The following is a 72,089-nucleotide window of genomic DNA, read 5'->3' on the forward strand; positions in this document are numbered from 1 at the left end:
AGAGATTTTCATGATGCAAATTTGTTTTCTGTGGCGTTTAGCGGTGAGTCTCATTCCAGGCTTTTAGGGGTCACATCGCGCCGGTGTTCCCACAGACGACGAGCTGAAAGGTCACAGGAAGCAGCCAGTCTTTAGCCCCAGATTGCTATCTAGTGGTCAGCATCGCTGTCTCCAGATCGTGAGGCCCCCGGGTCAGAGGTTTTCTCCGCTCGGGAACTAGCTATTTATGTTGTCCTATTCATTTCATCTCATCGTCCTCGACGAGTAAGTTGCCGAAATGGCTCAAATACAAAGGCTTGTATCAGGCGGTCTCATACCCAATAATGCCATACGATTATTCTGTCCTCCTGCTCCATATCTCTCTGGAATCATGGTCTGAGGAGGCATTGTATATAATGAAACGAGTGATACATTAATTGCTGAAGGGAGGCTGAACGCTCACTAGCATGTGGCAAGAAAGGCAAGCGCTGTTGCCATACCCTTCACCATCAGGGTACAGATTGGCGTATTCCAGCACAATAATGCAATACCCCATACTGAAATTCACGCCACAAAGGTATTGAGTTATGTATGGATCCTTGAGTGGCCTGCCACTTCTCATAATTTTTCATTCACACAGCATGCATGGAATGGGACGGGAAGACGTATGGTTTGTAGCAGGCTCCAGGCTTCAATATTCACGGCAGTATATTTTTGATGTCGACATTCGGAGCTTGTTCGCTTTCCTATCGCAACTGAATGAATACAAGGATTTATTCACGCCCACTGGAGGTCACATCTCATGTTGCTAATGATGGAGATCAGTACCAAATAGAACGACAGTTAAACTGAAAGGTGTTCATCTCACCTACCTTCCATGAGATTACTGTTTGTAACAATTAACGTGGCTGCATCACATTCAGGGGATTGCTTTTTTGCGTTCTGCATATCATGTAGTCAAGCCTGGGAGAAGGACTGCTTGGAGAAATAATTTTATTGATTTCATTTCCTTTTATTTCATATCAAGGTCCTAGATACTGCACGAACTTACGCTTAGCTCCATGATTTATGAATTTGCGTTTAATTAGAAATGCATGTGCGATCGTGGGATCTGTACAGTTTTCTTGATTCTCGTTGCGGAAGTGTGGGAACATCCGCTGACATCTTAATTTCAAAGCAGACTCGGGACGTGCCCGGGCTGGAGACAACAGTTGTTGCCCTCTTTTCAAAAGGTTCGACTTTTGTTTGGTCGAGCAGGCCAACCATCGAACAGTGGAAATTTCCACTGATGGTTCGTTCATTTTTATACAGAAAACTATTGGGAGGATTGAGTAACGGTTACAGGCATTTTTAACATCTTCCTGACTGGTTAGGGCGCTTGGGGCCACGACGCCATTTCTTTGCGACTAGCTGGGCCTTCGTGCCTCACGTGTGGTCGTGGTCTATGTAACTGAGTACTTTCAATCAACTCGCTGACACTCTTGATTCAGTTACTCGTATGTTCCAGAAACACTGTATTTTTATATCTTTTCTGCGTAGTTTGGGTCCAATTTGACAAATGATAACGAATATCACAGATTTCGTTTACTAATAGTGTAAATTAAAGTGTTCGCTCAATTAATGTTTGTAAATATCTAAGTCAGTCGAAAACAATAGTTCTCAGGAGTACCACGTTGGGTCACGCGAATTAATTGCTGTGTATATTGTGTACCTACTTTTTATTTTTATTCTAGCCAAATGCTGTTAATGAGCTCCACATATGGTTCGTGCTCACATGGTGCATGGAAAGTCGGGTTTACGTACAGGGAATGGGCAGAAGTATGGAAACACCAAAAACACAACACGTTACAACGCCTACTACGCTGTAGAAAAACATTAGGCATTCAAAACAGCTTCCAGTCATCTGGAGACGGGTAAATACAGGTCTTGTGTGCAGCAAGTTCAGATAACGGTGATGGACGTGCTGCGATCACGCACCCTTCTCTCCACAGTTGCCCACAAAGGCTTAATAATGTTGACATCTGGATCCTATGGGGGCCAGAGAATATTCATACAATTCATCCTCGTGCCCACAAAACCAGTCCTGGACGAAGAGAACTTTGTGAAGAGTCGTCTTGGAACACGGCATCGTATTGAGGAACAAATTTTGCGCTGTGTGATGTATCTGATCAGCGAAAACAGTTACATAATGCTTGGCAGTAATGCGACCTTTCAGAGTAACCATGGTGCTCATAGGATGCCACGATGTCTCTCCCCCAAATCATCATCTAACCCTCGTCATATTTCACTCTTGGGAACGAGACTCAGCCCACTAAATGTCTCTCTTTCATTGCTCTGCCGACCAGGTTTTATGGTTTTAGGCACAACATTTTCCTATTACGTTCATCTACATCGTCCGCTAGTTGCTTCGAAATACCAGCTCGCACTGAAATTATCTGCTTACAGAACTCTGTTCGTATTTTTTGGTGCTGACAGGGTTCTCAAGTACGACATTCAGTTCTGCAGTGACTTTCGTAGCATTCGTCCTCTTATTTTAGTCGCAGTCCTCTTCAGTGACCCTCTGTCACGATCATTTGACACACACTTATGTCAGTGCTGTGAGTTAGCGGGTATCGTTCTTCCGCTTTCAATGCACACGGTATTAGATCTTCGTCACGGTGCCTCTTGAAACATCAAACACTTCGGCTCTCTTCGTTACAGAAGCACCACATATACGAGATACCGAAAGTTTGCCCACGTTCGAATTCACTTAGCTCCTACATAATGTAGTCTTAGCTACAGAGAATACTGTTCTGGTCAAGGCTGACACTTTCAACGTATCGTGGTCAAATGCAACAACGCAAACTGCGGACTTGGTTAGCATCTGGATTTGACTTCAAGCACGCGTTTCTCGCTGTTTTTCTACATTTCTGACCAACCCACGTATACCTCATTACTTAAAGTTGTTGAGTGAGCTTTAACATCCCAATTTTCTTCAAAATGACAAAATGCCCATAATACATCCACAGTAAATATTTTTAAAGCCATATACGGAATAACAACGTTCACTAACCAAAAGACAAGGCCCTGCTTCGTCTCTCTGACACCTTATTACGAAAGAGGCTATCAACATTCCTACAAGTGAAAATTTTATCGACGAATACATGGAGCACATCGACAGAAATTACATACTATCTCATGTGACAAATCTAAAATTACATCGACATCAGAGTACGACGCTGCAAAAGAAATAAGTAGTCCTGTACTGTATATTTCATGTACTAGATAGCCCAAACGACGACATGCAGTGAAGTGGCATAACTCATGCGATACCTCCTAAAATCGTGTTGGACCTCCTTTTGCTCGGTGTAATGCAGAGACTCTACGTGGCATGGACCCAACTAGTCGCTTGTACCCCCTGCAGAAATTTTGAGCTGGGCTGCTCTATAGCCGACCATAATTGCGAAAGTGTTGCCGAAAGGGTTGAAGGACGGATCCCCAAAATTACAGACCAATATCCTTAACATCGGTTTGTTGCAGGATTCTCGAACATATTCTCAGTTCGAATATAATGAATTTCCTTGAGACAGAGAAGTTGCTGTCCATGCATCAGCACGGCTTTAGAAAGTATCACTCCTGTGAAACGCAACTCGCCCTTGTTTCACATGATACCTTGCGAACCATGGATGAAGGGTATCAGACGGATGCCATATTCCTTGACTTCCGGAAAACGTTGGAGTCGGTGCCCCTCTGCAGACTCCTAACTAAGGTACGAGCATATGGGATTGGTTCCCAAGTATGTGAGTGGCTCGAAGACTTCTTAAGTAATAGAACCCAGTACGCTGTTTGCTGATGATGCTGTGGTGTACGGGAAGATGTCGTCGTTGAGTGACTGTAGGAGCATACAAGATGACTTGGACAGGATTTGTGTTTGGTGGAAAGAATGGCAGCTAACTCTAAATATAGATAAATGTAAATTAATGCAGATGAATAGGAAAAAGAATCCTGTAATGTTTGAATACTCCATTAGTAGTGTGGCGCTTGACACAGTCACGTCGATTAAATATTTGGGCGTAAAATTGCAGAGGGATATGAAGTGGGACAAGCATGTAATGGCGGTTGTGGGGAAGGCGGATAGTCGTCTTCGGTTCATTGCTAGAATTGGGAAGATGTGGATCATCTGGGAGACCGCTTATAAAACGCTAATACGGCCCATTCTTGAGTACTGCTCGACCGTTTGGAATCCTTATCAGGTCGGTATGAGGGAGGACATAGAAGCAATTCAGAGGCGGGCTGCTAGATTTGTTACTGGTAGATTTGATCATCACGCGACTGTTACGGAAACGTTTCAGGAACTCGGGTGGGAGTCTCTAGAGGAATGGAAGCGTTCTTTTCGTGAATCGCTACTGAGAAAATTTAGAGAACCAGCATTTGAGGCTGACTGCAGTGTAATTTTACTGCCGCCAACTTACATTTCGCGGAAAGACCACAAATATAAGATAAGAGAGATTAGGGCTCGTACAGAGGCATATAGGCAGTGTTTTTTCCCTCGTTCTGTTTGGGAGTGGAACAGGGAGAGGAGATGCTAGTTGTGGTACGAGGTACACTCCGCCACGCACTGTATGGTGGATTGCGGAGTATGTTTGTAGATGTAGATGTAGATGCAGATATTTGTGCACTAACTGACTTCTCGATTACAGCCCATAAATGTTCGATAGGATTAATGTCGGGCGATCTGGACCACCAATCATTCGCTCGAATTGTCCAGAATGTTCTCAACCCGATCGTGAACAATTGTGGACCAATGATGTGGCTCATATTCGTCCATAAAAATTCTAGCGTTGTTTGTGAAGTCTATGAATGACTGCAAATGGCCTCCAAGTAGCCGAACAGAACCATTTCCAGGCAATGATCGGTTCAGTTGGGCTAGACGACCCAGTGTATTCCATGCAAACGCACCCCACACTATCATGGGGTCACCACCAGCTTGCACAGTGTCTTGTTGACAACTTGCGTTCATGGCATCGCGGAGTCTGCGCCACTCTAGATCATTACCATCAGCTCCTGCGAAAGGAAATCGGGGCTCATCTGACCAGGCCACGGTTTTCCAGTCGACTCGGGTCCAACCGACAATATCACGAACCCAGAAGAGGTACTGCAGGCGATCTCGTGCTGTTAACAATGGCATTGTCCTAAGAGATTTCTTCGTCGTGCGTTTCTTTCACGCAATACTGCTTGTCTGCAAGCACTGACAACTCTACGATAACGCTGCTACTCTTGGTCGTTAAATGAAGAACGCTTAAGATTTGGTATTCTCGCCACAATCTTGACGCTGTGGAGCTCGGAATATGTAATTCTTTAAAGTTTTCCGAACTGTAATGTCCCATACGTTTAGCTCCAAACACAATTCCGCGTTCAAAGTACGTATGTTATATAACGACTCTTTTTCTTACTAGGCTAATTACTGTTTAGCTCTACAGGGCCATTATACTGAAATGTTTCCCCACACCACCTAGTATTGTCTTCCTATTTGTGTAACTGTATGTTCACTGTTGTGGGTAAATACATACAGCGTACACAGGGCGGTGTGTGAAACTGATGGCGATTACACGCTTCCGCTGTTGTAGAAATCTGCTCCAGATGCTGCAGATACCGTGTTGAGCTGAAAGTGGTAACCAAAATACGGAGAAATATTCTTCGGGGGTCTGTTGCATAGCAATCAGATTGCTTTCAGTTCTGGGAAATGTCCAGTTACTATTGTGGATTTGAATGATCCATGAAGTGACTTCTTTTCCGAAGAAAACATCGAACTATTTCACTAGAACTGAACGCTCCCGTCGGAACTGTTCTCAACTGGTGTTTATTAGTAAATCACAATAGCAGTACATCGCTGGGTGTATAATAAGACGTACCTTCTTGAAATGAACAATATTTTATTGTTCTATTAACTGATTTCCTTCCATATGCACTTATATTTTACAATGTGAATCAAAAACTCGCAATGGCGTCGATTTTTTTTTACATCACAAGAATGGCTCTCCTCTACTAAAATTACTCTTAACCAGAACAAACAAAAACTATATCCTAAGAATAATTATGTGAGCGCTGTCCGCCACAGAGTAATAAACAATATCTTTGTCTCTCTCTCGCACTGTCACAGCAAGTTACGCTGCATGATACATCATATATGCCCCTCTTGTGGACGAACGTTTTTGGGCAAAAACAAACACGAGCGTTCACACAACACTATATCGGTGATTGTTTATGACGCTGTATTAAAGTCCACTAGAGTATTAATGTCCACTGTATTTCTTATGATATTTTGGTATTAGTGAATGACTATCTAAATGTAAATTATAGATTTGGCTGCATATACTGCTGACAAAGGCTGTGCTGAATTCCTGATGCAGCATATATGCATAGCTTACATGCTTGCTTTTATTCATTTGTCGAGGATGGCATGAGATGTGATCAGAAACCTTTTTTTATCATCATTCAAAGCTTCTGTCACTCGCCTTGGGATGTCTCAAACGGATAATCTAGCCATTCGGCCAAGCCCCACAAAGGAAAACCAAGGAAAACCTCGGGGTAGATTTACCATCCTCGTATTTCTCATCTGCAAGGATAATTAACTGAATTACAATGGAAAATAAAAGAAAATATCTAAAATATGGATTTTTTTTTGTTGAATGAATTTAACACTGTTCACAAAAGAAACACAACACTGTTAATCTTCTGTGTCTTGAGGTGAACCGTCGACGCGTTGGTTTACGTCCATCTACGATTCCCTTCTATCAGTCATCTCCGGGTAACTGATTGAATTCTATTCCCATTTCACCGTCTCCTCGTGGGTATTATGGTTTTCCGCATATGGTTAACATGAAAATAAGAGTCAGTGTAAGTTCCGTGGAAAAGGTGTTTGATCTATGCTGAGCTGAAATAGAATCTAATCTAAAGTTCTTTCTAATTCTCTGTCCTGAATTCGAAATATTCGGAAGTCGTAAGGTGTTCTTCATTTCTATCAAAAACCCTAGGATGCACTATACAAAAATCCAACTGGAGCTGCCGTGTCAACTTATGCTCGTCATCTTTCAGATGGACTTTAACACTTGTTGATGGGCTTATAACTGAAAGGCATTCGCTCAGTTGGTAACTTCGCGAGCAACAATTGATATAACATAATTTACATACACAGGTATGTTACAACAATAGTACAATTCTAAAGACAATGTTCATCACAAAAGATTGAAACAAAGTAATAGGCGTCCTTTTAAAACTGAGAACGGGTTACCCCTTCCGAACAGCATGACTTCAGCTCAGCGAGTAAAAAAGCAAATACAAACATACAATGAGATTGTTAAGTTGACATAAGAAAAAATATCTTGCCATAGACCAGATTCATTTGAGTCACTAACCCATGGTCATTATGCATTGTGAAACCTGATTGAAATTACTATCTACTAAATAAAAATTTTTTTAAAAGAAATCATTCATACTATAGCTAAATTCTCTGCATACTGAAAAGAAAACTTATCCTTACAGTGGAAAACCTATACATAATGTCTGCATATCTCTCGTACAGTATGCCTGAAAAGAAAAACTAACTACTAAATTGCAAAAAAAAAAGAAACTATCCTAAGTATGATTCATAGGTTTAATGAAAATTCTCTAATCAATATTATTTGATAAGAATAGTATTTTCAATCTTCAGAATCTTCAGTCATCATGAAATTGATTTAACAAGCGATGAGGATACATTCCTTTCACCTTTCCATTCTTCACATCCTTCAAAACATAAGTTCCTGGATGGGGTACTTTGGTAATCACAAATGGTCCTTGATACAATAATTGCCATTTTGTGTTCTTCCTCTGTATAAGTGAAGCCTTAGGATGAGTTTTTACTAAAACTTGGTCTTTCACTTTATATGTTTTTATTTTTCCAAGTCGATTGTCAAAATATATTTTCCTTTTTCTTGCCTTGTCCATTATATTGAGTAAGGATTGTCGTACTTTATTTTGTAGGTCTATTTTGTTAATAGCTACTTTAGGAATTGGTCGAATCCAGTCATTCTGTTCCTGTTTTCCAAACATCAGTTCGTATGGGGTGTATTCTGTCGTAGTATGTGGCATATTGTTTACAATTTCCTGAAAATCGTGAAGATAATCGATCCATTTGGGTTGCTGGTTGTGGCAATATGTTCTCATGAACCGGTTCAATTCACGAAAAATTCGTTCCACGGGATTCGCCGAAGGGTGGTACACTGATGTTAGAATTTGTTTTATACCACAACTGGCTAATGTTTGCCTCCAACGAAATCCAGTGAACATTGACCCATTGTCAGAAAGAATAGCCTCTGGTTTGCCTACTTTGACTATATAATCTTTGACCAGCTTCTTGGCTATGGATGCAGCAGTAGCTGATTTTAATGGATAAAGTTTGACATACTTAGTGAATATATCAAGAAAAGCTACAATATATTTGCATCCTCCCCTTGATGATGGTAGAGGACCACAGACGTCGACCGAAATGATTGACAGCGGTTTAGTGGGTATAATAGGATGTAGGAAATCTTTCACACAAAAATTTCCTGGAACTGCAAAGTTTTTGATTGCCTTTAGTTTCTCGGAGTCCGGTAAGATGCCTTTTTCATTTATAAGATGACCCAAAAATTTGATTTTATCTCGAGCAAAATGGGACTTTTGCAGATTTGCGGTTATGCCTGCTTCCTTGAAACGTTCTAACACGCTTCTCAATAAATCAACGTGCTCCTCCCATGTGCTCGTAGCTATGAGCATGTCGTCCACAAATAAAGTTAAATTGCTTCGAAGTGCAGGTCCCAATGCATGATCTAGAGCATTTATAAAAACTCCTGAGCTCACGGTTAGCCCAAAAGGTAAAACCTTAAATTGATAGCTTCTACCTGCATGTACAAATGCGGTGTACTTTTTTGATGGTTCGTCTAGAGCCACCTGCCAAAATGAACTTCTCAAATCAATATTTGTTAAGTATTTCATCCCCTCGAACTTTTGAATTAGCTCATCGATGTTTTCCGGGTGAGTTCGCACGGGCATGATAATCTTATTTATCTGCCGTGCGTCTAGCACGAGACGAACTTTTCCTCCCTTTTTCGAGACAACATGAAGTGGACTACAGTATGGACTCGTCGAAGGTTCGATCAGATCCCATTCAAGCATCTGGTGGATTTCCGCATCAACTGCCTTTCGTTGGTGCCACGGTACTGGATAAAAAATACGGCAGAAAACTTGGTGTGGTATCACATCTAAATGGCATGTGTATCCCTTGATTACACCAGGTCTTTCTTGAAAGACTTCATGATATTCCTGTAGAAGATCATATAATTGCTTTCTTTGGTGTTGTTGCAAATATTCAGGTTCTTGCACCTTTTCATATACCCTAACTTCAGGGTTTAAAACTGGTTGCAAGTAATTAATTTGGTAATACCGTACAGGTTTGCTATGTATCCACTTTATTTGCAGCTTTCGTCCCTGACAATACTTTCCATGGGTACTATATTCCCTGAGAAGATTCAGTTGATGTTTCTGATCCATTATTGTAAAACTGGCACGGCCTAGAGAAAAATCGATATGCCAATTTCTCTCTCTAAATTCATCTATACCCAGGATACAGTCCTCAACCAATTTTTTTATTACAAGGAACGTGCAATTTATAGCTACATTTCCTATATCTAACTGGAGTTGAGTCTGCACTTTAACCTGAGAAGACTTATGACCAGTAGGACCTACAATTCTACAACACTGAACAGGAAAAATCGGTGGATTTGCTTTCTGAAGTATTCTTTGAAATAACTTCTCAGAAATGACATTTACTGCTGCTCCTGTATCTAAAGTAACTTGCACAGTAATGCCTTCAATCGCCGCCTGAATTTTCCCAACAGGTACAGTGATATGTTCCTCTTGACAAGGCATCATATCCTGCTGAAGTTCTTCTATTAATAAATCTGCCTTCATTGTACCGGAAAAATTTGACGCTCGAATTTTCGCCCCTGAAAACTTCCTCGACTGCACCGTCGGGGCTTCTGACAGTCGAGTTTAGTTTGACGATTGTCCGTTATTAGTAGAAGTCTGCTCCGTTACGTCGGTTATTATTGGTGGTTGATTTCTCCATTCATTTGCATTATCATTTGGTACCCAACCTGAAGTTTGTGGTTGGTTGTGATATTCATGGGTTGGTTGCTGATATCGGCGTTTTTGCTGATAATTCCCTTCTTGATAGTATCCTTTCCTCTTCTTATTATTCTTCCTCCATTTCCGTTTATATGTTTGTTCACATTGTTGGTCATGATTACACTTGTCGGGATTTTCGTTACCAAATTTCACGTTTTTCTGGAAATAATTCACCTGTGGGTTTGGTGAATTGTGTGCAAAAGGTTTGTTTCCATACTGTTTGTTGTTACTATTGTATTTGTTAGGTTGGTAACTTGGTTGGTTATAGCGCATACGAGATTCTTCGAACAGAATGTCTATTGAATCCTATGTGGCTAGAAAATCTTCCACATGTTGTTCAGGCACATGTAGAAGTTTTTCCTTAACTTCAAGTGGAAGTTTGCCCTTTAATATTCGAATGATATCCTGCGTCGGGATTGGTTCATTCCAGTATTTACTTTTATTTATATACTTCTCGAAATACTTTCTTAAAGATCCATTTTTGAAAGAAAAAGGTTGTGGGTCAAAAACTTCCTTACGTAGTCTTTCTTGTACACCTTTATTCCAGTATTTGTGCAAGAAAGCGCGTTCAAATTGGTCATAATCTTGACACCAATCGGATGCTTCTGACGCCCACATCGATCCATCTCCATGTATGAATCCTGCAACGTACATAATTTTTTGTTGCTCAGTCCACATTCGCGGCAATATCCCTTTAAATTGCTTGATAAATACCACGGGATTGATCGACTTCCTTTCGGGAATAAATATCTGGAATTGACGATATTTAAGCATTTTTTCTTCATTCATAGTCACAGGTGTATTCTGGTGGCTACTACGCGGTGAATGATAATCTCGATAATTTGTTTCTGGTTGATTACGTAAATATGCACCAATACATGGATATTGTTGCATGGATTCGGTTTCACTGGTTTCATCAGGAATAATGTCTGCTTTTGATAAACTGCAAGTAGTATGTGCCCCTCTAGTATTAACTAGACCTTGCTGGCATGCTTTTAATGTATTTTCTATCTTTGCTTTCCAAGCAGGAAATTCATCTCCTATATTCTCCTTAATCTCTTTAACTTCTGCCTTAAGTTGTTCTTGTGCAGCTTCGTTGTTAACTTGCACGTTAGAAACCGTTTCTTTCAAGGTTTTGTCAACATAATTTCGCACTGTCTCGGTTTGCATTTTCGCCCAATCTTCAATGTCCTTAGAAAATGCGATCTTATGTTCATTGAAAAGTTTCTCTATGTGTTTCTCGCCTTCGAGACTGAGAGTGTCTATCCTCCGAGTAAGCTCAATGACAGCTTGCTCGTTATCGTGCTTAATTGTATTCACGTCTTGCGCAATAGTGTTCTGTACATGAATAACTTCTTGCACTTAATGATTTAGTGTATCTTGACGACATAAGATGTCTTTGTATTTGTTTGTTAATTCCTGATACTGTTGTTCTTGTGTAACTATGAGTTGTGCCTGACTGGTAATCAAGTGACTCTGCTTTGTTTCCAAACTCTGAAATTTTTCAGTAATCTTATCATTTATTTCTTTTAGTTTATTAGATTGCTCCTGAGCCAAATTAAATTGCGCACTCTCCAATGCCTGGAATCTACGATTCATGTCGTTTGCAAACGTGGATTGTGCCGTTGCAAGATTAGATTGCGTGGTTTCCAATGCTTTAATCCCTTGTGTTATGACAGTCAAACTTGACATCAGCTGGGATAACAAATCGGTATTCTCAGCAATTGGCGATTGCACTGGGCTTAATGAGGATTGTACCGACACAATTTTCGGTACAGTCATTTCGGTTTCGCACGCGTCTGTGTCAGAGATGAAATTCATGTTGTTTGTTGGTTGCATATTTCTCTGGATTTCTTTCGACATATGAATGTCGGAACTAGCAACCGTTTGTGTCGACGGCATGAGCGCATTAATTATTGCTGGTTGCTCAGCCGTAATCGACATATCGCTAACTACGGCGGTATTAAATTCTGTGGCACTAGTTGACGATGCATTCACACTATTTAATTCATTTTGTGGCATTGTGATGCGTGCTTGCTTATTGGCTTTGAACATAGATCTAGTTATCACCATGTAAATGAGCAATTGACAGTTTCTCCTCTAAATAAGTCCCACAAAAGTGACTATTAAACTTTTACACACGCAAAAACGTTAATGTCCTAATGCTGTTAATGTACACTTTACAATGTGACACAAAAACAGTGCATAGATAACACATAAAATGTTGTCTTACTATATCTACTGAAATACTGGAATTCTAGTAAAAGTAGTATAGCAACTCTATTTTACTTTGAAAATTTCTACATGAGGGGTCACTGCAATGCATAAATGCTCAAGAAAGCTAGTAATTCAAATGTTCTGGCCTTTTTGAACTTTCTGCTCGGCTGCTGGGACGGCGTACTCGTTCTCTTCACAAGATACTCCCGCACGTTCAGTTAGCATGAAACATACAAAGGATCATAATGTAGTTACTCTATAAGACTAGACATATATACACACAATGAAACATTATTTACTAAATTACTAACATATTTGTATTGCAGGTTGTATCAGGATCGTGTCCTGTCTAACGGTAGACATTTATAACGACTCCTTTTCTTACTAGGCTAATTACTGTTTAGCTCTACAGGGCCATTATACTGAAATGTTTCCCCACACCACCTAGTATTGTCTTCCTATTTGTGTGAGTAACTGTATGTTCACTGTTGTGGGTAAATACATACAGCGTACACAGGGCGGTGTGTGAAACTGATGGCGATTACACGCTTCCGCTGTTGTAGAAATCTGCTCCAGATGCTGCAGATACCGTGTTGAGCTGAAAGTGGTAACCAAAATACGGAGAAATATTCTTCGGGGGTCTGTTGCATAGCAATCAGATTGCTTTCAGTTCTGAGAAATGTCCAGTTACTATTGTGGATTTGAATGATCCATGAAGTGACTTCTTTTCCGAAGAAAACATCGAACTATTTCACTAGAACTGAACGCTCCCGTCGGAACTGTTCTCAACTGGTGTTTATTAGTAAATCACAATAGCAGTACATCGCTGGGTGTATAATAAGACGTACCTTCTTGAAATGAACAATATTTTATTGTTCTATTAACTGATTTCCTTCCATATGCACTTATATTTTACAATGTGAATCAAAAACTCGCAATGGCGTCGATTTTTTTTTACATCACAAGAATGGCTCTCCTCTACTAAAATTACTCTTAACCAGAACAAACAAAAACTATATCCTAAGAATAATTATGTGAGCGCTGTCCGCCACAGAGTAATAAACAATATCTTTGTCTCTCTCTCGCACTGTCACAGCAAGTTACGCTGCATGATACATCATAGTTAACTCCTGTCGTTCGGCCACAGTCACTTCGGAAACCTTTTCACGTGAATCACTTGAGTACACATGATTGCTCCACTAATGCACTGTCCCATTATTCCTTGTGTACTCGATGCTACTGCGATTTATATATGTGCATCTCTCTGTCCCATGACTTGTGTCACCTCAGTTGATTATTACCATATTTCAACATTGTTCCCTGTAACCGAGTGTAGATCAGTCCTTGATGCTCACACAACAATTTTAATCTTCTGCTTCGGTTAATCCTTTGCCTGCCAACAGCCAACATCAACATCTGTAGATGATGACTGTGGCTCTATCTAAATACGCGGATGTGTTACCAAAAAAATGGTTCAAATGGCTCTGAGCACTGTGGGACTTAACATCTGTGGTCATCAGTCCCCTAGAACTTAGAACTACTTAAACCTAACTATCCTAAGGACATCACACACATCCATGCCCGAGGCAGGATTCGAATCTGCGACCGTAGCTGTCACGCGGTTCCAGACTGAAGCGCCTAGAACCTCACGGCCACACCGACCGGCGGTTGTGTTACCGAAAGCATCTAAGATATCCCCATCTACATTTTGCTCTGTGCACCGCTGGACAAAACTTCTAGATCATAAGGTGTAGCTAGGCGCTTCAGTCGGCAGTCATTTAGTTTGTATCTGCGATTAAATTCCTAATTATTAAACTTATTTATAAAATTACAGTTTCTGTAGAACGAGAAACGCATGGAAATTCAAATGTGTAGCATTTAAGCAAAACTGACCAAACAGGATAGGAGTGACACCATTTACATTCGGCATATAAGGCACGATTACGCAGTGGGTTCCTCATTAACAATGTTTCAATGTTGTTTCGTTTGTGAGAAGATCATGTTATAACTTATATATGGAGAAGAAACATCCAACAGCACGTAATGGAATTCTCAGAAGCAAGATCGTGACCTACTGAGTCCGTTTGTCATCGCTCCGCGATATTGCAACTTGCGCTGGTCGGTATCCCAAGACTCTGATGAAAATACGGCGTCGAAGGGTAAAGGAGTGCTGTACTAAAAGCGAAGCAGGATCCTAACTGTGCCATGTGATTGGAGCCCAAGAGGAAACACATCTTGGTTACATGGTCGTGCAGATCACACAGGCACATTACTATCTTGAATCACTAAATGAGCTTCTTTGCAGCAAGACAAGTATGAACATGGACAATGCGACAACGGCTGGAGTACCACAGTAAGCGCATGAACGATTTTTGTGGCTTTATATGGGGACAGAGGCAGGGGTCCCTATACCGCTGCTTCCAATGACAGTGCTGGACATAGGAGCAGCACTAGGCCGTCTTTTCAGAAGAGTCTCAGTTCTGTGTGTAGGGTTACGATAGACCTCTCCGTGTGGGGAGACTCTCAAGATAAGTAACGTATCTGATCACATTCGTTATCGTAACTCGGGCCCAGCTGGATACAGACGGTAACCTCTAGGCCGCCGTAGCCTTTTATTAAAACAGCAAAGTCTGGTGTACTAACGGCTTGGTTGTGCTCTATCTTCTATTTCTCTGTGACGTTATGTTTCAACAAAGTAATTAATGTACGTCCACGCTGTCCTGACTCACCTTAGTTCACTGTTTCACTGTTGACCTGGCTAGCAAGTAGTCGATCCGTGTTATCCTTTGAAAACATTTGGTCATACGTTCCCAAGCTGTAAAGGATCATTTAAGGGCCGAGGCCGTCGGTAAGAGCTGACCGCCATTGTGAGCGACAGTGCAGGTTTTCATTGTCCATAGGGCTGAGGCTATTCTCCAGCCTAAAGGTAACAACTTGGTTCCACTAAAGCGTTTAACAGGTGTTGGCCTGGCCCAACTGGATGCCTTGAAAGGCGAGTGTTTCTCCAAGTGTAGGGCTGGTGTTTTCTAGTAGCCTTTGGGGAACAAACTTCTGAAACTGTCGGGAGGCAGCAGCACTATACAGATGTACTCTGAATGTTAGCAGGAGATTGTCTATCGCAGTGACTACTTTCTGACTGGCCGAAATGTTAGCATTTGAAAATAATATCGTGGAGCTATGGGCAGCTCGTGAAATCGAGTAATCGATCGGTGCCAATTATAGGATGCAGGAGGCACGTTGAGCCCTCTGCGGCACAGCTGGTGTGGAGGTATACTTCAGAGTTCGTAGTCAGGAAGCAGTAGAGTTGTTCTCCGTTCTCTAGATGCGGAAATTTCAGAAGCGTTAGGAAGTGCGACCATTACGCGCACATCATTAACGTCTAACCTGTTGTTGGTTTACAAGGTGGATGTTGATGGCACTGAGCTTAAATGGTCTGTTAAGTAAGAGGCAGCCTACAAGAGTGTGGAACAACTGACTAGCTGAAGATGTGCAAAGAGTGAAGGTTTGGCGATGGTTATCAGAGGAAGACTAAATTGAGTTTTCCTCGAATAGAAATTTTGAGTTCTCGTGTAAGTCCTTACCTTCTTTGACTCTGGACCATGCCTCTGTGTTATCTACACAGTGATGGTAAAACTGGCTGGCGATGGTGTGGTGACTAATTGCAGTGTTTGTTGCCCAATCCAATGGTCAGATCTGGATGCTCTTACGCCCCTATACACAGACTGACCAATCGGCCGACCCTCCCCCCCCCCCCCCCCTTGCCAAGCGGGTTTGCGCATACCTGTACGTCTGTGGACGATTTTATAGTGGTCGGCTCCGTCGTCAGGGCGCCCTCCAAGCATTCGCCATGCACTCACAGCCAGATGGATGGGAGAGCAGGCTAGCAAAGGAGTCGTCCCATCGTATGGGGTGTGAATGGGCGGCTTAAGAAATCGTGGGCTCTGGTCGAGGTAGTTAGGGACTTCACCAGATGTTACAGGATCACCCAGACGCAGGAGAGTGCGATTCCATCGCCGGCTACTACTATTGATGAACTCTAACACACAGTTGAAGCATCATGTAATGACAAGTACGCGGGATTAGATGTACTGTAGAAAACAAAGCGGCAGCTCTGTTCTAAATTTTGCAACTTGCATACCCATAAATGATCAACATATTTAATAATGTTTTCCTCCTGTTGTATTCTATACGAACAATAGGCGAAATTTGATTGTTTTCTATCCTCTCTGGCAAGGACGTAGCCGAAAGGGAGAGCGGGGGGGGGGGGGGGGGGGGGTGTTCCAGGGTTCCCGCACTCTCCCTAATTGAAGTTACATATGAACTAGTTGGCATGTAGTGAAGTCGAAAGATATTTTGATTTTCAGTCATACGACGGAAAAGGGATAGAAACTATCATTAGTCAGCAAAGCACGATAGTGTCAAACTATCTATACATACAAGGCACTGTCGGCTGTCTCCCATCCCTGTTTTAACCAAGACCATTTCTTGGCCTTTCTTGAGCTCATTTGTTTTGTTAATCACTTCAGGTCTTACTTGCTACCGTTTATTGTTTTTGTGTTGATAGTTGTGATAGTTTACAATTATGGAGAAGTTTGCAACAAGAAAGAAGAGGAAAACCAGTTGATTCATCTACTAATGGCGAAGTTAAGAATAAGTACGTACCACTATAATAGCCTAATCTACCTGTCTATAGCAGTTTAATGTTACCACTGGAGCCGTCATTTGGAGGCTGTCAGAACTTTAGGGTTGCAATATTGCAGTATTTCACAAGGCAGCACAGCGGTAAATACCATTACAAATAACATTATATTAAAATCAGTGCATAAAAGTTCATTTTCATTTGTCTACGTCACTTAAAAAGAGCGTTGATCAACAAAAATATCGTCCAAACTGTGATAGTTCCATGTCTTTAAAAAAATTGGGCAATATTCTATCATTAGTAGCCCAAATGGCAGAATATCGCCCAAAACGAGGTACTCAATTATGAACACCAGTTCCCATACGGAAGAATAGAGAGGGGTTTGTAGAGAGCGGAAGGGATATGTCATGACAGCACATTCTATAGTTCGGGTGCGTTTCTAAAAGTCTTTTCAGCCGGCTGCTTGAAATCGTCCGAGCTGACTGCAACTTGCGTCTCGTCCCGCCCCCTTTCGAACAAAACGTATTTATGCTCTTGTAAGACTATAAGAACCGAAGCTATCAATACCAAGAAGGTAATTAATTCACAAAATATGTATGAATTGAAGCACTATCAAATAGCAAAACATATACAATTAAAGGAATAACATGCAATATTTTGCAATATCATAATTCAATCTTTTGTTGTCACGCATTTTGTTTTATTTCAAAATAACGTATAACAACAAGTTTTTCCCAGTTCTCCAACGACTTGGGATAACTCTGCTTGCCGAGACGATCAGCTAGCAATCCGGAATTTGGGAGGTGAGGAGCTTTTGAATCCATACGCTTGTAATGTTGAAAATGGTTTTTTTGTGTTTACCCACTTCCAATTTAGGCAAATGCCAGTGTTGATCCCTTACTATAGACCACAGCCAATTCCTTTCGAAAACCTTTCTTTCCTGACTGATTGAAATTGCCTTAAAGATGCAGTCGCTCTGCTTCCGTGAAAAGAGCTGCATCGGAGGTGAGTCGAGCTCTTTGGAGACACCAGTCACTAAAAGCCATGAGATAAATAAATAACAATCCAAATACTCCTCTCTTAGGTTCGTGCATTTGTTCAAATGGTTCAAATGGCTCTGAGCACTATGGGACTCAACTGCTGTGGTCATCAGTCCCCTAGAACTTATAACTACTTAAACCTAACTAACCGAAGGACATCACACACATCCATGCCCGAGGCAGGATTCGAACCTGCGACCGTAGCAGTCGCACGGTTCCGGACTGCGCGCCTAGAACCGCGAGACCACCGCGGCTGGCTTCGTGCATTTGTCTGGCGGGACAGTCTTTTACGTAGTAAATGATCTTACTTACAGAGCAAGAAGTGACAGATGCATGAAGACGTGTGGGAAAGTTTAAGGTTGAATAATTTCCTATCCTTATGATTTTCACCACCAAAAATTGTTCTAGTTTCTCTGTCGAACACAGATCTCTTTATTCCATATACTCCTGATCACTTCCTCAGCCGAAATCCAGACTGAAAGTGTATCTCCGTTGGGTGAAAACTACCAGATCATTGGGGAATATAATGGTTGAGCCGTGGTAAAAAAAAATTGCTGTTTTGAAGAGCGCGCCGCAGCGCGTTGTGTGAAGCAGTCGCCCTCCGTTTCTGGCGGTGGCGCCGCTGTGGTAATCGCAGGTTTGGTGTCTCCCTCTGGTGGGAAAGCGGAAAGGTCGCCTGTTCACGTGCATTTAAGCGGCGCTATCAGCTCGGTAGAGGTGGTCCGCGCCGGTAGCTGAGTGGTCAGCGCGACAGACTGTCAATCCTAAGGGCCTGGGTTCGATTCCCGGCTGGGTCGGAGATTTTCTCTGCTCAGGGACTGGGAGTTGTGTTGTCTTACTCATCAACATTTCATCCCCATCGACGCGCAAGTCGCCGAAGTGGCGTCAAATCGAAAGACGCGTCAGGCAGGCGGTCTACCGACGGGAGGCCCTCGTCACACGCCATTCATTCATTCATTAGGTAGAGGTGAGTCGGTCAGTCCAGGCGAGTCTAGTCGGTTGGTCAGCCGGCTCAGTGTGGGGGGCAGTCAGTGTCTGTCTGTTGTCGGAGTGCGAGTATGTCTGTCGTTTGGATAAAACTTTAAGCCAGAAAATGAGAGTCTTGCCACTCCGCCAGTAACAGAAGTCAGCTAGTGGTCGCCCGATCGGGGCTGATTTCCTGCATCTGAGTCTGCGCGTTAGGCCGCCAGTCTGCTCGAGTTGCTCCGGCAACGGTCATTTGTCGGTTGGTTGGTCGCGCACTGAGACACGAGATGATTTGTCCGCCTTGAGCGTCGGCGCATGTGAGGTCTCCACTTGAGTCCAATGGGCAGCGCCGTATCGAAAGGGGTAGTGGCTTCGCGGTTCACAAGAGAGCAACAGGAGCGAAACCACGACATCGGGATGGCCGGGGAAAGCTGCGACGCCTTGCGACGGGAGATCTGCGCGCTTTCCTGCGTCCGTTGAAGCGACTGGCAGCGGGAGAGCGTTGGGGGTGCTGTGCCAGGTCTTCGCCAGATATCGCAGTTTATTTGAGGTTAAGTGATTGGAGATATGTTGTTTCATTTACTTGTTAAATTCTACTTGTTTTCTTGGTGAGGTCACCAGCCGCTTTGTTTTGGGGTCGTCCTACGATTCTCCTCCGTTTGCCCACCCGCGGGAAGGTGGTTATTGTGAATTGGGTGGTCCATTTTTCCCTTGTGGAATTGGGGAGGTTTAAAGTAATCTGCGGTTGGGTTTATTTAGTACCCCCCACCCCCCCCCTGTCAATATGCCATACGTTAATAGCTGCGTCTGTCATGGTTGTCGGATTCGATGTTGACGAATTTATTGCTTAAAGGCCGAATTCGTGAAATACGTTTCTACCTTGTTTATCATTTTGCGAGGTGGTATATGTCTAATGTAGAGCATGCTGTACATTTTATGTAAGTCTGCATTTTATGGGTTTTATTTAAATAGTTATTTTAGGTTATAAGCTTGCCACCCTTCCACCGTAAGAGCACTTAAAAAAATTGCACTTCCGCTGGCGAATAATTTGAGGGTCGTACGATTTCCATTCCTCTTACGGGGTGCATAGTTCAGATGTCGGTGTGAGTTGTAAAAATTTTTTTGTTAAAAGTAATCTGGTGTGTTGCAGATTTGCACCAGTGTACTCTTTCAGAGGTTGTTGTGAGCGGTCATGACTACGGCCGTGGTGAAAGGGAGCAGGCAAGCTTCTCAGCCCGAAGGCTCCTACTGTTAATCTGTTAATATTGTTCTTTGCCTCTAAATAAAACTGTAACTTGATATTTCGAGTGTGCTTTTCTGCTTATAATTTGAAATCTGTATTGAAAAGGCTTTTAGGAATAAATTCACATTTGTTAAAATCAGTTTTCCATCAGTTACTTCCTGGCAACTACTTCCACGCTCACCTAGTGTGATTAAATGTGTCAATGTTCTTGATGAATCGCCAGTAAATAAAGTAAATTCTAAAAAAAAATAAAAAAATTTAGTAAATTCACGGTTCAATGGCTTATTTTCAGAATAAATAAAGAACACGAGACTCTTTAAGATTCAAACTTTGACAATATCCTGGCTACGTCCTTGCCTCTGGTATTGCTGGTTTAATTGCCAGTAGTGTGTCACACAGACAGACGTGCCCATCAGTACCAAGGCTGATTCCTTTCGAGAAGGAATCTGCTCCAGATTAGAGTGTAGGGGAGCACAGATTTCAGGAGGAAAGGGTGCCCCGCGCAAAGGCGCTCTTCTGCGGGAACGCGCGCCAAGGTAAATCGATTAACAGCGGCGGCTGGAGACCTCGTCGGCTTAACGAGCGCCGGCCAATAAGTGTGTGCGCTCGCGCTCGGCGCCGCGCAGTAATTATGATTTGGCGCGTCGACGTCGGCGTCGTCGTGTGCCCGCGCGCCCGCCACCCAGCCGGCGCTAATTTGACGACGCTGGCTGAGCCGGCCTCGGACGCGCCCTCCGATCCAATTAAAGTCGGGACCCAATTAACATCAAATAAATTAACACGAGTTTACTTTAATTTGGATGGAAATTAAGGGGTTTGTTGCCGGCGGAAGCGGTGACAATTTCCTACGTCCACGTGCCTGTCGGTGTCTTCCAAGTCAACGGCCTGTTTACACTTCGGTGTGATGTTCTGCTTCTCGAAGCCGTAACTCTAGCCAATGTAGCTCTTTTTAGTTTCTCACCACCGTACAATCGACCCTCTCCCTTCTAAATATGAACAGAACAAAAACAGAAAAAGGTACACGTTCCGATCTCGGTCTCGCGATAGCTCGTGTAGAGAGTAATTTGCATACTTGTGCAGTGCTGTGACCGATTCCAGTCACAAATGGTTTTTACCTACCGTGACAGTTGCCGATAAAACAGTGAATCGGACAACGGCACAATTTTCAGATATTTCTTGTGGGGCCTATTTAATACATGATAGCGATCTTGCCCACTTGTCAGTATAAAACAGGGTGTGTATCTCTTCAGAACGTGTGTTTATGAGATTTTTAACCAGCGTAATGATCTATACCGACTTACTGATATTATCCAAAATCGTAGACTACAAAACTTTTTCCGCGCGGCTCCACTTTCCTAAATGGCTCTGCTACTACTTTAATAGTACAGTTAACGAATCCAATGGCATTTGCTTGCGCATATTTGAACGTTTTAATCGGACGGTCACTGTTTTACCATGTGACACTACCACAACGTACACATTTATTGTGCACTAATGCCCGATGTTCTCACAAAATGCATATTGTGAAATTGTAGTATAATAACACACTGAAATTTCTAAATTAATGAACAATCAATTAAACAATTGTTTGATTACTAAATTGAAAATAAATCAATAAACAACGTACTGTGGATAAATCTGTGATGAACATTTTGAAGCATTTCTGTTTCAGCGTCCTCTTCCCAATCAGAAATCTATACATACAGGCAAATATTTCACCGTGCAAGAAGTGTAGTAGCACGTGCTGCAATCATGTCGCAGCTGTACAATCACAGTTGTCTGAGGACTCGGTCTGTAGAGTAGAAACAGCTTGTCGCGGCTTGCAAAATGAAAATTTAAGGCGATTTCACAAGCAATTTCTGCTTGCTCATTGACGTTCGCAAACAGGCATCAAGCACAACAAATAACTGGTACTTTTTTGAGGATGTGCTCTTAACTGCACAGATTTTTGGGACTGATGAGGATTTAATGACGAAGAGTAAAGCAGTCTTACAGACAATATCAAGCGGGTATGGCACTGATCTCGAAATATTTAAAATGAACTGCTTGAAAATAGCCAAACAGTCTGTAGAATTACACTCATAGCATAAAATGCTGATATCAGTCCACACCGTTCTGATGCACGTATATACCAGAATGGAAGCTGCTCGATTGTCAATTGGTCGGCTAACTGAAGATGCCCAGAAGCTCGGAAGAAGGATATCTAGAGTTACCGAGAGTATTTTGCGCACAAATAATCCCGTGGAAAACGATTCTTGACGTACTTCATCGGCTTCTGGCATGTTCGAATCATTTTACCTCGATCTTCCACAAAATGACACTTAAAGAAGGTAAAACATATGTTTTAAAGCCATCTCCCGGTGGACAAAGCATCACTGACTTTCCTGTTAGCGTTAATGACGCAAACGACGTGTGACAACGATTTCGATTGAAAGTCCGGGAAATATTGAATAAACTGTTCCAGTACCAAACTATTTCAATACCACTATTCTGAGTTCAAATTCGTTATCAGCGATCTCATACTACCTTATACCCAAAGTTCTGCTCGAATATCCAAAATGTATAATTTTTTATTCGCCATATTGAACCCGGCCGGTTAGGGAGGTCGGGCGGTTCTAGGCGCTACAGTCTGGAACCGCGAGACCGCTACGGTCACAGGTTCGAATCCTGCCTCGGGCATGGATATGTGTGATGTCCTTAGGTTAGTTAGGTTTAAATAGTTCTAAGTTCTAGGGGACTGCTGACGTCAGAAGTTAAGTCCCATAGTGCTCAGAGCCATTTGAACCATTTGAACCCGACATTCTCACGTAATTCAGACATCGGATTTGTAATCAGTGACCCCAAAAATCTAAAACGAACTGTGTTGTGTAAAGTTTTATATCCAGTTTTCTATTACGTCTAGGGTTGAGGCGAGATGGTCCACTGTGTACCATGGCTTTTTTCTCTGGATTCTTAACAATGATCGGCTTTCATACACTACCACTAAAATTTGATCATAACTATCGTTTCTCATACCTAGTTCACTTATCTGTCTGGCATTAGCATGTACACACCTCTTCTTGTTATTCTCCGTTTCACAAATTAGGCCTATCGACCTGTTTTGGCCTCAGTTCCATATTTTAACTAGCCATCCTAGGCCCATCTTTCCTTTGTGTTAGCAAGGGTGTAAGAACACCTTTGGAAGCTCTGATTCTTCCATTCGTTTCAGATGTTCCTTTCAAATTTATTTACGTCTTTCTTAATCACCATATCCTGAAAGAGAACTCAGCTTGTCTATTGTTTTCTTTAGGAATCCTGTCAAACTTAGTGCAGCCATTGACTTTTACACTGAAGAGTCAAAGAAAGTGGTACATGCGCGTAATATCGTGTAGGACCCCCGAGAGCACACAGAAGTGACTCAGTACCACGTGGCATGGACTCCAATAATGTCTGAAGTAGTGCTGGAGGGAACTGACACAATGAACCCTGCAGGGCTGTCATAAATCCGTAAGAGGACGAAGGGGTGGAGAACTCTCCTGAACAGCACGTTGCAAGGCATCCCAGATATGCTCAATAATGTCCACGTCTGGGGAATTTGGTGCCCAGAGGAAGCTTTTAAAAGCGAAAGAGTGTTCATGGAGCCGCTCTGCAGCAAATCTGGACGTGTGGGGTGTCGCATTGTCCTGTTGGAATTGCCCAAGTCCGTCAGAATGCGCAATGGGCATAAGTGGATGCAGGTGATCAACAGGACGCTTACTAAATGTCACCTGTCAGAGTCGTGCGTAGACGTATCAGAGGCCCCATGTCACTCCAACCGTACAGGTTCCACAACATTAAAGAGCCTCCAATAACTTGAACAGTCCCCTGCTGACATGCGGGTCCATGGATTCATGAAGTTGTCTGCATAGCCGTACACATCCATCCGCTCGATACAATTTGAAACGAGACTCGTTCGACCAGGCAACACGTTACCAGTCAACAACAGTTCAATGTCGGTGCTAAGGGGCCCAGTTGAGGCGTTAAGCTCTGTGTCGTGCAGTCATCAAGGGTACACGATTGTGCCTTCGCCTTCTAAAGCCCATATCCATGATGTTTCGTTGAATTGTTCACACGCTGATACTTGTTGATGGTCTGCAGCAATTTGCGGAAGGGTTGTGAAAGGTATCTTTACTATTAATGGGGTATCTTTACAATTGATCTGAATATTGGGGGTAAAGTATGGCCTCAATACAACTGTCGCGCAAACGGAATGCTGTATGATGTGCTGTACATCAGAGCTGGATGAAGCATGGAGTCTAATTTTAGCAGTGAGAGCGTACACTAAAACTCTGGCAAAAGAACATTTATTATATCGCTAAATTTAATTACACATGGACGTATATAGTAAGTAATATGATGGTTGCTGCATGCAGAGAACCTTCATCACACACACACACCCCGGAGAAAAGACTGTGCGGGGAGTGGTTCTGCCATGCAAGGACACACCCAAGCAGGCTTTAACCCATGCCACCGACATAGAATTGTAAACAGTTGCACAAGAGAAACGGGAACAGTATGAAATATAATCAAGATTGATAACAGGCAACCACAACTGCAACTTAAACCTAACATTTTAAAAATTCGTCATCAGTTTCTGTGACACTGGTTTTAAAATTTAAAAGAATTTCGTTTTGAAACTGAAAACTGTATGACATTAACAAGACAGCAAATATTTAAAAAAAAAGAGATGCAAACTGTTATATAAAATAAGGAAAGAACACATTAAGCAAAGTGAAATGCTATTTAAAACACAAAGTATTGAGTAATAAATGAAAATTGTGTAACATGATAAAGAAAGTAATATGACATTAGTAAACGAATTCAAGGGGGTGATCAATAAAGAAGCGAATGATGACACAAAACTGTAGTAATGGTTAAGCACGTAATTGTAAAACCACAGTGAAGTGTGAGAAATATTAAAGTCGCACTACGTAAGATTTAATTCTTTGTACGATTCCTTTTTTTACATTTTTTAAGAAGTTATTGTCCGCTGAAAAGGAATACGTGAGAAACTGACAGTTGACAGACAGACTTAGTGAGTTCCTGACACAGATAGCACATGTCACAGAAATTATTATTGTCCTCTCAAAAGGAATGCATATTAAAGTGGACACTTGCGAGACTCAGACTTACTGAGTTCACAACAGAGATAACACACCTAATTAATATAATTGGATCTAGTCTAAGCACCGTGATGCGCTGTAAAAATATAATGTTCCCAGTAGCTTTACTAATAGGGAAAAAACTTAATCAAGCCCATTTATCGTGATGTGGTATAAAATAAGTTTAAAATAAGTTATCACGATTTTATAAAAGAAAAGCAAAAGGTGAAATCTGGGAACAAAACTTAGTCAAGCCTTTTTACTGTGATGTATAAAATTAGTTTCGTCACGATTTTATAAAGAAAAGTTTGCATTCATTGAATCACACAATCAGCATTCACCCAGACTAAATGGAACACAACACATGGAACACAACAAATTATGGCTAGTAACAACTGCTTCATTAAGTACTCACACATATAACACACTTATAGTACGACACAGTACATGCTACCTAATCCCAACTACTTCATGACGTATACACATACATAACACACCCATAGTACCACATAGAACACCTACTAGAATACTCTTTGGCCAGAACTAAACCACTTGTTACTGTTCTCTTTAACCATCGATTTTCCTCCCTTATTCCGTGCGATGGCCCTATGCTTCTTGGTGCTCATCGAGATGCTCGTAGATTCAGGTCAAGATGGTGAGTGAACGACAGAAATACGGCAGCATTATCTAAGATACTTATTTTAAGGGGAATAGCATCTTGTCATTAAGTACATATATTTTCAGCGTCTCCCTGTGGATATATAACTGGTGTATTAATTGCTATTGCACTAAGTCATAAGGAATTACACATACATGTTAATTAATATGTGCAAGAATATAAGGATAACAGAATGTGGTGATTAAGTCTATTGTCACCCCAGCATCCGGCGATTCCTTCATCTGCAACTTCCTCTCATTCGAGGAATGGCTTTACATTGGAGATGTGGTGTAGACCTTCCGATAGTTTGGATCGAAGTGTCTCTAGTTCCAGTGCGTTGGGATCTGGAATGCGCCGCAAACGATATCGTCCTCTAAAACACTGAGAAACTTTTTGCAGAGGGCAGAACGCTTATGTGAGATCCTGTGGCTTCTGACGAGGACCTTTTGTCCAATCTGAAATACCTTTCTTATATGCCTTTATTTCTAGCCTCGTCAGCCTTTTTAATGTTCTTTGGTTCCAAGTCTCTAATTACTTGACGCCGAAGTCTCCGTTAGTTTGGCCAGGAAACTGCCTATTTGATCTTACTCAGCGGTTCCGTGTGTTTGAGTACCATGATTGGGGGTAGCCTGTTCGATGAATGCGGCAGCTCTTTCAGTATGTCCTTAAACTATTTCAGTTGCTTGTCCCACGTTCTGTGGTTACTGTGGATGTAGATCTTGCATAACTTCACGAGTTCTCGTATCATACGTTCCACGGGGTTACAACTCGCTTGGTAGACTGCAATGAATGTAGGCTTTACTCTCTGACACCTCAGCATTTGTAATCATTCTTTAGAACGAAACTGTGGACCACTGTCGGAAATCACCCTCTTCACAGGTCCCACTTTCCGCAAGAAGTTGTTTGGAAATGCCTTTGCTACAGTCTTGCCAGTTGCTCTCCAGAGTGAGGTGTGGGAAACAAACTAGGACGTCAGTTCGACAGCCACCAGTACATAGACAAAGCCTCATCTAGTGCGGGTTACTGGTCCGAACAAGTCGACTGCGGCAAAGTCACATAACGACGTGGGATTACTGGGCGGAGAAGTGCAGCTACGTCACTGCGGCTGGTTTAGCTCACTGGCATGGCCCGCATACTCTAATGACGCGACGTATTAGCCTGAACATCTCATTAAAGTAACAGGTCTCATGCAGTTTCTCGAAGCATTTCCTCGCGCCGAAATGCCCGTAACTCAAGTGTATGTACCACACTAACTTACCCGCAAGTACATGTGGAATTGCTAGCAGCCAGCGCGTATCGTCTGGACTACGTCTTTTGAATAGAACACCATCTTTTATTAAATAGAAGTGACGAATCACCGCGTTATCGCTATCGCCCCATTTTTCTTTGATATCCCTCAACACCTCATCTCTGTCCTGCTCGTGTGCGACGTCTCTTGGAGAAATTGTTATGGAATTTTCTCGTGCCACCCCTTTCAGGCACAGGATGCTGAAGTTGTTCTCTCCAGGGTCAACATCTTCTGCATGTACTATTCCTACAGGTACACGTGTGACAGCGTCTGCAATGACGTTTTTGTCCCCGGAAATGTCCTCCGCCGTAAACCGGAATTCTTGTAGGGGCAACACCCACCTTGTTAGTTTCTTGTGGGGCAGTTTAGAGGTCGTCAGAAATTGCAGAGCCCGGTGGTCGGTAAATATCCTTGTCCTTCGACCAACAAGGTAGTACCGGAATTTGGAAAATGCCCACACGATTGCGAGCGCCTCCAATTCTGCAACCGAATAATTTCTTTCACAGCGAGTGAGCAACCAACTTGCGAAAGAAACTGTTTTCCAAGATGATGAGTCGTTCATATCATCTGCTTGGAATAAGATAACGCCAAAGACTGACAATGAGCTGTCAGTCATGACACAGAAACATGCGATAGGTCGGGCTGCGAAAGAATAGGTGCATTGACTAGCGTCTCTTTGAGTTTCGTAAATTCGTCTTGCGCCTGCTGGTCCCAGATCCACATGGCATTCTTCCCAGTCAGGGCACAAAGACGTGGTGTGAAGGTTAAGTTTAGGTTCATAAAACGTTTGCAGAAATTGAAATCCTGAAAAACCTCTCAATTGTTTTTGCTAGTTGGTGTTGCGCACTCGGCAATCACACTAATTTTGTCCAGGTCCGGTCGTATTCCTTTCGCAGATACGATGTGACGTAAGAATTTTTTCTCTTTTCTGCCTTTTCAAAGGCTTCCAATAAACTGTCCCTCACTTCATTGTGGTCAGCCCATTACTTTTCTGCTACCAGAAAGTCGTCCACATATAGAGTAGCGTGTGATCGCAAATCCTCCGGAATGACGCTGTTAAGGCCTCTAATACACGCGGCTGATGAGGTGTTCTTCCCAAATGGAAGGCGTTTGAACTGATGACAGTTCCCATAACACAGAAACGCACTGTATGGCCTGCACGAGGGGTGAAGAATGATTTGCCGATAGCTTGCGCTTAAATCAATTGATGACAAGACTTTTACACCATGGGAGCCTTGTATAAGTTCGTCCAAGCTCTGCGGTCTATCCGTTTCCGGTATAATAATGGTATTCGCCTGCCTTGAGTCGAACACTAAGCGTGCAGAACCATCACGCTTTTGAACTACAAGTAATGGTGAATTGTATGAGCTTACTGCTCGTTCAATCACGTCCTGGTCCAGCATATCATTAATATCCTTTTCCATTTGCGCCTGAAACGTCAGTGGAATGGGGTATGGCTTCACGAAGAATGGGTTGTGCTCACGCACCCTAAATTGGTATATCAAACCTAGAATCGCGCCGGGTGCGTCCGAAAATACTAACGCATGACTCTGTAAAATGTGGTATAGCCGCCGGCCGGGGTGGCCGAGTGGTTCTAGGCGCTACAGTCTGGAACCGCGCGACCGCTAAGGTCGCAGGTTCGAATCCTGCCTCGGGCATGGATGTGTGTGATGTCCTTAGGTTAGTTAGGTTTAAGTAGTTCTAAGTTCTAGGGGACTGATGACCTCAGAAGTTAAGTCCCATAGTGTTCAGAGCCACTTTTTTTGTTGTGGTATAACCTCGGTCGGTCAACTTCCAACGCTCCGACATTGGCGGTACACCTCTCCACAATCTTCGCGAAAACAGCATCACTGTGATGCTCGTCGGATGGATAGCTCAACCCATTTACGTAATTGATAGTGATCTCCATTTCGGGTCGCGATCCGGACCGAGTACAACATATCAAGCAGCTCACACATTCGTCACGCAGGAGGCATTCATTAAAAACAACTACCGTGGAACCTTCCCCAAATTTAACCGACATGGTTCCTCCATCCTGGTCAATTACCACCTGGTGGCCATGCATAAAATCAGTGCCAAGAATTGCTTCGACATTAAGCAGCGGGACGATTAAGAAATTCCATTCAAATTCTCTCCCTTGGCACTTAAACATAATTCGAATCTACTTTCTGATTTCGATACTCTTTCCGTAGATCACCTTTGTTCCACGCAACGGAAGAGTGGGTCAATCCCCTGCCTCCTAACACCTTCGAAACGTGCTGAACGGACTCCCAGTGTCGATTACGCACGTAAGTGACACTTCTCTACTTGAGATTGTAACTACAGGGTTAACAGTTGGAACCGTCATACAAGTAGTTTCACGCAGTAATTCTTCCCTCATGTCTCCCCTAGCAGCAAGCCGTAAATCGCCCATTTCCGTTATGTTTTGCCTGGTGACAACGCCATCCGCATCCAACAAACGTCATTGCGGCGTCCGCGGTCTGCCATTGGGCCGATTGTGGCGGGTAGTAGCTGACCTTACTTCAGCGTCAGTCCGGAGCAATGTCTTGATTATGGTGCCTGCCACGTTCGTTGCGGAATTGATCGTGCTTCTATTATCATTTTATGTGTTCCGTTCATCACGCCAATTTTTCCTCGCGCCAGCATTCCGATCATTTCCACCACTACGTTGCCAATTTTTATGGTATGGCTACTGTCGGTTGTTATGTTGATTGTTGCATTGCGAGTGGTATCTCCTCGTCCTACTGCGTTCGCAACTGTTATCGCTCGAGCGCGGCCCGCATTTACCTAGTGGGCCTTGCCCACCGTTTGATGGACCCTCACTCGCGTCGTATTCAAGCTCTTGTAGGAAGTTTTTGAAAGACTCTAGGTCATCCTTACACCTACTAGCTAGGAGTATATGTCGAAGACGTGGTGGCATCTCTGTGATACAAATGCGAATAAGCTCCGCCGCGCCCATACGGATTGTACAGGAACTGATTTCTCTGTACCATGAAGTCGAAGAAGCGCGTCGGACTCGTGAAGCCGGACTGGTTGAAGTTTGGTAGCATTATGATGCCATGTTTCACTTGTTCATGGACTGCTTCTGACCAGTAGGCCGAAAGGAATGCCTCGTACAACTCGTAAACCGTGTTGCACTTCCGCGCAACCTATCTCATTCGCAATGCCGGTTCTCGTTTGAGATAGCCGCACATGAACTCTACCCTACGTGCATGCGGCCACGTGGGAGTGATCTAAAACTGGAATTGATAAGGCCAGGCTTGGGAATTAATTCCGTTCTTTTATGCTTTAATGCTTTTATGCTTATGGTCGACATCTTGCGTTTCCTCTCTCGACGAAAATCAGCGAAAATTACCATATTTCGTTCGTCTACGCGCTACTTCGCTTTCGTTCCTGAGATCAGAGTCGTCCTCATCGCCCGAGTATCTGTCCTCATTGTATAGCTTATCTTTTTTGTTGTTTCCTTCCCTCGCGTCATTACCTTTGAGCCGGTTCTCTAGTAAAGTTACGAGCTCATTTAAGTCCTCAGTAGCCCCTCTTTGTCTCCTGTTGACTTCACACTGCCCTAGCTGAAATCTTAACAGGGAGCGCCCTTCCTTTGTTTCGCTTACTGGTGTCGGCACGATTTTTTCACTATCCGCAGATGCACTTACGTGACTCGCGCTTTCTGCAAGTTTTTCTAGGTCGCGCTTCACCTTGATTTCCTCCTCGCAGTTTAGTTGGAGTTGTTGGAAACGCTCTTCGAGCGAAGAAATGTTGTTATCTATCCTAGCGTCGACGGCCCTGTTGTCCTCCGCCCTCGATATTTCCAGCAACGCTGACCCTAGTTCACGTTCGTGTTGAAACTGTTCCTTAAGAGCCCGGAAATCCCGCTCTATTCGGTTGCTGCGTCTTCGTCCAATTTTGTCGCACGTACCTGTGTGACCTTTATTAGTGGAGATGCTGTCCAATGCATTCAAAACTCTGCCCAAGTTCAGAAACGATAACGTCTTTACTGTTCGTTGTTAAGTCTCGTAATTTGCCTTGTACATTAGCCAATTTCTCGGAATTTGCCGTCATCTGCGCTCCTAAGTCTTCTTTGATAGCGGAGATCCGCGCCTCAAATTGATTATTATTCGCAGCCATCTGCGCCCCTATGTTTTCAACCATGCGTGCATTGTTAGCGGTCATTAGCGCCTCAAATAGCACCATGAACTGCGCCCATTCAGGTAAACACGGCACCTGGTTCTTGGCTACGCTGCTGACGGACCCAGCAAATAAGTTGTCAGCAGTCTGGGAACCCTATGTTGTTGTGCACTTTGTGAGGATAATGTTCCAGTAGCACTGCTGAAATCAGGTGCACAGAACGAATCGTTTGATTCGCTAACACTTCGGGAAGCGGGAATATTGTTTAGTTCGTTGGCGATTTTTTTCCGGTTTCCTAGGCGGAATTTCACCGGAAGGCACTGTATTTTCTGTTCCGTTGCGTCCCGAGTTGCTCTTAGAGCGGGTACGCTTGTCCATTATTTATAGCTGACGAAGTTTGCGCACCAGTCACTTACTACAAGAATACTACTTGGTATGCGAATATTCTCATACGCTCCTAGCACCAAATTTACCGTACGTTACGCATAGACGAGATCGAGATTGTAACACCCTAACACAAGGAATATCTTTCGCACGCAAAACAACGACAAATTACCTGTACGTACGTAAAATACGTCCCCAGATACTGATATTGTCACACGATCTTGCTATCGGACTATGAATTAGCACACCACAAATACACACATAAACGCTGCTTCCACGCTGATACTTGAAACAACGCAGTAATTGTTCAAGTGCTAAAGGGAAAAAAATTTTGAATAGTTAGTGCATTGATGCATCCTACGGAACCTGACTTTTTCACACAAAATTCCTAGGAAAAGGGTACTCAGAGATCAGGGTCGCGATATGAAAGGTATCGTTACTATTAATGAGTATCTTTACAATTGATCTGAATATTGGGGGTAAAGTATGGCTTAAATACAACTGTCACGCAAACGAAATGTTGTAGGATGTGCCGTACATCAAAGCTGGATGAACCTTGGAGTCGAATTATAGCAGTGAGAGCGTACAAAAGAATTCTGGCAAAAGAACATTTATTACTTCGCTAGATTGAATTACACACATGAACGTATATAGTGAGTAATATGATGGTTGCTGTTGCCTGCAATCTATTACGTCGCATGTTGATTAACCTTATAACTTTACTTCGGAGTCCGCTGCAAGGTCTATGATCTATGGGAGAGGAATGATCAAAGGATGGTTTAATCACCAACACTTACATTCACACGCACATGAGAGACTAAGAAGAAGTAAAAGAACTAAATACGTTCACCACAGCACACGTGGATAGCAAGAGGGGCTGTTCCCTTGATTTTAACAAGCGGGATAAATGCATAAAATTTCTATTAAAGTGAATTGCTATAAAAATGAAGCGTAATAAAGAATCACAATTAATTCAGATGCTCTACACCGGAAGATCACTGTGGCCTTGACACTGTAATGTCTCTCATTAGATCACGACCACGAGGTCCTCACAAACAAAAGGGTGCACAAAGAAAGTTATCAAGTGAGACGAATTGCACTAAATTCAGTCATAAAATCACGGAAATCATACGCAATATATATGCTCTCACGAGAGGGATACTAAACAAAATTAACCGAATCTCAGTAAGCTTAACACCATGTTCTACTTTTATAGTCCTGTCTTCCTCAGTTGCGTGTAATATTACGGTATATTGATAATTTTTACTTATGGACCGTCTGACAGCAACTGAATAAAACACAATTTTAGTGCCATACGCGTTTCGCCTTTATTTTCTGCAAGGCATCATCAGTGGCCTGGAATATGTACGTATGTTAGCTATTTTATTTACATTTTTGTCATTGTGCCTATAGGTTATAAAAAGTTCTGGTGGTTGGTATTTCTTATTAAGTACTAGTGTTTTGAACTGTTCTTACAGGTTACGTGGACAATTTCTTACATATTACGCTCCTGTTGCATTTTTGGTGTTGTTCTTCTTCTTATGAACGCCAATTTGCGGTTTTTTCCACATTCCACAGCACTGTGCACTGAACGCTTGTTTTAATGCAATGTTTTGGTTTCTGTTGCCGACTGTCAATTGTTTTTACCACAGATCGAATGTTATTGCCAAACTTATGAGTGTAACTATTGAAGTATCTGTATCTGTTCGTGTATGCATTTGCAGCACTAAGACACATGTTACATAGATTAAACAGAATCCCACTCAGCAAGAGAAACTATGAACAAGAAATGAGTACAATCATACAAATAGCTAGGAACAACGGGTATGACACACATGTGGTACACAAGCTCAATCAAAAAATAAAAACACAAATAAAAAACAAACACAACAGTTCCACAATACAAAAGAACTCACAAGCTGAAAACTTACAAACACACTCAACAAACACACACAATGACAACACCACACAGAAAAGAACCAGATGGTACACCATGACCTACACACATAAACTAACACACAGAGTTGCAAACATCCTAAAGAGACAGGGCTTCAAAATAGCATATAAGCCTGGGCAAACCCTTCAATCACACCGAAGCCAGCCAGCTACCAAGAGTGACAAATTCCAACAATCAGGAATATATAAACTTGAATGTCAAAGTTGTGATGCAGTATACATAGGCATGACATGCAGGAATTTTGAAACAAGATACAAAGAACATATCAGATGTTGGAAGTATGAAACAAACCATTACACATTTTCAGAGCATTTAAAACACTACAACCATCATCCACAAACATGGAACAAGAAATGAAAATAATGAGAATAACCAACCATGACAAACATCTTATACAAATGCAAGAAAACTTCCACATCCAGAAAGCCATAGCAGAAAACAAACATGTGATAAATGGACAAACACACATCAGCACAGGCTCCCTACTACACTTAGTAAAGGAAATAATAACATAAAAGAAAAATATAAAAAAATTAAAACTCTTCGCCACACCATCTGGAGACACACACACACACATACACAGCAAAATAAGAACAAACAAAAAAAAAAAGAAAAAAGGAATTATATAACACCAATATATATATTGCATACACGAATATATATATTGCATACACGAACAGACCACAGATACTTCAATAGTTACACTCATAAGTTTGGCAATAACATTCGATCTTTGGCATAAACATTTGACAGTCGGCAACAGAAACCAAAACATTGCATTAAAACAAGCGTTCAGTGCATAGCGCTGTGGAATGTGGAAAAAACCGCAAATTGGCGTTCATGAGAAGAAGAACAACACCAAAAATGCAACAGGAGCGTAATATATAAGAAATTGTCCACGCAACCTGTAAGTACAGTTCAAAACATTAGTACTTAATAGGAAATACCAACCACCAGAACTGTTTATAACCTATAGGCACAATGACAAAAATGTAAATAAAATAGCTTACATATGTACATATTCCAGGCCACTGATGATGCCTTGCAGAAAATAAAGGCGAAACGCGTATGGCACTAAAATTGTGTTTTATTCAGTTGCTGTCAGACGGTCCATAAGTAAAAATTATCAATATACCGTAATATTAACACCATGTGTTTGATTAACAGCTCAACTGAACAATAGCCTATACCGTCCGTGGATTTTAAAGCCTTTGACACTCGCGAATTAGCAACTAAAACTTGTCACACACGATAAAAAACTGCGAATGATGAAAGGGATCATTTACTTTGACTAGCTTCGAAAAACTTACATAAAACACAACATTAACTTCCCAATGAAAAGGCGCACTTAGCGCCAGTAGGTCTCACCCGTCTCGCGTCCCTCGGAACACTCCACGAGCGTTCCCTCTCCTACCAAAACCGCCCCCGAACTTGCGGAAGTGGTCAGAGGTAGTCCTATTATGGTGCCAACCTATACAAAAGGTTCGTCCAAGGCAAACACAAATCTCTTTGCTATCTGGTTCGTTTTCCTACAGTTGGCTATTCTGATACAGTGGCAGACTACTACATCTCCACGGATCCACACACTGAAATACTTGCACACTGTCATTCATACATTCAACTGATCGGACAAAAAGAGGAATGAACAGATACATTGAAATATGGCACTTAAATGTGTCAAACATGCATATGGGGCTCCGATAAGTACTTTTAACCTAATGAAATGTTAAAGCTAAATATGGTTAATGTACTGTTGCCACCACAACCACACTCAGCTGCTCAGTTTTTTTCCCTTTTCTTTTGTACATCTAGGGTAATAGGCCATTTGCACCAACAACTGAGTTGCCAGAGACTGACAGATGAAACTGTGTAGTATGGCAAAATTATGGAGATGCTCATGCAGAAACCCTTCAGTTGCACTTCTGTCACGCTGAACGATTCTCTTCAGTCGTCGTTTGTCCCGTTCTCGCAGGATCCTTTTCCGGCCGCAGCGACGTCGAAGATTTGATGTTTTATCGGATTCCTGATATTCATGGTACACTCTTGAAATGGTCGTACGGGAAAAACCCCATTTCATCGCTACCTCGGAGATGCTGTGTCCCATCGCTCGTGCGCCGATAATAACATTAAGTTCAGACTCCCTTAAACCTTGATAACCTGACATTGTAGCCGCAGTAACCGATCTAACAACTGCGCCAGACACTTGTCTCATATAGGCGTTGCTGACCGCAGGGCCGTATTCTGGCTGTTTACATATCTCTGTATTTGAATACGAAAGCCTATACCAGTTTGTTTGGCGCTTTATCAAAGTAAAAGTTTCGTTTCAGGCTCCTGAACATGGCTAGAATCTTTTTGTGCCGAGCGCATGCAACATTCTTGGTACCCTAGTATTAATTGTACCTGCCATGTGATTGTCTCTGGTCCATTACCGGGATATAAGAGGTTGCCTGTCCACAAGAGGGAGCGTAAGCAGCAGCGGACTTGGGTGTAACGGCATGCTCGGTAACCAATGGGGAAATGACTAGGTGGCAGCAGAGTGGGGAGGTAGAAATCCAGGTTTCCCGAAGACGTGTGAGCGCTGTGCTGGGCCGAACACAGCCAGAAGGCGGCGGCCTCGCCTGTGGGGTGTTACTGGCACCATCACACCTGCTGCAGTTTAACTTTCGGTTACTCGACCGCTGGAATAAGCGAGCCTGCTTGGAATAACCATAGCATTGCCCATATTTTTGTGAAAAACCTAACGGTGTTCCGAAAGGATAGGCTAAACACGGTTGGCGTTGTATGTTGCTGTCAGAAGTAGTTTATCTTGTCACGAAATTGAAGTAGATACTTCCTGTGAGTTAGTATTGGCAGAGGTCATTTTTGGCAACCGGAATAAAATAACAATTGGGTCCTTTTACCGACCTCCCAATGACACAGTTACTGAAAGGTTGAGTCTGATTTCAAACACGTATCTGACTCATACGATAATAGTTGGTGGTGACTTTAATTTACCCTCGATATGTTTCCGAAAATACATGTTTAATTCCGGAGGTACACATAAAATATCATCCGAAATTGTGCTAAACGCATTCTCTGAAAATTATTTCGAGCAATTAGTTCACGAGCCCACCCGAATAGTAAACTGTTGTGAGAACACACTTGACCTCTTAGCAACAAATAATTCGGAGTTAATAACGAGCATCAAAACCGATTCAGGGATTAGTGAACGCTGAGTTGTCGTAGCGAGATTGAATATTGTAATCCCAAAATCCTCGAAAAATATACCTATTCAAAAAAGCAGATGAAAATTTACTTGACGCCTTCCTAAGAGACAATCTCCACTCATTCCAAATTAATAACATAACTGTAGACTAGATGTGGCTTACAATTCAAAGAAATAGTATTGGCAGCTATTGAGAGATTTATACCAAATAAATTGACAAACGACGGAGCTGATCCTCCTTGGTACACAAAACGGGTTAGAACACTTTTGCAGAAACAAGGAAACAAACATGCCAAATTTAAACTGACGCAAAATCCCCAAGATTGGCGATCTTTTACAGAAGCTCGAAGTTTAGCGCGGACTTCAATGCGAGATGCCTATAACCGTTTCCACAACGAAACTTTGTTTCGAAACCTGGCAGAAAATCCAAAGAGATTCTGGTCGTCTGTAAAGTATGTTAGCGGCAAAAACAATCAATGCCTTCTCTGCGCGATAGCAATGGAGATATTATCGAAGACAGTGCTACCAAAGCAGAGTTACTAAACACAGCCTTCCGAAATGCCTTCACAAAAGAAGACGAAGTAAATATACCAGAATTCGAATCGAGAACAGCTACCAGCATGAGTAACGTAGAAGTAAATATCCTCGGAGTAGTGAAGCAACTTAAAACACTTAATAAAAGCAAGTCTTCGGGTCCAGACTGCATACCAATTAGGTTTCTTTGGGCGTATGTTGATGCATTAGCTCCATACTTAACAATCATATGCAACCATTCACTCAACGAAAGATTCGTATCCAAAGACTGGAAAGTTACACACGTCACACCAATATTCAAGAAAGGGAATAGGAGTAATCCACTAAATTACAGGCCCATATCGTTAACGTCGATATACAGCAGTATTTTAGAACATATGTGTTCGAACATTATGAATTACCTCGAAGAAAACGGTCTATTGACACACAGTCAACATGGGCTTAGAAAACATCGTTCCTGTGAAACACAACTAGCTCTTTATTCACATGAAATGTTGAGTGCTATTGGACAAGGGATATCAGATCGATTCCGTATTTCTGGATTTCCAGAAGGCTTTTGACACTGTACCACACAAGCGGCTCGTAGTAAAATTGCGTGCTTGTGGAATATCGTCTCAGTTATGTGATTGGATTTGTGATTTCCTGTCAGACAGGTCACAGTTCGTAGCAATTGACGTAAAGTGATCGAGTTAAGCAGAAGTTATTTCTGGCGTTCCCCAAGATAGTGTTACAGGCTCTTTGCTGTTCCTAATCTATATAACGATTTGGGAGACAATCTGAGCAGCCGTCTTCGGTTGTTTGCAGATAACGCAGTCTTTTATCGACTAATAAAGTCATCAGAAGACCAAAACAAACTGCAATACGATTTAGAAAAGATATCTGAAGGGTGCGAAAAGTGGCAGTTGACCCTAAATAACGAAAAGTGCATCCACATCAGTACTAAAAGGAACTCGTTAAACTTCGGTTACACGATAAATCAGTCTTATCTAAAAGCCGTAAATTCAACTAAATACCTAGGTATTATATTATGAACAACTTAAATTGGAAGGAACACGTAGAAAATGTAACCAAAGACTGCGTTTTATTGGCAGGACACTTAGAAAATGTAACAGACCTACTAAGGAGGCTGCCTACACTACGCTTGTCCGTCCACTTTTAGATTACTGCTGCGCGGTGTGGGATCCATACCAGATAGGAGTGACGGAGTACATCGAAAAAGTTCAAAGAAAGGCAGCTCGTTTTGTACTATCGCGAAATACGGGAGAGACTGTCTCAGAAATGTTACAGGATTTGGGCTGGACATCATTATAAGAAAGGCGTTTTTCGTTGCGACGGAACCTTCTCACGAAATTCCAATCACAAACTTTCTCTTCCGAATGCGAAAATATTTTGTTGACACCGATCTATAGAGGGGGGAACGCTCACCACGATAAAATAGGGGAAATCAGAGATCGTACGGAAAGATATAGGTGTTCATTCTTTCCACGCGCTATACGAGATAGGAATATTAGAGAATTGTGAAGGTGGTTCGATGAACCCTCTGCCAGGCATATGAATGTGATTGCAGAGTATCCATGTAGATGTAGATGTAGATGTAGATGTAGAGGAACCTCTAGCTGTTTAACTATAGTTGTATCAATGTTCTCTAGAGAGCAGCTTGTTGGTTAGGCAGTTGTAAAATATTTTGGCTAGTAGATAATTTTCTACGGAGAATAGTTTACTAGTAGGTTTCCTGTCGCTTATGACGGGTAATGGTAATGCACTTCTTTATCCAGGAAATCCATATCGACTCTTTCCATGACTGTTTCTTGATGATCACTATCTATGTGATGTAACCTTTCGCTCCTACTGTTCAATCTGTACATTGAAGAAGCAATGATGGAAATAAAGGAAAGGTTCATTAGCGGAATTAAAATTCGGGGTGAAAGGATATTAATGATACCATTTGCTGATGACATTGGTAACCTGAGTGAAAGTGAAGAAGAATTACATGATCTGATGAATGGAATGTACAGTCTAATGAGAGCAGAATATGGGATGAGAGTAAATCGAAGGAAGACGAAAGTAATGAGAAGCAGCAGAAATGAGAACAGCGAGAAACTTAACATCAGGATTGACGGTCACAAAGTAGATGAAGTTAAGGAATTTTGCTACCTAGGCAGCAAAATAACCCATGACGGACGGATCAAGGAGGACATCAACAGCAGACTATCACTGGCAAAAAGGACATCCCTGGCCAGGAGAAGCCGTCTAGAATCAAACACAGACTTTAATTTGAGGACGAAATGTCTGAAAATGAACATTTGGCGCACTGCATTGTATGGTAGTGAAACATGGACTGTAGAAAAACAGGAATAGAAGAGAATCGAAGTATTTAAGATGTGGTGCTACAGACGAATATTGAAAATTAGTGGACTGATGAGATAACGAATGCGGAGGTTCTCGTCAGAATCAGAGAGGAAAAGGAATATCTGGAAAACACTGACAAGGAAAAGGAACAGGATGATAAGACATGTTAAGGCACCAGGAAATGACTTCCATGGTACCAGAAGGAGCTGTAGACGACAAAAACTGTAGAGGAAGACAGAGATTGGAATACGTCCAACAAATAATTGAGGACGTAGGGTGCAAGTGCTACTCTGAAACTTAGAGGTTAGCACAGGAGAGGAATTCGTGGCATTCATCATCCAACCAGTCAGAAGACTGATGACTCAAGTCATGTTAACACTTGTACATCGAAGAAGCAATGAGACAAGTGAAACAAAATTTTGGAAACGTACAAGCTGAACACATAGCAATGTTAGGCATCGTATACGACATAATAGCCCTCAAAATTGTATGCAAGGAATACTTGGAAAGCAATGAACTGTATTTTTTTTTCCTTCATTTATTTTTCCCTGTGTATAACCCATAGAACCAGCCTCCATGTGATTTATCCAGGTGTACACATAGCTTGCGTCGGGTTCACATATTTATAATACAGAACAACTGAAAACTCCTCTTTAAACATGCAGGTGGCCACGGGTATAAGTGCAGATTTTGTTATATGTGGTACTATAAAACGTATACACATCGTTGTGTTGGTTGTTTTTTCTCTGTGTCAAACAATTTGCCCATAAACATATGACTGTCTTGTGTCCACGTGTCCACATTTCAATACCTGACTTGTCCAGGAGAAAATCATCATCAGTGGCTTTCCTTGCCACATGTACTTAGAGGTACCAACTAACCTAAAAACATACGACTTACAATTATTAGTCTCCAAATGGCGTAAATACCGATGTAATAATGTACAGTCCACCGTTCTCAGCAACCAGTAGACATATCTGCCATTATATTCATTATACTCTGTACATTAATTATTAGATAAGGAGTGATAGTCGGCATTATTTCGACCCACGTTGTTCACTTCATAATTTATACAGATGGTACGTCTGTATTTTCGTTTGGCTCGCAACCGAAAAATTGTGTTTGGGTCTGTGAAGGTATATCGTATAAGGTTTTCAAATTGCTGGCAGTTCGCTTTCCGACGGCATCATTTCTTGTAGTGATTGCATGTTCTTATGACGTCTTTTGAGGCTGCTGAGGTGGTCTATTTAGGAGTTTCAGTCACAGTAAGATGCTGAGACTGTATTCAGATGTTACAGTTCCAGGGGGAACCTTCCTGTATTGAATCTAAGGAGCGATATTGTGCCTTCAAATTTTTTTTTTTTTTTTTTTTTTTTTTTTTGCAATTACTTTTTTTCATAGCAAGGATGTGTTACCAGACTGGAACCCATGCTGCTTATCTTTTCCCTTACTTCTGTTTGGAAAGTAAACTTTTCATACTGATGATTCCTAATTAGGTTACTGGCCATACAGAATAAGCTGTACGTTAATGATTCCTTCTATTTCATTGCTCCGGAATATGCCGTCCCATGGGCCTACCAATCATCGTGGCAATTCCCGTTAATCCATGATGACAGTTTTACTCTGGCTTGAAAATTCCTGTACTTCGTCTAAGGTGTCAAAAACATGATAATTTCTTGTGCTCTTGTTGCTATGTTACTTAATGGCAGCAGTGTCAGTCTAGAGTCGGGTAGAACACTAATAGTGTCTTTTTGCGTAACTTTAATTACTACTAGTCAGACACACGAACTGTGCATGTAGTATCAGTAAGTGTGCAGTCCGCGTGTAGAATGGGGAAGGGACTCGATCTATTTGAGTTGGACCGAGGAAAATTTTGATGGCCCGGAGGCTCGGCACGAGCATTTCGGAAATTTCACAAACGCACGGGAAAGGGGTCTGCGTGGCGCCACCTGGGGAAGATGTGTTGCCTTCCGAAACTGGGTTAAAACCGCCAGGAGACCCTCTGATTCCCGGAAATCTTCAGAATGTCTGAAGTGCTCTGTGGCTCAGAGGAACCTGAGTGGGGCGGGGGCCGTAATGTCGTATCCTGTGGCCTTGACGTGGCCCCAGCGCTCAGTAACCCCCTTAGATGGGGTGAAGCTAACACGGGAAGGGCCTTCCATGCATGATGTTAAAAGGCTAGCCCTTAACTGGGTGCAATCCTCACTGAACCGCACTGGCCCACCGTGAATTATCAAAAGCGGTGGGTGAGACATGGTCGGCCATGATCCCTCAGTACGTGTGGAGGCCCTCCGGGGATCGTAACTCGGGTTGGAGTGCCGCACCGTCTCGATGATGTCAAACTCCACAACATAAGACCCGGATCATACCACCATTTTCATCACATCATCACTCTCGTAACACCTCCTGGCAGAGGAACAGTGAGGGTTGTCGTTGTGTCAAGGAAGGACGTTAAACGCCTGTCAAGGTAGGACGTTAAACGCCCCCAACCCAAGGCGAAAGCGAAGGGTGCGTGGCACAGGGGGAGCTGTGTCTGAGGGACTAACCATCTGTCCCTCCCTCAATTCGCAGGGCACGAGACCAGTTGGTGCTCTGCATGCCGGCGACCTCGTTTGTCGGCGTGGGACCTCAGCGCGAGTCGGCAAGTGCGCTTCGCCGCGCTCGTGGGTAACCGGGGCGTGTTCTGCCAAACCCAGGGGGTGGTGACATCGCCTGGGCCAGCTTAGCTGGGTCCAGACCGAGGAACGACTGGATGACCGGCCCGCCACCTGAGTAGGAGCCGGTCCTTGGCCTGTAGGTTGGAGCTCGGGCAAGTAGGCGGCGAAGGACGAGAAGTGCATTCACTTCTCCGGAGTGCGGGGTGCACTTGCCGATGAACACTGGGAGAAATCGTCGGTGACGAGGCCACTGAAGGGAACCAGTACACTGGCAACGGCGGTTCAGGGATGCCCTTGACCTTGGGACGTGGTTGGTGGGCGAGCTGCATCTTAGTCCCCCCCCCCATGCCAGAGGAGCCGGTCCGGGGCTAGAGACGGGCTCCCAACCAGAGACAAGCGATTCGTGTGCTTCTGCGAGAGCTTCGATGCTTTCTGCTCCCGACCCATTGGGGCAATGGAGGACATAGATGAGAGTGTAACTGAGAGATACAAAAGGATCACGCAACTGTTGGAGTCCAACGTTAAAAACGGAAAGATTAGCCAAACTGCAATTCTGGCAATAAAAAATTAATTTGCCTCCTGGGCGATTGTTCATGCTAGGCTGTAGAATTACAACGGGAAAACTTCACCCTTAGGAGACAACCGGCCAAGACATGGGCAGGTGTAGTGGCTCAGGCTGCCCCCAAAACCCAGACAACCAGAGAGACAATAGCGAAGGTGACACAAAAGCCGGATACGGCGGTCTTCTTAAGACCCCTGTCCGGCCAAGACACTAAGAAGGTCCAGGAAATTTTTACCACCATGGTAAATCCAGTTAAGGACAAAATTAAGGTAAACAAAGTTAAGGCAACAAAAAATGTCGTAATTGTAGATGTAGCAACTGAAGAGGACAAAAAAAAAAATCCTAAATAATCAAAATCTGTGCAAGGCGGTCAGGTGTGAACCCCCAAAGAAAAGGAATCCACTCGTAATCATGTACGATGTACCGGTTATACCGGTTACGATGGACAACAATGAATTATGCGACACGATAAAGAATCAAAATTTTGACAATATGACTGATGAACAATTTAGAAATGACTTTAAACTGAAATTTAAGACAGGACCAAGAGACAGACAAACAGTACACCACGTAGCAGAAGTAACGGGATCTATGTGGAAAAAGCTCACATCTATGGGTAGAATATACGTTGGATTTCATGCCATTAACGTGCGGGACTACTTGGTGGTGCCTCGCTGCCACAACTGTGGCGATTTGGATCATATCCAGAAGTACTGTGACAGGAAGTCGGCTTGCTCCAGATGCGGAGCGGAAGATCACGTAAGAAAGAATTGCACCAAATCTGGAATCTGCATTCCATGTGTAAAGAGAGGCAAAAAGACCTGTAACGCCTCAGGAAGGAATTGCCCAACCTATAGGATGTTGGAGCAAAGATTGATATCAAGAATTGATTATGGCTGAAGCCGCAGCTGTGCGCAGGATGCCAAAAAGGAAGTCTCCGGGGAAGAGGCGTAGAGACGCGGCTACGGCTGCTGAATTCAAGCAGTTCCTAACCTTAGTTGAAGGCAGTGAAACTGAAAGACCAGGAATGGTACACGTGTCCGTCCAGACGGACCTCTGTGGACGGGAAGATGCCGCTCTCCCCTCCCCCCGGAACTCGAGACCGCCAGAAGGTCGTGCACCCGAAGTCAAGCGTCCTGCAATAGCGGGCCAAATAAAAGCCACAAGAAACAGCTCCACATCCGAAGAACCACTTAAAGTAAACACAATCAGCAGCACAATAACCACACCTACTTCTGACCAATCGTTAGTAAAACGTCTAGAGGTGGATCCCATCAGGATCTACCTAAATCTGGAAAATGCCTTGCAACTTTCCCGTCTGGAGGAGCCGGCTGTTCTGACCACAGCACTAAGGCACATAGTGCGGGTGGGACACCAGTATGGACGTAAAGTCACCTTCTCTGCCATGGAGGCTGTCGATAGAATACAGTTAGAGACCATGAATCTCCCCACTGACTTTGGCACCCTGCGTGACCTTGTCAAAAAGGTTTTTCAAAGAAGAAACGAGAAGTTTGATCTAGACGAGATTTACAATCAGGCTGTCTTAGCCAATGGTAGGATAGCGTATGACTGGAGGAAGACCTTTCCAGAACAATATGTACACACATATTTTCCATGACCACTAAAATACTGCTAGGACAACTTAATGCACATAACAGGAGCTCCGAAGGGTGGTGGAGGAGATGAGTCTCGACGTACTCTGTCTACAGGAGCCATACTCTCTTGCGGGTAACATAGCTTTCGCTAACGTTAATTGGCAAATAGTATCCTTTGGAGATGACCCTAAAGCCACCACTATAGTCATAAATAGAGCCATAAGAGTCACAGTGCTCGCCCATCTCTCAAACGTTATTGTATTGTAACCGAAATCCAGACTCCAGTGGGAGTCATTCATTTAGTAGTAGTAGTAGTAGAGAGGTTTTGTGGGCGCACGACAGCAAGGTCTTCAGCGCCCGTCCAGTATCATAGTGAGACGGGTGTCAAGAAAAAAACCTCAGAACATTGACATAAAACGGAACATAAAACACGGGGAACAATCATTGAAAAAATGTGCTCACCCACACCGATGCGTGGGATGAAGCAGGGCGTCAGCAGTAAAACATGGACAACACAGGAAGAAAATGGTAGAGGGAGCTAAAACAATGAAGCAGGTGGAAGTGGCTGGCTGACCGCAAGGAAAAAAGGGAGGAGTGAGCCACTCTGCAACACACTAAAACCTCCCGCCTAAAAGTTTAGGCCAGAGTCCAGACACATCACAAAACTTAAAAACCCTAGACACACACGCCTCATCGTTAGCTAAAACACAAGGCAGATCCCCATCAACTTGCGCTTCTGCCCGTGCATCACGGTATAAAATGCAGTCTGTTAAAATGTGCCGGACAGAGATGTGCACACCACAAGCATCACAAAACGGAGGATCCTCCCGCCGTAATAAAAAGCTATGTGTGAGAGGACAGTGCCCGATCCGAAGACGTGTGAGGGCCACCTCTTCCCGCCTGTGCAACCGGCAGGAGGAACGCCACGGCTGAGTGGTTGACTTTACCGACCGCAGTTTATTGGCCGTCACCGCCAGCCATTCGTCCTCCCACAACTCCATGCACTTCCTGTGGAGTGCAGCGATGACTGACTGCAAGGGTATAGGACACTGGACCACATCCGGCTCTCTGCAGGCCTCCTTGGCAGCCCGATCAGCCTGTTCATTGCCCCATATGCCGACATGACCAGGCACCCAGCAGAAGGATACCTCTTTACCCCGCTGTTGGAGCAAGTACAGTTGGTCCTGTATCAGCTGAACCATCTCCTCAGTCGGGTATAGGTTCTGCAGTGATTGTAAGGCACTAAGAGTATCGGAGCAGAGAAGAAATCGATCGCCCCGAACACGATGCATCTGCTCCAGTGCCTTCAGGATCGCGTGGAGCTCCGCTGCGAGAACGGTATATTCAGCAGGGAGGCGAATCCGGGTAACATGATCAGGGAACACCACAGAACAGCCAAGGAAATTCTCCTGTTTGGAGCCATCAGTGTAAACGACAGTGAAACCGTGATGCACATCTAAAATGTTGAGAAACAGTGACTGGAATGTAAAATCTGGCGTGCCATCCTTCTTAAAACAAGTCAAATCTAAAATAAGTTTGGGACGCCGGAGGAGCCAAGGTGGAGATCTGCTCCAACCGCGAGGTAAAACACGAAGACCAGCCACAGACATCGCAGCGAGGCAATCCTGTGCGCGAATCCCATAGGGCTGCGTCGCACGTTGCCGGCGATGAAACAACCGTGCCAGAGGAGGCTGAGCAACGGTATGGTATGCAGGTGTGTAGGGTGTGGACAAAGTTTTATACGCCTGGCGTACCGTAAGTAGCCGTCGCCGCAAATGAAGTGGCGGTTCACCTGCCTCTGCACAGAGGCTTGGTATGGGGCTAGTTCGGAATGCCCCAGTGGCCAACCGAAGCCCCGTCCAAAATCTTTAAGTAAGAAGGGCTCGCAGACCCATACACCGTGCACCCATAATCGAGCCGAGATCGCACAAACGCCCTGTAAAACTGGAGCGGACAAGTCCTGTCAACTCCCCATGTACTGTGGCTAAGACATTTTAAAATACTTAAAGCCTGAAGCGACCGCCGTTTCAGGTCTTTAAGATGAGGTAACCACGTGAGCCTTGAGTCAAAAATGAGCCCCAGAAATCTCACCGTGTCTTTAAAAGTAAGAATAGTGTCCCTCAAGCGCAACTCAGGAAAGGTTAAAATCGAACGAGAACGGTTAAAAAGAACACATACAGACTTCTGGGTGGAAAACTTAAATCCACTCTTCCGCGCCCAGTCATCCAAACGCCTAGTCGTAAGTTGCAACTGACGAGTTGTCGTTGCAAGGCTTAAAGAAGAGCAGAACAAAGAGAAATCATCCACAAACAAAGAACACTGGACAGGACTTGTCACCATGGACGTAATGCTATTAATAGCGATGGCAAAGAGAGTCACACTTAAAACGCTACCCTGAAGGACACCGTTCTCCCGCTCAAAGCGATCAGACAGGACGTCACCAATTCGGTATCTAAAATATCGTGGCGAGAGGAAAGACTGAATAAAACGAGGAAGACAACCACGAACACCCCATTCGTGAAGCAGCGCCAGGATGAGACGCCTCCAAGTGGTATCATAGGCCTTCTCGATGTCGAAAGATACACCGATAAGGTGACGACGGCGGAAGAAAGCTTGTTGTATAGCCGCCTCCAGGAGGGCAAGGTTATCGAAGGTGGAACGAAACCTCCTGAACCCACACTGAAAGCGACTATGGAGTTTCCGGGATTCTAACATCCAGACAAGGCGGCGGTTGACCATCCGCTCCAAGGTCTTCCCTATGCAACTAGTGAGGGCAATACTACGGTAGCTACTTGGGCTCGTGCGGTCTTTCCCAGGTTTTAAAAAAGGGATTAAAACTGCCTCACGCCACGCGTCAGGAAAGGTACCCGACTCCCAAATGTCATTAAAAAGTGCGAGGAGGAGTTCCCTGTTGCGCATTGTGAGGTGCCATAGCATACTGTAATGGATCCTGTCGTGACCAGGGGATGTGTCACGAGCTCCAGACAAAGCAGAATCCAGCTCCCACATAGAGAATGGGCAGTTGTACACTTCATGAGAGGTGGACTGGAAGTCTCTCAGCAACCGCTCTATGGCGCTGGAAACCTGGATCCTGACTGGTTGTTGCAGTAACTGTGGCAAAATACGCTGCCAAAGCCTGGGCAATGTCTTGCAGATCCGTGTGGAGAGTGCCGTTAGTCATTACAGCAGCAATGGGGCACCTCCCTCCTCTGCCAGAAATTCGCCAGATGGTCTCCCACACAATGGAACTTTTGGTGGAACGATTAATGGTGTTCAGGAACGTTTGCCACGACCTCTTCTTGCTCTCACGAATAATGTGGCGACATCTTGCCCTCGCCACCCGAAAGGCTGCAAGATTCTCAGCAGTCGGCCGAGCCACACGCCTGGTCCTGATTGCAGAGCGGCAGGCGGCACTCCACCAAGGCACAGGTGGCCTTTTCCGGTGGCCTGTGGACTGTGGAATGGATGCTGCAGCGGCGTGGTGGACCGTGTTGGTAATATGATCCACCCACATCTCAACATTCGCACAGTGTTCGAATTGGGCCAACTGGCTATAAAGTGTCCAGTCAGCTCCACTGAGCACGCATCGTGGTGGTCTCCTTTCGGGGCGCACGCCATCTGGCAGGTGAATCCAGATTGGGAAATGATCACTGCCGTGCAAGTCAGCGACCACTTCCCAGTGAGCACTGGCGGCAAGAGCTGGAGAGCAAAGTGAGAGGTCAATGGCAGAGAACGACCCAGTCGCCGCGCAGAAATGAGTACTCTGTCCTCCATTGAGCAAGTAGGCACAGGATGACAGGAGAAGCCTCTCAATTGCTCTACCCCTGGGGCAGGTAATTGCAGAGCCCCAAAGCACATTGTGGGCATTAAAATCACCACAAATAATGAACGGCTGGAGGAGCTGTGTAAGAAGGTCGGTGAGGGCCGCTTCATCAAGAGCATCATGTGGGGGCAAGTAAAGTGAACATACAGTCAATGGATGACGCACGTGCACGGACACAGCAACAGCCTGTAGAGTCGTCGTAAGTGAGAGAGGCGAGGAGAGGTAGTCTGTCCTGACGAAAATACCTACGCCTCCTCTAGCTCTCTCTCCACGCAGGTCGTCCTTTTTGTGGAGTGTATAGCCTCGTATCTCAGGGGAGTACAAGGGATGGAAATACGTCTCCTGGAGACAGAGACACAGTGGTCTACCCTGAGAAAGTAGACGAAGTTCCTCCACATGCGTCCTGAACCCTTGCAAGTTCCACTGGAGTATGGCAGCCATCCATGTTGAGGGTAGCACCTTCATCCTGTCTCTCTGATGGGGCGGGGAGACCGCAGTAGGTGGAGGGGCAGGCGTGGGACGAGATGAGTGCCCCACACATGCATCGTATTCCATCAGCTCTGGGGAAGAGTCAGATGAAGCCTCGCGTAAAACAACATCCGCATGGTCAGATGGTTTACCACGGGATTTGACCTGCTGTTGCTGCTGTACAATAGCTTTCTGTGGTTTGGTGGACTTTTGGGGAGCTGATGTGGGAGTGGTAATTGGAGCACTGGGCTTGGGGACAACATCAGCTGTTGGAGGTGCAAGGGGCTGGACCAAGTTCGCCACTGTACCTGTGTCTGCCGTTCGAGTAGGGGCTACTGGCTCTGAAACACCGCCTGCAGTGCAAGTGCACTGACAGCTGCAGGTGTTAATGCCAACACTCGCCACCTCAGTCTGCGTCGATGCATCAACTTTTGGAGTAGGCTTCTGTACCAGGGATGCAAAAGATGTAGCAAATGTGGAAGGTTGCATCGACTTATAAATCTTCTTGGCCTCACCATAGGGGATACGCTTGGTCGTTTTTATTTCCTGGACCTTGCGTTCCTCTAAAAATATGCGGCAGTCCCGACTCCTAACAGGGTGGTTCCCAGAGCAATTAATACATTTAGCCGGAGACGAGCAACCAACTCCTTCATCAGCAGCCTGACCACAGTTTCCACAAGTCGCTTCGCCTTTACAGCCGAGGGTGGTATGCCCAAAACGCTGGCATTTGAAACAGCGCATCGGGGCCGGAAAATAAGGCCTCACACTAAGGCGAAGGAAGCCAGCTTTAACATGTTCAGGAAGTTTTGTGCTACTGAAGGTTAGAATAAAGGAGGCGGATTTGACAAGAGTGCCATCATCCCTCTTCATGATGTGTTGGACGTCAACGATACCTTCTGGAGCTCACTCACGTTGCAGTTCTTCCTTGGAAATATCAACTAGATCCCGGCATGTCACCACACCTTTGCTATAATTCAAGGTGCTGTGCAGTTCAGTGGCTATGGCATACTCCTCAAGGCATTTAGCAGCTTGCAGGTTAGTGGCTTGCTTGGAAGTGGAAGTTTCCACGAGCAAGGTCCCATTACACAAACGCTTCACTGATTTTAAGGAGCCACAGATGCCCTCCAACCCTTTTGTATATAGAAGGGTGAAACCTTCTCAAACCTACCCTCCTTCCGTTTCACAATGAGAAACACATTCGGATTACCAGAATGCATTCTGTTACCTAAGACTGGACTTGTTAAAGAAGCACCGGAGTCAGGGGGACTGACTGCACGGGCCCTCTTAAGAGACTGGGTGTTAGAACCTTCCAGCGGCCCACCCTTTCCGCTGGGAGGAAGAAAAGAGGATGACGAAGGATCCATCGCGGTCCCACGACCAGCTAGGGAACTAGAAGTCCACCTAGACAGAGCCCCGCGTGCCTAGGTAAGCCTTATACAACTGAGGGGTGGCAGGTTCCTCAGAGGTTGCCCGCTATCGACTGTTCCACCTCAACAGCCATGCATCTCATCAGCGCGCAGCACACCTTGAGATTGAGGTTTTTTTTATAGAGGTTTATTCCATCCTCGCGATCCGGGCGGTCAAGCCAAGATCCCCATTCCCTGAGACACACAACGTTCCACCGCCGCGCCGCACGGTGGTCGCTGATGTATGCTCAGAGGCTACGGTGACAGGGGACGGGCGGCACTTACCAGTCCCCAGCTCAGGAACCCCGGGGTCGCCAAGCCCGTACCCAGCAAATGAATGCTGAGCCCCTGGGGGCTCATTCATTTAGTTAATACGTACTTCCAATATGGTGACGACATTGAGATATATTTAGGTCAACTAGGACGACTCACAACAGCACTAAGAGACCGAAAGATAGTGGTGGTGGCAGATGTCAATGCGAAGTCCCCCGTGTGGCACAGTGGCACCCAGGTTGGCAGAGGGGAGAAGATGGAGGATACAGTAATGTCACTACAGTACTTGGTTGCCAACAGAGCAGGGAACCCCCCCCCCCCCCCACCACCTACACGGTCGGAGGAGGAGAAGGAACTAACATTGATGTAACATTAATTTCACCAAATTTTGCTGGTCACTTGAAGAAGTGGATAGTAAGAGACCAAGTAACAACAAGTGACCATAACTTAATCACATTTGAGCTCACCGACAGGGAATGCCACTGGGAATTTCAATTAAATTACAACAAAACTGATTGGGGGCGCCTTGCAAGAGAGTTTGTTCCCCCGACATGGCCGGAAGGTGATGAAGACATCGACAGGCATGCTGAAGAACTGGTTAGTACCATCACAAAAGCAGTAAAGGCTGCAGTACCAACTAGGAGGAGGGCCGTCGCAGCCTCCCTGTCACCATGGTCCGTTGAACTAGGGCAGACGCGTCAGTCTGTCAGGAGGGCATGGAGGTACTACCAGCGAAGTGTTGTCTGGGAAGGGAAACAGAGATGGCTAGAAATCTATAGGAATGCTAAGGAAGAGTTCCAGAGGGAGCTCAAAAGGGTTAGACTGGTAAGCTGGGAGAAGTATGACCAGAGCCAATTGGCTACAGATCCCTGGGGCATCCAATATGAAATAGTTAGGGAAAAAATCAGGTCTCCTATGGTACTATCAACCATCCGGGATGGGAATCGGATGACAGGGACATGGCAGGAAACAGCTGAAGTCCTTCTCCGGTCCCTGCTTCCGGATGACACGGAAAATGAGGATACAGAAGAACAAGGCCTAACTAGGCAAGCTCAGAAGAGTACCAAAACAACACTGTGGTGTACCCTTTCTCAGAGAACGAGGTGGCGGTGCACATTAGGGCACTTAAAAGAGGAAAAGCCCCAGGACCAGACGGCATCATAGCGGAGGTGGTGCAATACCTCGCTCCTCAACTAGTAGCACCTCTAGCTAGAATCTACAAAGAGGCCCTAAGCCTCAGAAAGTTTCCCACCATCTGGAAACAAGCAAATGTAGTAATAATAAAAAAGGGATTGGATAAGGATCCAAAAGTGGTCAAGTCCTACAGACACATATGTCTGTTGGATCTGCTAGGTAAATTGCTGGAGAGGCTGCTGGCTGACAGGCTGATGGCACACAGAGTGCCTTGTGGAATTAGCAGCAGGCAGTTCGGCTTTAGGCCAGGGCGTTCTGCGTCTGACGCAATCGCCATGGCGGCTAAGGTCTGCGGGTTGTCCACACTTAAGTACATAGTTGGCATCATGGTGGACATCAGTGGCGCCTTTGACAACCTGTGGTGGCCTTCGCTCATCTCTCGCTTGCGAGAGAAGGAGTGTCCAGGGGCGCTATATGGGTGTCTTAGGAGCTATTGCATGGATAGGGAGGTTTGGCTATCATCCCCTAGCGAAAGAGTGGGCAAAAAGATAACAAAGGGGTGTCCACAGGGCTCTGTCCTGGGGCCACTCTTTTGGGATATCAATATGGAGCCTCTCCTTGAGACCTTGGAGAATTGTGCAGATGTGCTAGAGGTGATAGCTTACGCTGATGACCTCCTCCTGTTGGTTGGCGAACGGAACCGAGAGGAATTGGAACAAAAAATTGAGAGGACCATGACATTACTTTCACAGTGGTGCCATAGAACCACGCAAAAAGTAGCTCTAAACAAATCCACCTACCTACTCCAAAATGGTCAATTGGTCAGAAACCCTACAGTTAGGATGGATGGCACACCAGTTATACGTCGTCGAGAAGCTAGATACCTAGGGGTAATGCTAGGTGAAAAATGGAGCTTTACCAGGCACATTGAGGTAACAACACATAGGTCGATAGAAGTGTTAAACAACTTCATCACCATAGGCCACAGACGATTTTTTATCTCCTACCGAACCTCATCAAGCTCTATCACAACACAATTCTTGTCTCCATCATGGGCTATGGGTCCGGGGTCTGGGCCCACAGGCTCACGAGGGTCGTTGCTGCTATGGCCGTGAGGAGAGTGCTGTGGAACACGATACTACGATCAGTGAGGGCATATCGAACATCACCAGGGGGAGCGTTACTGATACTCATGGGCCTGTGCCCCCTTGATATAAAAATCAGGGAGCAGGCTGCATGGTATTGGGTCAAAAAGGGGAAAATTGAAAAAAAACTAGGAATATCATGGGGGTCAGAGTGGGGGACAAAATAACAATGAAAAGAAGGGGAATGGAACTTTGGCAGGAAATCTGGGATGGGGATGAGACAGGAAGAAGAACTCACCAATTATTACCAAACGTTCTGGAAAGATTAAGGATGAAACATTTCCAGCCAAGTAAGGGACTGCTGCACTTCCTCACTGGGTATGGCCCGTACCCGGCATATCTTTGCCGGTTCGGGAAAAGAGCGACACCATCGTGTGACTGTGGTGCCGAAATGGGCACACCGGATCATGTAGTCTACGAGTGTCCGCTTTTCGACGACGTTGCAGCTAACTTACGGAACTCATTGCCTAACACAGACACCTTTCACCTTATTACAGACCCTACCACCTTCACCATCATCGATAAACTGGCAAATGAGGTATCCGCCAAGGTCCTAAGGGAATATAGAAGGGAGATCGAGTAGATAGGAAACCAATATGTGACTTCACACACCATCCCATTCCGCCAGCGTGTGTACTGGCCGACCGTCAATGACGGTCGGGATCCGACGCATCCAGGACCAGGAGGAGGGTGCGACCACACCGACTAGAGACTACAGCACATCAACTATGACTGATAAAAAATTATTATTATTATTTGTAGAAGTAGATTGTAGGAAATTTTCTTTATACCCGCAGCGATTGCGTTAAGGCCAGCCCAGTGCCAGGGGCATGCCCACTGGGATTAGCTCGGTGGGCATGGCCATGAAACAGTAGGTTTATATTATATACTGGCACACCTGTAACGCTGCAGGATGTAGTTGTTAGTAGTAAAGTAGGTTAGAGTTGATAGCATGACTGACTAACAGTAGATCATATAGATACCCATAGATCATATAGATACCCATAGATAGAACTAACTTCCTGTAGCTGATATTAATAGTAGAATATAGAAGATTTGGTAAATGCTTCTAAAATGTAATATTGTATCTAATTTCGACCCACTAATGATTTTAGGTGGTGGGTTAGATTGTACAACATTGGGTTTTGATAAATAAAGATTAAAAAAAAACTTCACTTCTTTTAGGATGGTGGAGGAGAGCTGTGTTGAATGTCTTCAACGAATGGCGAAACCTAGGTGAAACGAAGTCCAGACGTCTTTGGGTGATCACCGCTCATTACAAATGTTGGCCGTTGTAGGCTGGATAGACCGGTAAAACATGAAATCCGGGAACTGTGGCGGAACTAACATCAGATTTTAATTCAGGGGAGAGTATAAGTGTGGAAGAGACGGTGCACCGAACACTCTTTACGATGGGCCTCCGAAGTCGACGACCCATACGTGTGTAATGTTAACACCACGACATCGACAACTACGAGAGAAATGGGCACGTAACCATCGGCACTGGACACCGGCACTATGGCACAGTGTTGCACCGTCTGATGAATCCCGACATCGTCTTCATCACGCCATTGGGAGGGCGCGAATCTGTCGCCTTCCAGAGGAACAGTTCCTTGACGCCTGTACTGCAGGACGGAGACAAGTTGGCGGCGTCTTCTTTATGCTCTGGGTGACATTCAACTGGGAATTCATGGGTCCAGTGGAGATAGTACAGTTTCCCATGACAGCCAAGGAGTATCGTACACTGGTTGCAGCCCACGTTCACCCTTTCATGATTATCACATTTCCCGACGGTAGTGGCATTTTTCAGCAAGATAATACATGTCACAAGGCCACAGGTGTGATGCAGTTGTTAGAGGAACACAGTGGCGAGTTCCAATTGATGTGCTGGTCCCCCAACTCGTCAGATCTGAATGCTAACGAACACATCTGCAATTTGATTAAACGTGGCGCCAAAGCTCATCTCAACCCTCCCCGGAATTTACAGGAACTATGTAAGTCATGCGTGCAAATGTGGTTTCATCTCCCTCCAGCAACTTACCAAGGCCTCATTGCTTCCATAAAACGACACGTAGCCGCTTTTATCCACGCCAAAAGTGGACATACGCGCTATTGGGTAGGTAGTCATAGTGTTCTCGCTGATCACTATATGTTAACGCCCTGTGGGTGGTGTTGAGTATGTGCTAACTGCCTCATCAGAGATTTTCTAGGAATCTGTATACATCGATCTTTTTATTGATCTGTCTACAATTGAAAGAGATATGTGCACGGATATCCGTTTCAGATGTAGCATTTAGGAAAGGCGTGTCGCAACAGCACAGATTTTGGAAATCAGCGTAACTTCTTTGTAGGAGCAGTGCTTCTTTGAGTTCGAAACCTGTGAACATAATGCTTAATCTGGAATTCTTCTGTCTTTCGTAACTATCTTGTGTGAAATGAAAAAGCTGCGACAGAATTTTGACAATATAGCTGTTTTTTCTTAAGATTAAAGGCATATCATTTCATTCCACGAGGAGGGATTTTGTTGGAGGTTAATTTTAACACTCCAAAGCATATAATGATAGCTTTGAAGAGACACTTATTTTCTCTAGGGCGGTTTCTTGCTAAGCTTGAGAATCCATTTATGACCTTATCTGCGTGGGACACAGATTGCTGAGGGAAGGGACTCCTCCCTAGAGGTATTGATTGAAAAATGTGACGACGTGAGCACACATCAATCGTACCCTTCTTCCCCATAGCAGTCACTGTGTGTGACGACTCGTCTCCTTCTTCTATTGCACTGAAATTCACTGAGTTACGCTTGAACTGCGGTTTCACGGAATGTAGAGCGACTGCTAGAAACTTAGCACTTCTTCCAACAGTTCGAAAGATTGATAGTAGTCTTTCGTGAACTGAAAACCGCAAAATTACGATACCGTTCAAGAAAAACTATGGCCAAAACCTATGAAAAGTATTAAAGTGATGGAAAATAACAGGGGTGCTATGAAGCAGTGGCTAACTTAGCACGACAGCCAAGAACGACAGTATGCATATTAGAGAATGTGGCTTAAGAAAAACAGAACGAAGACGAAGGTGATGAAGGCCAGTAGAAAACTGAAAAACAGCTTTAACGTGAAAATTGGAACGATGTGGTAGGGCAGGAATTGAAAGAATCCTCCTGTCTAAGAAACAAGTTCACACACGATGGTCACAGCGAAGAAGATATCAGGTGTAAACTAGCACAAGGGCCGGCCGCGGTGGTCTCGCGGTTCTAGGCGCGCAGTCCGGAACCGCGCGACTGCTACGATCGCAGGTTCGAATCCTGCCTCGGGCATGGATGTGTGTGATGTCCTTAGGTTAGTTAGGTTTAAGTAGTTCTAAGTTCTAGGGGACTGATGACCACAGCTGTTAAGTCCCATAGTGCTCAGAGCCATTTGAACCTAGCACAAGGAAGAAAATTTTCTTCAATGAAATAATTGTACCAATATCAGGTATTTTCATGGAACTAAGGAATAATTTCCTGAAAAGTGTGTGCCTGGAGCACAGCATTGTTTGGAAGTGAATCGTGACCGTTGGAGAAACGAAAGAGAAACCGGAAGCACTTGGAAACGTCGCGCTGTGGAACATTGTTAAAATTAAGCTGTCGGATAAAGGACAAAATAAAGAAGAATTAAGAGGAGTAGATCGGAGGGGGGGGGGGGGGGAAGTCTACGGAAGATTATTAACAGAGGAAGGGCACTGATCACCTGGCCGCTGATCGCCACTAACCCACAAAGACACATACACACATACACAAGTTAGTGGGACATCTGCTTCGGCATTCACCAATATTTAAATTGGCGATAGAAGGAGACGAAAATAGTAGAAAGAGACAAAGCCTACAAGAGGTAAACGGATGTTAAAGGATATAGTGTGGCTCAAATGGCTCTAAGCACTATGGAACTTATCATCTGAGATTATCATTTCAATAGACTTAGAACTACGTAAACCTAACTAACCTTAGGACATCACACACATCCACGCCTGAGTCAGGATTCGAACCTGCGACCGTAGCAGCCGCGTGGTTCCGGACTGAAGTGCCTATAACCGATTGGCCACAGCGCCCGGTGCTATGGTGAGCTATAGTTCCGTAGTGATGAGAAAATTAGCACAAGGCTGGAAAGTGTGGATATCATCAAACAAGTAGAAACAGTATCGATACAAAAATAAAAATCTGATGGATTTCACAGGCAACAGCAGGCATATTCAAAGAAGGGCTGTGCGAAGGACTTTCCCGACTGGCAAGACATTGCAACAATAGAAACTCCTTATTTTGTCTCTTTTTGGAACTAACGCTTTAAACCGTTTTGGAACTGCAGCTATTTAAAGGACTCAACTGAAACGCATAACTTTCGGCATGGTCACGTTGGTTGCTTACGAGGTGTAGCTTCCAGTTTAGTCCAGACAGCAACTTACATAGTAGCTCTCACTAGACTCAATGTTGTCTCGAGTTCATTCTGTAAGTCTCGGAACTGAAAGTTCAGTACACTACATAAGAAAAAGTAAGTCATATACGCATGCATGTTTCGGCGTGAAGTATGTATGTTGTGAGTACACTATATTTAATGATGTCGAATTTCTACGAATGACGAGGAGTGGAGGATGCCCTAGAAGAAAGACGGCGTCCAATGCCACCTTACTCCGAGGCCTGTGAGGTGAGCCAGGTGACCAATCACTACTCATGGCATTGCCACTCACCTCAAAATTTGCCGGCCTGATTATATTAGGAAGGTTCTTTTAAATAACTACCTAACTTCGAAAGTTGCTTGTCACGTACGTCAACCTTCATCTTTTCCTATTTGCCGCGTTTGCTGACTTGTTAGCACTTTTGCTAACATAATCGGTGCCCGATACTCGACGCCTGAGATGAAGCGGTCTTCGGTCTAGCCGAAATAGAGAGCTTGAATGACATTCTTTGGCGAGCAGTGTTCGGCCATTAAGAGATCAGCGTGGTCGGGGCTGGAACTACGTGCTTGGTGTTCAAATGGAGCTAAGGAGACTTGTTCTTGGTTTGTAACTTGTCTGATGAATACGGACGGAGAGGTTGGCTGGCGGTTGCTCTTTGGGACTGTATCTAAGAACTTGCAGTGAGATATTCTTCCTGAATTTTTTAAAATTATTATTACATGCTACATTTATCTCATGCTACTAGTTATTACATGCTACTAGTTATGTAAAGTACAGCTTAGGTTGTTATTTCACGGCAAGGAACCTACTTCTGTACTGAACCATTATGAGTGATAGGATTCAGGTGCTCTGTCCGTGTGGTAGTCAGTCTCGACTCACGTAGTCCACATTTCGGTTTCTCCATATATCACATCCGACTCAAAGCCGAATTATATAAAGCTCTTCCTGATACTTATAACAATTTTTGATTTTTCGTAAGTCTTTTGAATCCGTAGTGGCTAAATTCTTTCTAATGCAGTACTGTAGAATGCCACGTAGTTCAAGTAGAAGTAATTGTGTTCTTACATTATCTGTGAACCGTGTTTAGAGCTGAAATAATTAGTAGTTTGAAAACAATCCCTCTGAATTTATTTATGCAGCTTCCCATTATTAAATTAATAGCTGATATTTCATGATTCTATTTGGTACGCCATGTACTCATGGATTTTACGAATTGAACTACAGTACAGTTTCTACCACGGTCATTTGCTTTGAGTAAACGCATTTATTAACTGGAATTTGCTTGGACAATCAGCACTCATTTCATCAGTGGCAAGATTATTAATAGCATCTGCGTATGAAGCTCTTATAGTTTTGAAGGTAAGTTTGCGTCAACAACTTCGTGGCAGCTAACGATATCGTAGGATTAATTCAGTGTTTGTTCTGTTACATAAAATTCCAGTCTTTGCGTATAGAAGTATTTTGATCATAACTGTGAGCCAAGTATGTTCACCGCACATGTGTTATGTAGAAGAGGGAGCATTTACCCATTTACTAAGTCAAGAGGTGAGCTGATTAATAAGATATTGGATCGTTAAGGTATATTTAAATCTTCTTTAAAATACAGTCGGATAGAGTTAAACAATATTTTCCATGGGACAGTATTTACAGGTGATAAGAGTGAATTTTAATCAGAGTAATTTATGTAGTCATTCTTAAATGCATTCAGAATTTAATAACAGGCAAGGCACTTCAACTTGAAACCACCTTTGCATCCCATTGTTAGTGATCGCTAGCCTTTTCAATGGCCGGATTCTTAATCATTACTTTTCTATTTTTTTTATGTTCCATTTGGTAAGATATCCTGCAAGAGTGAAAATTATGCCTATAGTGCTAACAGCTTATCATCTGGCTACAGGGATTTTCTGTAATTTTCCTAAAGCGATTGACTACCAGGATGATTCCTTCCAAAAGACTACGGTCACATTTTTTGCCCTCTCTCTACTATGTTATGCTAAATACCTAATGGCCAAAGCGTTGACAGCACTTTAAACTCTGTTCTTCCTCTTTTTTAACTCACTTTCGTCCCCTTCAACATTTAGACATATAAGAGTAAGCCAACTTAGTACCGGATTTAAAAACTACTTTACTTGAAGGACATACAGTACCAGCCCCCCATTTAATTTTCATTATCTCATATAAGAAAAAGTAATAAATGTAATTCCCATATATGTCCTAGTTCGCTTAATTCCGTAATCACTAGCTTCACGGTACGTGAATATGGAGGAATACTATTTCTTTCTTTTTTCGGAGTGAACAAATTACAGTGGGATACTTATTTTATAGCTTATTTGAGCTTAAATATGAATAATGTTGTACTGATGTGAGGAGCATACAAAAAAATTACTTAGTTCCACTTTTAATCTACTCAGTACCTTTATCTCATTAAACATCACATACAAGTTTCTATGAAAATAAATTTAAGGTTTGTGTTTGTAAATAAACCAGGCTAAAACTAATTATCTATCGCAGAAAGAAGAAAGCGGTAGGGCCAGACCGCTCGTAGGATCAGTATGGGTTTCAGAGAAATGTGAGGTAATACTGCCCCTACGACTTATCTTAGGAGACAGCTTAAGGAAAGACCAAACCACGTTTATAGCACTTGTAGACTTAGAGAAAGCTTTTGACAATGATTGGAACATCTTCTTTAACATTCTGAAGGTAGCTGGAATACAATATAGGGAGCGAAAGGCTATTTTCAAACCAGACGGCAGTTACAAAAGTCGACGGGAAGCAGTGGTTGCGAAGGTATTGGACAGGGTTGTAGCTTATCATGATTCATTTAGTCTGTACACATACAAAACAAAAGAAACCTAAGGAACATTTGGAGAAGGAATTAAAGTTTAGGGAGAAGAAATTAAAGCTTTGAGGTTAGCCGATGATATTGTAAAACTGTCAGAGGCAAGAAAGGACTTGGAAGAGCAGCTCATTGGAATGGACAGCGTCTCGAAAGGAGGATATAAGACGAACGTCGACAAAAGGAAATGAAGAGTAATGGAATGTAGTCCAGTTTAATCAGGTGACGCTGAGGGAATTCGATTCGGAAACGGTACCTGAAAGTACCAGACGAATTTTGCTACTTGGGCAATAAAATTAATAATGATGGCCGAAGTAGAGAATGGCAATGGCAAGAACAGTGTTTCTGAAGAAGAGAAATTTTTAACATCAGATATAGATTTAAGTTATAGGAAGTCTTTTGAGAACGCATTTCTGTGCAGTGTTGTATTGTATGGAAGTGAAATGTCGACGATAAACAGTTGAAAAAAAGGGAATGGACGTTTATGAAATGTTGTGCTGCAGAAGAATGCTGAAGATTAGATGGGTAGATCGTGTAAGTAATGTGAAGGTACCGAGTAGAATTAGGGAGAAAAGAAATTTGTAGCACAGCTTGAGTAAAAGAGGGGATCCGTTGATAGAACACAATCTGCGACATGAAGGGAGCACCAATTTATTACTTCAGCGAAGTGTGGGGGAAACTAAGAGATGTACACAGTAAGCGTGTTCAAAACGATGTAGGTTGCAGTAGTTATTCGGCGATGAAGGGGCTTGCACAGGATAGAGTGGCACGGAGAGCTGCATCAAACGTGTTTTCAGACGAAGACCACAGCAACAACAGCAACAACAGCAACAAAAATAACGACGATATTTGACACATAGCCGTCATCAGATCAAAACTTAGAATCTGTGAAAGAAGGTTGAGTGTCAGTTTGAGATAACACCCTGCTTAGGCTCAGGTTTGATATAAACTGACAGTGAAGCTCGTTTACAGGTTGTAAACTTTAACTTACGGTGGCAGTAGGAGCAGCGTCATTATAAATAAAGAAACATATTTTAGCGGTCAAGACCGTTTTGTTCACAAGTGTCCGCAGTAATCACGGACTTATGGAGATTTATTTCCTATATTAATCATGAATTTTAACTTGGAAATTGTGAAGATCGAGTGTTTACATATGAGAAGCATCCACGTTGCTACGCAGGCGCTCACGGCTGCGACCATATCGTTGCGTGGTGTCGGCGGTGAAGTCTCGCCTTTAATCGAGGGAGCGCGCCATGCTAATCGCCGCAGCGTCTTCCTCGAGGAAGTAAAGCTCCTTTATAGTCGGGCGCCGTAATTGTTGTTCTGTATAAATCGAGACGTTCTCGAGAGCCGCCGGCGCTATTGAATAAACCACACGGAGCGTACCAAAATCCATTTTCTGCCTCCCGCCGGCTATTGAGAGAAGTTATTCATGAAAAGCTGCGCCGGAGGAGGTATACACGGATAACCGGCCGACCGGCCTCTTGCTTGTCTTATTTTACTCCTTCCTTTCTCTCCTCCCTCCTCTCCCCGCCCCCCTTTCCCACTGTTTTCATTCTCGTTTGTTCTTAGGGAAGTTCCTCGCGAAACGGAAAATAAAAGCCTGCCATTAAACCGGAAAACAAAAGAACGTGCGACGCTAAAACTAATGTGAGTCTTGGACTGGGAAGAAGTATAGCGGTATGGAATATCTGGCTACGAATTTCTTATTCAAGTTGGGTGTTGTTTTATGGGAATATTTAGAAAGCTAATGGCATTGCCCTGGAGTTTTCAGAAAGTGAGATGAAACTCAAGCAGCCTACGAATTTCTTAGCACTTCGTGGAAAATTTCTGCTATTTGCTTAATACATGACCGACAGATCCAGTATTGGACAAATTTCGAGTTGCATGGAGTATTCATCAGGGTCATCGGAAAATACGGAAGTCCAGTTACCACCTAGAAACATTTCATATGAGACTAAAAGACATGGAGGCAATGGATCATGTAATAAAAATAGGATGCAAGTTTCTTATATCGGGGGATCGCAACAGAAGCATATAAAAAAATTAATTTTTGGACCCATTTCTGCTAATTTTCCTTGAAAGCATCGTTACGTAAACTTTTGTACCGGAGGAGCAGCGTTCTTATCTCTGCATATATAAGACTGTCATTTGAGGCTGTAGTCACTGGGTGCGAGATGTGTAATGTGAGCGACTTCTTGCCAAGTTTCTCAATCCTACTGATGTCGAGGGTGACAGATTTTGACCATTAGGTGTCACGTATCGGCTTTCCTCCTCTCTGAATTGCACTCACATTGGGGTGTAGTTTTTTGGAGTAAGTTATAACATTCCTGACTTCACCGAAACCATCCTGAGTATACCTTTCTAATCCTTGCAAATCTGCCAATATATCGCCGTGTAGACAGCCTTTTATTTTTTATCTGCTTTGATAAATGTGAAAGACACTAGCGTATGAATTACATGTTTATTATATTTTAATTTATTTATTTAAGAAATTTGTTTAAGAAAATTCTCTGCTTCTTACTTATATTTGGTATTTTTAGCTATGATTTCCAGTGCTTTTATTTAGGTTTTAGCTTCAGTCTTTTAAAAGCTAAAGATAAATACCACAGGAGAGTTAGATATATGTTCCGTAGCGTCGATCTCGCTGACACTCCTCGTCGGAACTGCTCCACCTGAATTCTCTAAAATGTTTATTTAGCTACGAATATCGTTCGGAACAACTAGATGCTATGTTGTATGATGCGTATGGATTGATGTGTCTAACTTTTTTTATCAACGAAAAGTTTATTGCTTCTGCGATATTCTCTCGAAGAGTATTGATCGTGAAAAGATGCAAGCTCGCACTATCATTCCACACTGCATCTCCGATCGATCTACGTCACGTGATATGTGAAGAATGTTTGCCAAATCTTTTATAAATTGATAAATACACACCTTGACTGTGTATTATTTTCTTGAATTTGTTTATTTTGCCATCGACTAACTAAACATTCACAATGGAGCTTAATAGCGTCGCACTACAATAGCAAAATCTCTCCAACATAAAACACATCTGATCTCTATAATAGCTTCACACAGAGTCCCCAAATAATCTTTGGTTACATACTCCAGAGAGATGAGTCCGTAGCACGGGACGTTCAATTCTCGCAGGTAGTTTATACTACTCTCGGCATTCATAATTGGCTGCAGCTTCAGAATCCATTGTATTAGATAGACTATTAGTTGACTGAAGAAACCAGTATTTGAGGACCAGTGATAATTAAAGGAGTATCCTCGCCATCCCGCCACAGTGATTTCAACGAAAACGTCAACATGTCATCGATTATGGCGCCTTATTCCACATAGATGGCGGTGGCTCAGCTTTCAGGTACTAATTCGAAGCACTGTTGTCTTAAACATCTGTTAAAATGTTAAAACAAAATTGACTGTTGGGAACGTAACGATTTCCGAGTAATTCTTTCATTCCCACATTCCTAAATACCAGTGTTCTTCAAATCATACACATTCGGACGAACTCTCCTGAAAGTAACTCTTTACCGCTCATTCCTGAAGTTCAAAACTGTCACAAAGTTGGTGGCGTATTTTAGCAACTTTATGCTGTTGAGCCCTCAGAAACTTAATCACTGTAATTCACGCTCGACTGGATTGTTATTTTCGCAGTCATTTCAGTCCTTGTCACAGGGCATGAGGAAATATGTGCAAAGTGATATGATGTAAAGCTAAACATATTTTCTAATTAGCCGATCGTTACTTTTGAGACGTACTTCGGCTGTTCGAAGAGTTACAAGCGTAATAAAAAGAACTACACTCATTTACGCGTTACTTGAAATATACTGTCAGTAACTTGGTCCTCATTGTATCTTCTTTATTTTGTATTTGTACTAACTGTAGCATCTAGTTTTAGATTTTATAAGAAAGACCAAAGACTGCTCTTTACTAAATAAAAGTGGCTGAGCGATTGCTTTTAATTGCCGATATCTCCATCCTTTAGAAGTGAAAGAATACATTTTTAATTCGTCGATGGTTACTAGACAGGAAGTCAGAGTGTAAATCTGGTATAAGGCAATAAACTTTTATACCCAGAAACAAAGCATCTGACGTACGTCCTAATCGTATATATACAGTGTGCGCATAAAGTCCGGGAACAATTTCAATTATTCATTGCAGAAGAACAAAACATTGTACTGGTATCATACATATGCCATTTTGATGAGAAACCCCGAAAGTTTTTTTCGTGTACACCGCCAGGCGTAGTTCGGTAATTTGATGATAGTCAGCGCTAGTCGCAAACATGGTGAGTTCAGGTGCGGAGCAAGCTGTTTCATGAAATGGCCTCCCCGATCACCAGATCTCATTTCTTGTAACTTTTTTCTGTATTGACACATTAGAAATCTGGTGTATGTACCGCCTCTACCACGTGATGTAGTAGAGCTCCGGGAGGGAATACGGGAAGCGACTGCCCCAGTCGACGATGCCAAGCTGGGACGTGTATGGCAAGAATTCGATTCCCGTATTAAAGTATGCCGGGTCACTCATGGTTCGCATATCGAATGTTTGCAAAAATAAATAAATAAATAAAATAAATAAATAAATAAATAAATAAATAAACTTTAAGAGTTTCTCTTCCAAACGCGACATCTGTACAATGTTTAGTTCTTGTGCAATAAATAATTGAAAGAGTTCCCAGACTTTATGTACACCCTACACATACGTAGGTATAAAGGAAATGAAACAATTTCAGAGACAAACAAAAATGATTTTATATGTGTAGACTGAAGTGGCGAGTGAATATTTGTATCAAGGCCGGGAATCGAACATGAGTCTCTTTTTTATTAGGTAGGTGCGTTAGCCACTAAGCCACCTTGGCCCAGCAGTTGACACAACTGCACGGACTACCACGACACGCCCCTCCTCGATCCTAATTCTCACTGCCGCACCAGAGGATCCCCGGCCTTGGTACACATTTTCACTCGCTACCTCAGTCTATATGCATGAAACACTGGCAATATCCCAGCACGCTTTTAAGAAGTTTAGTGATTATGATTCATGATTATGATTCCAAAGAAGAAGAAAGCAGCTGCATGTGAAGATCACAAGTCTTTGGGTATTCTAAGTAACACTTAGAAAATATTAACCAAAATAATACGCAGATGCATTAGGAATAAAACCGAAACAAATTTTTGCCAGAAACCCAGTCTGGCACCCGAAAAGGCAGAGGAGAAGCTGTCCTGCGCCTTCGGAGTATAATTAAAGAAAACTTTTCGATTAACAGAAAAATTTTCATATCTTTTATAGGTATCTGAAAAGCTTTCGACACAGCTAAATGGAAGGAACTCACTAAAGTTCCAGAAACAGTCACTCTAGTCCCTAGAGACAGAAGAAAATTAAAGAATTATGCATAAAAGAAACGCTATGGTAAATATAAGAAATACAAAAAAGCAATTGGAATTGTCAAAGGCCTCAGGCAGGAATTCTATTTCTCACCATCACTATAAGATGAACAGCAACAAAAGCAAAACGAGGATAATGGAATGTTGTCGAAGTAAGTCGGGTGATGCTGAGAGAATTAGATTTGGAATTGAGACATTTACAGTAGTAACGGAGTTTTGCTATTTGGGGAGCAAAAAAACTGATGATGGTCGAAGTAGAGAAGATATATAATGTAGACTGGCAATGGCAAGGAAAGCGTTTCTGAAAAAGAGAAATTTGTTAACATCGAGTATAGAGTTAAGTGTCAGGAAGTCGTTTCTGAAAGTATTTCTATGGAGTGTAGCCATGTATGGAAGTGAACCATGGACGATAAATAGTTTGTACAAGAAGAGAATAGAAACTTTCGAAATGTGGTGCTACAGAAGAATGCTGAAGATTAGATAGGTAGATCACATAACTAATGAGGAGGTGTTGAATAGAATCGGGGAGAAGAGGAGTTTGTGGCACAACTTGACTAGAAGAAGGGATCGGTTGGTAGGACATGTTCTGAGGCATCAAGGGATCACCAGTTTAGTATTGGAGGGCAGCGTGGAGGATAAAAATCGTAGAGGGAGACCATGAGATGAATACACTAAGCAGATTCAGGAGGATGTAGGATGCAGTAAGTACTGGGAGATGAAGAAGCTTGCACAGGATGGGGTAACATGGAGAGCTGCATCAAACCAGTCTCAGGACTGAAGACCACAACAACACCATCACTATTCAAGATCTATATAGAACATATCATAAATGGGTGCAGATAATACTATGCATCTATAAGAATGAACACAGAGAGAGTGCATATGGTTAGATTTGCAGACGGCATACCCATTATAACTCCACATGAAAGAAACTTCAAAATATGTATAATACTAAGGGATGAGAACAAAATGCAAATTGAGAAAAAATATACAGAAAAACTCGTGCACTCCAAGGAATCAAAAGAGGTAAACAATAAAGTCAACAAACAGACATCAACATTCTTTAGGAAACTCCCAAGAAAAGCTAAAACGTGAATCTTCCAACCCAGTGTTAGGATAATTTCAGTTAGATCATGTAGCTATTTCGCAAGAAAGTATAATGGAATTTACGAATGTGAAAGTAGTAAGGAATGCTGAATTTGATTCTGATCATTATCTCTCTAAAATAAAATTCAAACTCCTACCTAATAAAGAACGAAAAAAGTTACAAAGGTTAATAAAATATAATACATACAGTCTTACTATAACAAAAGACTCAATTAAAAACTGTCAGGACTAAATTAAAATAGTTAAACATGACAAATGGCAAGAAATATCAGACAGAAAATATTTGGGTCAATAAAAAATAAAAGGAAAATATGGTAGATAGGAATATGCGGAGAAGCCATAGCAGCAAGGACTAAAAAGTGGGGAAAGTGGAACAGCCCAGAGAGAATTGATGATCGTGATCAATTTAAACAACACAGAATGAAAAAAAATTGTAAAAAATAATACTCGTGTCTCTTATCAGACTATTAAGGACAAATTAAATGGGTACCATACTCCTAATGCCCGTTTCAAGAATGAAAACGGTAAAATTGGGTTATGCAACACTGAAAAGTACTTTTTTTGGGAAACTTCCGGGCAACCAGTCGGAGATGTGACTGCGAGTTTGAGTCTAGTCACATACTACTGCCCGTCATTGAGTTCTAAGGCTGGATTGTCTAATATTTCTGAGCGAAGGGCAGCGACTGCGTACACGGAATACGTAGTTCAGCGTTGGCCGCGAGATGACAGCAGAGACAAGACTCGACGAAGGAGTTCTCCACTGTACCGAGAGATGTCTCTGACCGAGCAAGGCGGCTTGCTCCCGATGCACACACACTGTTTTCCATAGGCATCTACACATTCACCTACACGCTGTAGACCACTGTGGTGTGTGAGTGTGCTGGAGAGAACTTTTCTTTGGAGAATGTGTTAAGGTCTCTCTGGCATGGGCAGAGTAAATGATTGAAAGCCTATGTGCTAGCTGTTATGGTCCAGATTATATTTCCACAGCACCTGCGGGATCGAATAGGTGTGGATGATGGATATTCTTATACTTCGCGGTCAGAAGCGATTTTTGACGTTTCTAGTTACTTGCGAAGATCATCTTTTCTTCAAGTACCTGATATTTAAGGTTTTTCAACATGTCCACTATACTCTCCCGCAAATGTAGTCGTTGCACTTAATATCTCTACATATTTTTTACTTTCAAGTATTTCAATGAAATGACTGGCTCTGGATGGGACTCATTAATCCTATGTTCAAAGACTGCTACATTCATACGTTTTGTAAAGTGCACAACTTTACAACTTTTTTCGTTAAGAGTGTTGTCCCAGACGGAAATTTTCGGAGGGCTAGCTGTAAGCCACTAGAATTTTTGTCGGATCCAGTTCTCTCTTAGATGACTGCAAATCTCTGGATAGTGTAAGCGTATAACATGAACGTAATTGTACTATTTCACTTCCTGAGGACACTCCGTATTACTTCGGTGTTTTGTGACAGTGAATAAGATTTAGAAAAGTGTATGAAGGTACTGAAGGACGAAATACCTCAAATCCTTTAAGGGAAAACTGTTTCACAATGTCTCGGAAGAAGAAGAGCTCAAAAAAAAAAAAAAAAAAAAAAAAAAAGAAAGAAAGTTAAATAAAATAAAATAAAATTATTTGTTAATATCAGTTCTGAAACACTAAATACCGTACAGGTTTCATGAAGGAAGACCCGAAATTGATTTTTATTCTGAGAGGAATACGTCACCATTTGATTAATAATGACAGTCTACTTTCATTTGCTCACCTTCCATGTCTTGTAAGCTATTTCAACGCTGTGAGCTCAGTAACAGTAATGGCACCCGAACCAAGTACTGCGGTAGTCAGTTCCGTAGTAAAAAAAGTAATCGACATGGTTGGCATGAAAGTGAAAAGCGAGGACCACACAGATTAGCCAGATACTTCCCCTCTGGATGGGACTCATTAATCCTATGTTCAAAGACTGCTACATTCATACGTTTTGTAAAGTGCACAACTTTACAACTTTTTTCGTTAAGAGTGTTGTCCCAGACGGAAATTTTCGGAGGGCTAGCTGTAAGCCACTAGAATTTTTGTCGGATCCAGTTCTCTCTTAGATGACTGCAAATCTCTGGATAGTGTAAGCGTATAACATGAACGTAATTGTACTATTTCACTTCCTGAGGACACTCCGTATTACTTCGGTGTTTTGTGACAGTGAATAAGATTTAGAAAAGTGTATGAAGGTACTGAAGGACGAAATACCTCAAATCCTTTAAGGGAAAACTGTTTCACAATGTCTCGGAAGAAGAAGAGCTCAAAAAAAAAAAAAAAAAAAAAAAAAGAAAGAAAGTTAAATAAAATAAAATAAAATTATTTGTTAATATCAGTTCTGAAACACTAAATACCGTACAGGTTTCATGAAGGAAGACCCGAAATTGATTTTTATTCTGAGAGGAATACGTCACCATTTGATTAATAATGACAGTCTACTTTCATTTGCTCACCTTCCATGTCTTGTAAGCTATTTCAACGCTGTGAGCTCAGTAACAGTAATGGCACCCGAACCAAGTACTGCGGTAGTCAGTTCCGTAGTAAAAAAAGTAATCGACATGGTTGGCATGAAAGTGAAAAGCGAGGACCACACAGATTAGCCAGATACTTCCCCTGAGAAACAAAATGCTGTTGCGAAATAAAATTAATCGCCTCCACTATTTTACGTATTCGACATCCGACAATATTTCATAACTCTTGATCTAAGAAAGGACAACCACATACAGACCTGAAGGCAAAAAAGGTCTTCAGAGGAGGTCAATAAAGTTAGGTATATATTGGAACCGTTAAATATAAAAAATGAGACATTACTTATTTACAAACAGCACACCTAATATTTACGGAAATACTTCTTATCAATGCCAACAGTATAAAAATTATTGATAGTTGCAGTGCTATGAAACAGTTTCAAACTGAAGGTAGCTTAACGATTATCGCTTCCGTACCAAAACACTCAGCGTGTCAGTGTCATGCCGGAATATGGTACCAGCAAATATTTTTGCTTAGCAGGAGACCCACAAAGACATTCATTCACCCTCATAAAGACAACTGAGTTTTCAATAGGACCTTAACCACAGGGAACTTGTCTGTCCAACGACATCTAATGTCAATGATAAAGCAGCCGTTGGGTGGCATTTTGATGTCCTGTGTGGGCAAAAACAGCAGAGAGTACAGTTTTTCAAAAATTAAAAACGCCTGTGGCATTCACTTTTCTGCTCTACTCTTGGGTTTGATTAGTTGAGTATTACTTTGCTTCAACCTATAGTCAGCACACAGAACAATTATTCAACAATGTACTGCATGTTCACGGTCCACTTGTCGCCTTAGGTTGACATGAAGTTCCGAGCTTCGTTAGGAAAGCAAGCTACATCGGAAGAAGTAATGGAATAACACAGCTGAATCTTCTATAGTAGAGCCCATTGCGGAAAGAGGGCCCCAAGGTCAAACCAGAATTGCCACGGGATTTCAAAATAATTCTGTTTATTTACGTTTTGAAGACCAAAATATTTCTCATTTTTCTAGTTTTTACAGTGTCCTTTATTAGTAACAGCAGTGGCGAATGCTTGCTGCTGCTACACAGATCTAGACGTGTCAAAGCAGGAAAAATTACTTAACGTAGGTAACTGCCTCGAACTATTCGTTATCGTTAGGGCTATATTCCAATAAGAGGCGGTTCCTTTCTTGAAAATTATCGTGGCAGAATGCAATAGACAGTTAACTGTGTAGGGATGATTTCCTTGGCTGCATGACTAGGTACTTTACAAGTTCGAGACAAATTCGATAGTTCAGAAGTATGTTGGCAGTCAATCAATTAAAAGTATACAGATTAGATCAGTTTTGAACTTAAGATAAGATTTATGTGTGTGAACTTTAGTCATGACCAGCGGTTTACAGAGATCTCCTAACCATTGCACTTTTTTTAAAGTAGTAACAATAGCGCAATGTAGTAGTAGTAGTAGTAGTAGTAGTAGCAGTAGTAGTATATGCAGTGTCGAGAATTAGTATCTTAATTTTCCTGAGGACGAACTAAGAATGGATATATGGTACAAGAAAGAAAAAACGGAATAATTTCGTCCCTGAAAATATTTCAGTATGTGATGAATCACTAATTTGCTGCATGACATAGCTCCAAATTCAATGTTTTCGAGATACGTTCACTTTTGCGTAGTAGGAAGACATTTCGCGACGCCACCCCAGCATAATTTATCAAAACAGAGGCTTAGCTATAAGATCAAATAGCGTGCAAAACATAAAAAATACCGGTGCCTATTCTTTCGGTTCTAATAACAAAAAAGTGTCAACATCTGAACTGTGACTAGGGATGTTCCGATAGCAGTAAAGTATCGATATCTATTCGGGTGAGTAGTGTTCAGGTCGACTTGGTGTAATAGTATTTGAGTACTACAGAAGTATCGATACATACTCAAATCGATACTATCTTTGTATCTTTATGCAAACGAAGTAATTTCGTATACATTTATTATTTTTCTGGATTGCTTTTTATATGGTGTAATATAATACATTAAATACTTTTATCTCTTTATTAACGATAATCCCCAAAGAAAAAATTCACCTTTTGGATGGTTACTCCAAAAGAGCAATTCCTATAAATATTTAGGAGACAACTTATTTGTGTTCTGAGTCATAGTTGCAGCAGTTTTTTAAAACAAACAATCACAAGCCACAGATGTTGCAACGAGAATGAAATATTGTTGAGAATTTTTGTGTAAATACAGAGAAATGACGTCCATGCTCTCGCATTCTGCAGAATGGTTGCTGTTTTATGATATTACAGGATTTAACGAACAGAGAGATACTTCGTCACTTAGTGTGTTTTCTTTTTTGTAGCCTCCTCCTAGCTTTTTATGATCTTTTCGAAAGTCGTATTCCTGTGTTGACCGTAAACCTAGCAGCATCTTCCTCCGGTTTTCTTGGGCTTGCAGACAAACCAGACATCAAATTTTTTGTGTGGCTCACCGGCATGCTGCTGGATCTTGAAGACGCATGTTTTTAAACCTCGGATTCAACAGCGTAGCATTGCCAGCATGCTCATTCAATTCAGTTAACTCATCTCGTTTCTTCGGCTTAGTCTATAAAACTTCCTTGGATTTTTTGACAATTTGTGAGACTCAAGTGATACTATTAACTTCTATTGACTAGGAGTTAATCATTGGTATAATTTTGGATATTTTAACAGTCGTCGTTTGCCCCGATGTTTCTCTTGCAAAATCACCAAGCGACGTAAATCAACCTGTATGTTAGGTGATTGTTCCCATCTGTACAGCAGACGCAGGCAGTCACTAACTGGGATATGTGCGTAAAATCTTTGCGATACAAGTAC

Source organism: Schistocerca piceifrons, chromosome 1 (assembly GCF_021461385.2).
Source record: "Schistocerca piceifrons isolate TAMUIC-IGC-003096 chromosome 1, iqSchPice1.1, whole genome shotgun sequence".
NCBI lineage: Eukaryota > Metazoa > Arthropoda > Insecta > Orthoptera > Acrididae > Schistocerca > Schistocerca piceifrons.